Here is a 72,089-nt window from a genome sequence, read left to right on the forward strand (position 1 = left end):
CAGAAAATGCGCTTCTTCGTTAGTTTTCTAGCATTGTCGCGATTCTTTATTATAGTGGGGTTTTGTTCAGACATAAAAAGGACAACTGGAGGTACAAGATTTATTTGCCGTTGACTATCAACATTGTCCATGTCACCCATGCAATCATCTTTTACTTTGAGTTCATTCTCGCGCTTCGTATATTAGTGGTGCTCAGCTTGGCACGACTGAACCGTGGGCCGTTTATAAAATGTGTGACCTTCTACGGAGAGCAAGTTAATTTATCTGTATGGATTAAGAGTGCGAACTACGGACCATCATTTTTGAATGAAAATTAAATTATGGGGTTGAACATGCCAAAACCACTTTCTGATTATGAGGCGCGCCATGGTGCAGGACTCCGGAAATTTTGACCATCTGGGGTACTTTAACTTGCACCTAAATCTAAGTCCAGTGGTGTTCTCGTACCTTGAATGATTTCTTAGCATGCGCTGGCTTCACATTGCGAATAGTCAATCAATTAGATCAAATGAGTTGTTTTAATTTCCTGAATGCCTTCTCACTGCAAACATATATTTTCACTCCTATCACCGGTTCAGGGCTCTAACGTACGCGGCTGTAATTATCTCAATTCCACATTGATGTATCTTCGTATACAAGCCTATCGCACAAAGCACCACTTTAGATGGAAAGCTTCGTGTAGGCAACTGTGAACCTCTCTATTACGTTGCGAGTATTCCAGCTTCTCCGTGAGGAGCTCACTTTCATGAAATTTAGTTTGATGAAATTACGATATATAAGCGCAAGCGCCGACCATCCCGGCACCACCTTCTCCCGCAATGACTTGTGCATCTCATGCGTGAAAACAAATGCGCGGCCTGACCGCGCCTCGCTTTAACCGCCAGCGACCAGCCCTCGCCCCTGTCTCTTTCAAATAACACGGAGTCGACGGCCCCCGCCGTCAACTCCGCATTTTGACGCCTCGCAGTGGACTGCTTTGCACTACCAATGGTTGCTTGACACATAATTGAGATCTGAAAAGGTAGAACGCTTTCGTCCCACAAGGTAGTGCATTTTATACAAATGGATAAAGAATACAAGAAGAAAGGCCGCGAGATCAACCAGGCGGTTTGCTACTGGGGATGGCAAACCCCAGTGTGGCAATGTAGTACAAAGCAGTTCACTGTGATGCGTCAATAAGCTCTAGTATGCTGCTAATTTCGGCTGGTTGGTGTATGGAATGAACGGGTATATAATGAGCTATGTCGTAACATTTTCCCGTGGATAAAGCACATGTAAAAATGGTATTGCCTGCTGGGTCAAAAAGAAATAAAGTTCAAATCAAATCGTTAGAAAAATTCGGCACCGGGCGTTGTTTCTTTCCTTTTTTTTACAGTACACGCAGTACAAACATTGCCTTAGGTCCTTCATCCTTAGTCACCTTCCCGTAGTTTGTACACAGGTCGGTGCTTGTTCACGATCTTTATTTAGCCAAACAAGAACGAGCGCGTTCACCGTTCTTGTTCCAAGATCAAGCGCCAAATGTTTTGATTACATCTTACCGCAAGAATTGACAGCACATGAACAGTGAATATTATGCGTAATCGTTCTTTGTCAATGAATGGACACTTATTGACAGATACGAGATATTCTGTAATTACTACGGGAATGAGTTGAACCAACTACATTACAGTTCAGCAAAGCCCTTTCACTCTTGGGTTATTTCCTTCCCACATTCGATAATTTCACCCGACCGTTGTACTTGTATATATAGGTCACCGGTTCCTTCGAGACCAGTTGTTTCATAATGGTAAACGCATTTACTGCCATTATACTACTCACGTTGTTTCAATACTCATTTATAGTGCCCACAATTTTTGGCGTAGAACATCAATGTCGTTCCCAGTGCACCAGCACCTGAGCGCCGCAAGCTTGTTTTGCATTGGTACGTATGCCCACGGCTATTCCTTCACTTAAACATATCTGCGGTATCATTAAGTACACAACGCTTAATTTGATAAGATTGCAAACACAGGCATATATTTATTTGCCCATATGATCAGAGTTTCAAAGCCCATATGCGCGGCAAACTGCGACAGCTATAAAGAAGGCGTATACATATTTACACGATCTGTTATTGCAACTTTTAGTAGAAGGCTATCTCTCACATTTTGTACGCATTTTCGTAATGTGTACAGTTAGCGTGTTCAATAAAATATTGTTAGATGAAACGTTGCGAGTTCAAGCGCTCAGTCATACAGCGTGTACAGTTTTCCTCGCAAAGATACCGATGTTCGCATAACAAAATTACGGAATTCTGTCTCTGCCGGCGAAAAGGGTGTAGCCAGTGTAATTTTAGAGCGAAATGTCAGTAAAAATTGAACCTGGAATCATTTTCGTATATTAACGGGAGCTTTTGCCTTATTTATGAAATACGATATATTCTTACGCATTCTTACGTGCAATTTTTCTGTACAATGATGGAAATCCTCCGTACAGTGACGGAATTTTTTTACAGAGTATCAGGGCACGTTAACAGCTGCAGATGTGAAAGATATTTTCAGTGATGTGTGGTTGAAAAGGTGCACACTTGCCCAAGAGAGCGGACGAAAGAAGGACGACCGAGTAGCAGCTTCGCATACACCAAATGATCAAAATGGAGTTAAACGTGTTGTCTTTGGGTATATGTCAAATGCCGGAATGTCGTCTGAACGCGCAGGATCGAGAGTGCTTTACTTGGTGGCGACAGAACGCTCACTAGGCTCCCCAAGAGCTGCAGAGAATCTTATGTCAAATGTCAAGTGTCTAACGAGGAGACTGAAATGTACTTGGAAATGTCGAATAAATGCTGTCGTAATAATATTTTTAAAGTTTATCTAACGCAATAAGAACATGCCCAGACTATATTTGTGAGCACGACCTCTGTGCAATTCGCGATGAATAATATCTCAATGTGAACTTTAATACGCAGGAATTCTTTGGTTGCCTAGCAACACCGCCCTTCCTTATAGGTTAGCACACCGTCTAGAATAAAATGCCAGCTGTATTTAGGCTTCTGTTGTCGTCTCCACAGTCCAAGATATCGTATTCACTCAGGTAATATATGCAGCACTCTTTTATTGCTGTTGGTCATTAGGGATCTTTCATTCGCATATATTGCGCTGGAAGCGCAGCTCTGTGCAAACTCGCCTGAGCGGTGCACAAGTCATGATTGACACGTTTAGGGGCGTGGTGAGAAGAAAAAGTGCCAAACCACAGTTCCAGTACACCAGTGACGGTGCCATTAGAACTTCCTAAACTTGTGTCCTTTCGTTAGTTTCTACTATTGATTTTCTGCGTATGATTCTTATTTTATCGATGTACGCTAGCAGCCGAGGACGTGCTTCAAAATGTTACTGCACGTAATGTGCGAAAGAGAGTACAAAAATGCAGAATGGGAGTCAAATAACTGTAGTTGTCGGTCTTTTTCTTTAGGACTTCTAAACGGTAGCATATTTTCATAGCTTTATTGCACCACCAGTCATACTTAATTTCCCTTACATTCCCACAGCTTCTGAATTTGATTGCAGCAACTCTTCAAAATCTATAGAGCATTTGCGCTACTTTTACACTGCCCCTATTATTTATAACTGCGTCATTCACATAATTTTTGTAGAAACAGCACTCCATAATGAAAAATGAACACAGTACAGTCAATATCGCGTATTTCTTTGCACAGAGTTGACATTACTGTGCTGAAAGAATTTTTGTTTGGAAACCTTTCTTTTTTCAAGCACTTCTTATCTACATCCAAGTTTTTAGCAAAAGGATATGCTTTATTCCAAATTCAAGGTTATCTGCTCGTTAACAAGCAGAGTATAACAACCTTACTCAGACCACTGTTGAAATATCACTGGGTAGAAAAATGTTTCTTTGATATTGACTGTAATGTGATAAGGTTATAGTTGTGAATAAAATTTTTCACGACATCGAAAGAACGACAGCCTGTAGTCGATATTGCTTTTCGCGTGCCAGCCTATGGTGACAAACTGTGAACGGTACCAAGTGTAGCAATACGTTATACGGTATATTTGCTAAACATATTTCCATAATACGCTTTCATTTAAAAGGAACTTGCATAAGCCCCAGCGAAGCCCATTGGAACTGTGCTTCTGTTTGTTTTATTTTGCCACTATTTTGTTTGCATGTTCCTAATAACAGGGCAAAACACAAATAGCACACGTGCATCGCAAATGAAAGCCAGTCCAACGACACTCATATTTCATGTTCGGTGCTGCATCAATTCTTTTATTGAACCGGCTAGCCAAGTTTATTGACGTATTGGTTAGCCTTCGGCCCTTAGCCTGCGAGTGATTACCGATGTCCACTTTGATATTCACTAAAAAATATTATTTTCGGAAGCACCCACCATCAGAGGGAGGGCGCCAGTTTCTTTCCATTTTGCCTTATCTACCAAGCTAATCTACCGACTCTCCCAGATTTGACTGCAGGCCACCTTACTGCGTCTGCTTTAACAATGAATTGCACACCTCACCGGTAAACAGTTACTGACTGTCAATTGTGCGTTTTGCTATTACCGCTTGGTTATATTTTGTGTGCCTCAGAAAATAAAAGTATGGAATTTACTTAGTGTGCAATAATATTCACGTCGGTGTTTCTATAATTTATAAAGAGCGCAATAATCAAAGGCGCAATGATTGAATATGGTTAAATATGTTACCAATTATTTAATTATGTCACAAATACAAATAAAGAATATTGCCTTATAAATCATATTCGTACAGAAATCGTAAGAGAAAATGCGATGAGGGTGGAAAGCTGTCTGGCTCGCCTTATCATGGCCTAGCTTCACATTGCAAATAGTCATTCAATTAAATCAAATAAGTTGTTTTACTTTTTCAAGGGCATCTCTTCTCGCAACAAACATATATTTTAACCACTGTCACGGGTTCAGGACTCTAACGTTCGCGGCTGTATTTACCTCAGTTCTACACTACTGCTTCTTAGTTTACATGCATACGGCACAAATCACCGCTTTAGAAGGACAGCTTTGTGTACGCAACTGCGAAACTGTCTATTACGTTGCGAGTGATCCAGCTTCTCTGTAAGGAGCGCACTTTTATGAAATTTACTCTGGTGATATAAATTTATATATCGGCAAGCGCCGACAATCTTGAAACGTCCCTCTCCCGCAACGACTTGAGCACGCCGTCCGTGACAACACCTGTGCGGTCTAACCGCTCCTCGCCTTCACCGCTGGCAGCTTCCAGACGCCACGTCAGTTTCAAAGAACGCGGAGTTGACGGCTCCCACCACAAATAGAAGTTCGCTGCCGACCGCAGTAATTGCTCCTGCCGGACAAGGAGATTACGCTGATGCACCCTCCCCTCCCACCCATGCTTCCGTGACAACCAATTCAGTGCGCTTACTCCCGTGTCAGACTCGGGAGAAATCGCCGCGCATGCGCCCAGCGACTCGCCCTCTCCGCTATCTGCCGCAACTGCCAATGACGCGCCAGCCAGCCGGTCAAATGTGAAGAGAGAGACAGAGAAGGAAACGTATAATATTCGAAACAGTGTCCCGAGCGACGCTTGGTATCACCCTGAGGCGGGAAGGCTCTTTATTACAGGAACGCTCTGGCTTCGCCTGCCCTCTTGGCCCCGGCGACGAGCTGTCGTTGGTATTCCAGGTACCCGAAAGCAAGTTTAGCCTCCCACGTTTCAAACAGGTGATCTTTATTTGCTTCTTGTGCTCGTTTCGCATCTGCTTTCAGATGCATTTCGCTACCTTTTTGCCACGGACATTCCAGAATCAAATGTGCCAGGGTGTTGGGTGCGTTGCAGAGGCGGCAGAAGTAGCCGTGAAGCGTCGGGTTGAGGCTGGGCATTGTCGTTCCGTCAGGGTACGTGTTACTTTGTAGGCGTTTTTAGGATCATGCGCGGACGCTAGAGAGAGCATTGTCTTTGTGTTTCTGCTTCTTTCTACGTCCTTGTTCAGTCGCGCTTACACATTCTATCATGGATTCAAACCAACTAGCCCGCGAACGTGTTTTAAACAAATTAAGCATTACGGTGTCACGAGCGCACAGGTAAATATGAACAGATTTCGCTAAGAACACAGCCTAAGAATAGCCTGGAAAAGCAGACGGATCAACGAAACAACCAACTGAGGAATGTACCGATGAGTGCTGTGCGCCACTAATTGACCTATGCACCTGAGAAAACAAAACCTCCTGCATTAGGCGACGACTTGAACTTCAATAGCGTTCTGGCGGTTCACACGAAGTAGGCAGCTTGCGCCGCAGAAATTGCCGTCAGTCTGGTCGACAGCTTCCATCGTGACGCATCTTTTGCTGTCTTGATGTACCCTTTAGTAGCTTACAGTGAGCACCACCACCTCGCCTATATATATCTTTGAGTGACCGCAATGTTCTCAAGAAACTGGGGACTAACCTGGACATTTTACGATAGGTCGCTGTTTGCAAGCGTCCTTATTCAACTCACTGTTATTGTGTGTATTGCAGCCCTCGAAAAGTCTCAACTTTATCAGGAGGATTCCCAATTGCAGTACACTACCTAATGCAGACTGCTCCATTTTTGCTAGTCGATTCCATAGATCGCCTTATTCCGCATGTTGTTCATGCAAACAAACGGAAACGCTAAGGGAGCAGCAGTTTTGGCACTGCGGTGAACTAGCCATGGAAGTTATTGGGACCTGTGCCCTGGATGACTTCATGCCACGTCCAAATATATTGTTACACCACGTCTTCAAATTCTATTCAGTTCTGCAAAGACGTGCCTCGACATTTTCACAATACATATGAACAGCATGGCACTTTCCATGCAATTCACGATCATAAAGGAGCTTGGCCGCGTTCTTCCATACCTGAACATCGTTGCGAAAATTGAAGAAACTGCGCTGTCCTTCAGGTTGCTCAGAAAACAAACCCATAATGGCCGCTACCTACATTTTAAGTCTGTGCATTCCACTTTTTAAAAGCGCTCGGGTGTCAATTCGCTCATGACATAGGCTAAGAAAATATGCAAGAATGCGGACAATCAAAACGCCGATGTCGCTCGCGTACACCAAGAGCCCTAATTTAGCGGCTACCCCAAGTATTGCGTCGGGTTCATGCTTGCAGGCTTATTCGCACAACGGCACCGTATGCGTCCTGAAGTAGAAGGCGTGCTCCTATTTCTCACGTCCTAAGCGCAAGTGAAGCCATACCCCGAGTCTTACGCTGCAAACTACATGGCGTGAAACTTGCAAATCTGAAGGCCAAACTAAGGAATGTCAAGTTCCAGGCTCTAGTGTATGCCGCTTATTGCGCGAACTGCTTGTAAGCTAACGTCACCGAGAGCGGCAACGTTAAGAGGCGTCTCAAGCAGCAGCAAAACAACTTTGATAACCAACAGGTGTCTTCGAGCGCGCTTTCTTAACATTGTGTCTCGCTAGGGCATGATATTAACTGAGATGAGGCACGTGCACTTGGGAAATAAATTAATGAAAAGATTCGTCATTACTTAGAGTCGCTTCCTAACGAAATCATGAGAGGCACTTTTATGAAAACCATGGAAATTTTCCACCTTTGTACGTGACGTGTCTCTGTCACGTCATACGCCATATTTAGGTTGCTGTTTTATCGCTTTTACTTTCATTTGTGGTAAAAGAAATAGTTGTGTGGTTTTACGTGCGAAAAATACTGTCTGATTGTGAGGCAGGACGTAAGTGTCTACGAAACAATTTCTGCCACCTGAGGTTCTTTAACGGCCACGTAAATCTAACCACAATGATGTTGTCCCATTTTGCAGCCATCGAAATGCTGCCGCGTCGCCGGGATTTGATGCCGCGACCTCGTGCCTTGCAGACAAACACCACGCCAGCAATTTTAGAACGATGCGCCTCTGTGGTATCCATAACGTCATATCGTTGGCGGCCTGCGCCTTGTTACAGTTCATCAAACTTTGACTAAAGCAGAATAACACAAGAGAAAGGACGTAATGCTTCTAAATATATAAAAAAGAAATAAGTTATTCCGGTATATTTGCTACAGCGGCATAGGCTTTAGCCGCGTTGAATTTTTGGACGCTTATGGCTCTCGGTGGAGGCAACATATTCGTTCGGCGTCTGTATTACATAGACGGCACCCACGGACTGACGCATCCGGGTTAAATTGGTTGTTGCCTTTTCCTGTGTGCCTCTGCAATCTTCGTCTTCCTCCCTCATTTTTCTCTCTCGTCTTTCACTCAATGCTGAATATGCTGTTCCATTTTAACGCTCGGCAAGCTAATCCTATTAACACGGTCTAGACCACCAAAAGCAGTGCTCTTGGATTAGTAATCTCTAAAGACTAATGCAGCGTAAGAATACATAATTTAAAAACCTCGGTTTGGTCATTTTCTCATCTCCTTCGAGACAAAGAATAGCAAGGCTGCGTCTACATTATATATGTTTTAAGGTTGTTCCCACCCAAAATTTTATTCATAAGACAAGCTCATCACATATCTCCCCGCTGCGTTCAGAACGCCGTAAACCCTCAACAAACCAGTACAAAGACATTTCAGAAGTATCCTGTCATTTATACCGGAATACACTCGAATGTATTTCCCTTGACTTCACGTTACTGTGTTAATAGGTCGTATGCAGCTTAAAGCAGCTTTGTCAGTCATCATTTAAAAAAGTGGTTCGAGAACGAGGGTATTCGCTGCCCACCCGCCATTTACAGCGTGCATGTGCGAAAGTTTTAGGATTTTTTTAAAATGTGCCGTTCTTAAATAAAAGGAAGGTTCTTTCGCAGACACGCCGTAAGTATTGACCACCGCTTTATAATGGGTGACACGTGAGAATTATTCACTAATTAAATATAATTCATCATTAAACAGTAAGGCCGAATTTCAACTGGCTCATTGTTGTTGCTAACTATAAGCAAGCTCTCCTTACAAGTTATATCAAGTTGAGGAAATAGAAATATGCGCCCACTCAGGGAACCGTGGCCCGACGAATTGCGGCAATCAGATTGCGCGAAACTGAATACGGAAAAATGCAGCAAGCGCCAACCGCACCCTTCCAAGCAACATTCTGCTTACTCCACCGAGCAGTAGGCAGCCAGCACGCTCGGACAGCGAGAAGTACAGAAACGCGATGCGCTGGCTGCGCGCCACTGGCTGGTGTAACTAGAACGACGCTTCTGAGGAATATATAATAATAATATTTGCGGTTTTACGTGCCAAAACCACTTTCTGATTATGAGGCACGCCGTAGTGGAGGACTCCGGAAATTTACGCTTCTGAGGAGATCGGCGTTGAGCATTCTGCAGCCTCCTAGTTTGTTTTTGGCGCCCTAATATAGCTGTAATTTGTCGTGCCACAACTTAGCGGGTAAGTGCATTTTTCGTTATCCAAAAGTTGACATGACTTCGATGGAGAGTTTGCTTGAGTTTCTCAATTGAGGTCTTTTCAGTTGAAAAGGAGCGATCTGTTTTTTGCATTCCAAATTCTCGAAAAATGTATCATTCCGTAAGGGGAAGCCTTTTCCGCAATCCTATCTGACCGACGTGTAGGTAAGGATAACCCACTATATTACCAGGAAAGACGATAAAGCACACTATTGGTAAATACTCGGCGAGCTTCTTGTATCTGACGTTTTACATTTTGCCTAACGAATGTGCCCAGCGACAACTCACAACTGGTATTCTTCCATTTCTTCCAGCTCCTGCATTTTGTCAGCTGCTCGCAGTATCTCCAAGATTGGTGCGTGAGGAAACCTCCGTTGTTGCCATTGACGTGGAGCCAACTTATATATCTAAAGGAAAAGTCGGTTTTACCGTTTTCATAGACATGGCATATTACACTGTTCGAGCATTCTTTTATATCACCCAACTTGTGGCTTTCTGTATTTCGGGTAAATCGACGCCTGCTGCCACTCGAAAACGAGTAACTTACGAGAAGTGGGATAACCTTGCCGATGCACTAATGCAGGTATGCATACGTCATTTATAACTTGTGTTCCTTTTCATCAACATTCTTACCATTGTAACCGCTGCCTTTACATAACCTATATTGCAATATAGTATGGCCCCTTCAGAGCAATCGCTCAAACAGAACATCCTATAGTTTAGTACACAGCAGTGCGAATGATGTCTGCAGGCATTTTCACAGGCTCATTTCCTGAAAGATTTATATTGCTGATACATTTTATTCCTGCGAATTAGCAGCCTACATAGGGTGCCCTTTGATACTTCACTAAATGGCATTACATTCATAAAACAATGTACGCGTGGAGTGAACTTTTTGAATTCATCGGCATAGTCACTTTCCCATCAAGATCTCGGGCTTTCTCGGGGTAACTATAAGTACTATATCCCGGATAACGCATTCAAAGGTAAATCAAAGCAAATGTTCCAAGGTGTGTTGTATCCAAGGGCGATGTTCTCGAGCAATCATTTCCGGTTGTGTATCATCTTCAAGATATTTTGTGGGTCTCTACATCGGACGAGTCAAAGTATTACAATGAAATTCCTTCTGATACAGCGCCAGAAACGAGCAGGAACTGCCTGCTGCGTTTGTCATGAATGAGAACGTGACGCGGCGGCAAGACATGCAGGAATGCAATGTTACCACAGCGAAATGGCGAAGCTTTATCACGGCCGCACTCCGGCTTCCCTGGCCGCGAGTTTACGCACACTTAGCACCGAGCGCTTCTAGCATTTCCCTGCCAAGCCTAGGCTACTTATCATCTTTTACTACAGATGGCGATATTTTCCAGACCTGTCGACGAGTCTGGTGCCTCCGACGTGCCACGAGACGTTCATTTGAGGGATCGCCAGCAGTTTGAGTTAGGGCGCGAGTAAGAGCGGGCGCGAGAGAGAAAATCCAGGTGATATTGCTCCTTGAATAGATGACTCGGATGACTCGGCCTAGGCACTGCGGAGGAGGTTTCTTGTAGGCCTTTGTCCCTAGGCCTGACAAGTATCTACAAACGTTGGGCGTGCTGGGATTGCGGAGGGGGTCGTGTTTGTTGTTTACGCTCGGACGCTCGTTGCCGGCGTGGTAAAGTAGGTGAAGCAGCGGGCACTGACGCCCGATTCGGTGACCGCTGTGTCGGACAGACTGTGTCGCACGTGCGGCACTCGTACTAAGTCATTCGTTGCGTATCATAGCTTTCTCGCGCCTGACGGTGAAGTACCTTGTAAATTACATCACAGATTTTTCTGTGGGAGCAGTAGCGACTGCAGTAGATCCCGGGCTACATATATTGAAAATCTAGAAGGCAGAGTGCCTTAGCAACCGCAGTTGAACGCAGGTGGCTGAAAGGCTGCCAGTAAAGATGACTGATTCCAGACCAGCGCCGCAGGCTAGAGAAAGTCTGTCCGACGGACCTTCAGAGGCAAAGTTATGACTGATGTTGCCGATGTCACGGGGCGTGGTGGTGCTGAACTTAGCATCACAAGTTGGCCGCTGTACGTAAATATATTCAATCCTCTTTTTTATTCATTGTACCAACATGTCATTATTTCAAATGATTGGCGGTGCCTCCAGGACACCAAAGCGGCAACGGGGACACCAAACCTAGAACCCGGACTGCTTCGTGCGCTGGGGCTCGCCAAAGCCTGCAGGTGCCAGGGATGTATAACAGTGGCTGTGCGAAATCTTTATGCGAAGACCCCCTGGAACGCTTCGGCCTCTGCTGCCCCAAACCACGGGCCGCCCTGCTTCTAGCTTTGATCCTCCCGCTCCCCCTTGGGCACCCTGGAGATCCAGCGCCGCCTGCTTTATTATAACCTCAGGTGCTCTCCTGAAGCCTCCGTTTGCTGGTTACATGTGCCGTCCTGGATCATTGCACGGAAAAGATTCAAGCTATCGTGCCAACGAAAAATTGACCCGCGACTCGTACAACACCTGTCAGGACCTTGCCCTTTCATTGAATGCGATCACCAAATGGTGTGCCCATGCCCAGTGGCTCACGGCGCGGGCAGCCAGCGGTTGAGCGTAACAAACTAGACCGCACTCCTGAAGGCTGGCATGTCTAGGGGACAAACGCATACTACACGCATTAAGAAACCTGCTGCGTAGTGCCTAGGCAGAGTCATATATTCAAGAAGCAAAAGCCCCCATATTTTCTGTCCCGCGCCCGCTCATACTCGCGCATGTGCACAAACGGCTGGTGATCCCTCAAATGAACATCTCGTCGGCGTGCAAGGCAGCAGCCGGTGAAATCGGATACGCCATGCCGGAGAAGCTAGGATTGCTAAAATTTTAGCCGGCACTTTAAACGTGACCCTCAGCAGCGCTGCGATCAGTTCTTGCCGTATTACTAGCAGACCATGCGCAGCGAGCGAGCTCTTCTTTGTTTGGCGAAGGCGCAAGGGGAACATGCTCGCATAAGTAAATCCGAACAGCAAGTTGCTGGTGAGACAAGTTAGCGCGCGGTGCACGCTGTTCCAGCTGTTCTGGTGTACGATAGGGAATGCTCTATTCCCTAGCATGCCAGACATAACTTTGCTGCGTTGTGCCTTCACATTCAACGCGAACGATGTTCACCAGGTATGTCTCTCCCAAAAGCTGTAAACAATCGTCGCCCAAGCCTTCGCAATACAAAATATCCCAGATAATGTTCCGGTCTACCTTGTCGTAGGCGCCTGTAATATCTTAACAAGCCACATGTAACGGTCTCCTTTCTGCTCTAACTATTTAAATATACAGAGTAGAACCACTGTTAGCAACCACTGAAACTGAAGGCCCCCTAGTGTAGTATATAGCAGTATGAATCATGTGTTAAAGCCTGCTGACGAGTGGATTTCCTGACATTTATATTGATGTGACACGTTATTGGTGTATTGATGTGACCCGCAAATTTGGTGCATGTCATATTGATAATTATGCTGAATAGCACTATATCTATAACAAAACGAATATATTGCGTAAACACTCTATTCTTGCCTATATAGGGTGCCCCAGTTTAGAGAGTCCAATGTCCTTAGAACTGAATAAAACTTGGATATTCATGCGAATTGTTTGGAATTACGGTAGCTAGGCCGTCTTTCTAACCGCACCGTATCGTTCCTCATACTCCCTCCCCGATAAGAAAAATAACAATTATAAATACTGTGGTAATAAATTTGTTGGCATGATATGCGACACGTCTAGTGAATGACACGTCTAAGATGCGCTACATATCAGACATCTTGTGAAGTTCTATGATCACTTATTCTTGCGATAGCAATTTTATGGACACTCCAGGCGCATTTCTGCCGTTGGCGTAGCCCTGAGGTCCCGTATAAGGTCCAAAGGCTATACAATCGTCCCCACTCGTCCTATGCTGTACGTGCGATTGAAAGAGTGCGAGGGTGAGCCGGCGAACGCGGCTCAATGTCGCGCGTATGAGCGAGGAAGCCGGGTTGGAACAACGCCCTCTCCTATCCCGCTCTAGCCACGGGAGAGAGGCGAGGGAGGGGGTGTTATGGGGCAGCCGCAGCTTACGTCGCGGCCGTGGTGGCGCCCTATCTGCAAAGCCATCTGGGACGTGGTCAAATTAGGCGCTCGCGCGGGCCTCATTTTCAAAGCAATCGGTGGTGTTTGGAGAGTGCGCGGGGTTGTGCCGGTAGCTGCGTGTGTGCTTCCTTTGCGACGTTTCATTTGAGTTGAAGCGAGAGATGCACGAAGGTGAAATCGCTCGTTGATGCTGCAGTGGTTCCTTAACTCCAGCATTCTTACACCGTGTTTACGCGGTCATCGAGCGAGATCTGTGCATGTTTACATGTGCGTGGGTAACACCGTGGTTGGTAAGTCAGTTCGCAAAGAAATTTTTCCGAGTTCGTAAACCGCTACTAAATTTACTTCATATATTCATATGCTATTTTGCTAGCGTAATTGATTGTTCCCCTTTCAGGCGAAACTTCGTTTTTTTCTATTTCGGTTCATTGGAGAACTATAAGAGCAAGTCCAGAAATATCCCCCTAAATAGAGAGAGGGAGTGAGAGAAAGAGAGAGAGAGAAGTGATTAGTTAAAAGATGGGAGGTTAACCAGGCTGAGCCCGTTAGGCTGCAGTGCACTGCGGAAGGTGTAAAGGGGACTGAAAGAGAAGGAAGAAAAGTTCACAGTTTGCACTGTTGCACATACAAGTGTTCACCACTAAGTCACAGGCGGTCATACAGGCTGGTGCATTTCAAGAAACGCAGCTGCGCCTTTGTGGCCTTGCACATGGCAGACGCACGAGGCTGCAGACCGGAGATCTCTGTGAAGGGAGGGCCGTCTAAGTGCTCCAAAGCCCTATGAATGGCACTTTTGTCTCTTCGTGTATAGGATAGACAATGAGCAAAACGAGACCAAGGTGAAAGCAGGAGCCAACGTTTCGACAAGTGGACTGGTCTTCAAGGCGACTTAAGTTTTCCTCGCCACAGTATATGTCGGTGGGCTTCTTCTATATGGGCGAAAGAGTAAGGCGGGTGGGTGCGGGGACGAGCGAAGGTGTGTTAGAGGCGACGGTGTCAAATTGATAATAAAGGGGTGCTGTGCAGAAGGCCAAGGACAGGGCCGACTTTGAATCCCGTGTCAGCACCTGTGTGTCAGCTGGCATGTAAACGGCGTGCACAGCAGCCCTCTACCTGTTTCGCTGGCGGTCATGGGCTATCGAGTCTATATAAGAGATAATGGAAGAAGCGTTCGGAAACCGGCGCACGTGAAAAAAAAATAAAAATACTGAAATGGAATAAATAAACTAAGAAAAAGAAAAAAACACACAAAGAATAAGAAAGAAACCACTAAGAAATCAAACTAAGTACTGTTGCCTACAGTTTCAAATTTAGCACAGCGAATAGATTCTAAAGCTCCATTCGAAACGTTTGTGTCTATTGGCTGCAATGTCTTGAACATATGAATAAGGTATGATTCTCTATATTTTCTTTTTCGTCAAGGACGGAAATCTGAGTGTAAGGTGTAGAGTTTAAATCCATCAATGTTATTACTTGGTGGAAATGCTCGGCGATGGCGTTGGGAAGCTATTTAGCTGTGTCCGCGCGATGTCCGTTTCTTTTGACGTTCATTAATGGTCCCTTTTCACCAATGTATTGTTTCTAACAAAAGGAGCATTTAAGCATGTAAATACCATCCAAACTTGTATGAGTGATATAAGATATGAATTCGTGTTTATAATGTTTATAACTATTTGCGGTCCTCTTATTACAATGTCACTTTGAAGGTGCCTGCAGGTTTTGTACCTGGGGCGGCAACATACGTTTATTATGAGGGAATGATGTTGGCTGACTTTTTCGTGTCCTAACATGTCTTTAAAGTTCCTGCTGCGGCAATAGGTAACGCTTGGTACATCGGGGAACGCTTTTCTCAGACCCTCGTTGCTTGATAATATTCGGTTGTATTTTTGTAGGATGGTATCTTTGTTTGGGAGTGCGTTAGAATATTTTGTTATAAAGGCTGGCGGTCTGTCAAGTTTTAGTGTAGGTGTTTTTTTGTAGGTTCCGACGGCCTCTCCAGTCTTGACGCGACATAATAAGCTCTATCGAGAGCAACTTATGAATAGTTTCTTTCTGCCAGCCTTGTTTTAAGGTCATGTTGGTGGCGGATATAATTATGGTGTTCGCCGCACATTATTTTTATTTGTTTAGCTTGTCCGACAAAAATTCCTTGCTTGCAGTGTCGCGAGTGATGACTGTTGTGGTCTAAATACTGCTGGCTATCCGTGGGCTTCCGCTAAAGTGTCGTTCTCAGTTTTCCGTTTTCTATGCAGACTGTCGGGTCGAGGAAGTTGATCTGACTAGGAGAGTGGTGAGCAGAAAATTTAATACTCGGTGAAAGCGACTGAAATAGCTAAATAGCTCGGCTAACGCACCTGGGCCATGTTCCCATATTATATATTTGTCATCAATGTAACTACGATAAGTGTGGGGTTTCAAAGGGTAAGATGTTAGCAGGTCTGATTCAAGCTGTCCCATGAAAACGTTCGCAGATGTGGGAGCGAATGGTGTTCCCATGCTAGTGCCGAAAGTTTGATGGTACTCCGAGGGTTCGCCGTTAACGCGCCGCGACCAGATCGGCGAACGACCTCGCAATTTCGCCAACTACCTCGCCACCACTCAGTGGAGCCCACGACCACCATCCCGTGTGCCGTCAACAGGCCGCAACCTGTCGCCGCAGCGCCGACCATACACCGACCCAGCCGGGGCCGCTCTGCGAGCCCATATCCGGAAAACTAAAAGCAGCAACCGATGGAGTTGCTGTTGCTGTTCGTCGAACTGACGAAGATCCTCCGCCGCCGACGAAGACGACGAAGAGACGTTCTCGACGACATAATAACGACACGCCGCCGTCCCGACGAAGTCAGGAAGCCAAGACTACACCGACGAAAGACGACTTGACGACGCGACGTTCCAACTTCAGTTCAACACGACCCAGCCGTGTTCCGACGCCGAGACCTAACTGCAACGCCAGACAAACGACCACTGACCTCGACGTGCTTCTCGACAGCCACGCAGTTACCGCCGTAGTGGACACAGGGGTTGATTACACTGTCATGAGCGGACACATCGCCGCCCAGTTGCGGAAAGTTAAGACTACATGGGAAGGCCCTCAAATTCGGACCGCTGGAGGACACCTCATCACTACGACTGGAATCTGCACGGCAAGAATTACGATTCACGACCGGACTTACCCTGCCACCTTCGTTATCCTCCCACAGTGTTCACAAGACGTCATTCTCCGCATGGACTTCCTGAACCAACACGGCGCAATCATCGGCCTGAAGTCCAAGTCAATAACGCTGTCGAAAGATCAAGCGATACCGCCGGAGAGCCTTCGGTCGGCACCGAAACACCTGCCGACGTAGAAGGCGTCATCGAAGGCGACCAACGTTTACTGCTCGATCGCGAAATTTGCGTTGCAAGAGGAATCACTCGCCTGTACCGAGGACACATGAAAGTGCTGCTGACAAACTTTAGCCAGGAGTTCAAGCACATCAACAAGGGAACGACGATCGCATACATTGAGGAAATTCTAGAAACCAGCAATGCGTTTATCCTCTCGGATTCTGCCGCATCTACACCGACGACCGTAGTTCCCGAACCAGACTTCGACTTAAATCCAAGTCTCCCCATGATTAAACAACAGCTCAGAAGCTTTCTTCGACGATACAAAGAGTGCTTTTCGAAGTCATTAATGATTCGGCAAACACCAGTCGCAAAGCATCGCATAATAACCGAAGAGTGTGCTCTACCACTCCGCAGGAGCCCTTATCGAATTTCTATGCGAGAACGTGAGGCTATAAAGCACCAAGTCGACGAAATGCTGCGCGACGACATCATCCAGCCGTCGAAAAGCCCGTGGGCATCTCCTGTAGTCTTGGTGAAGAAAAAGGACGGAACCCTACGTTTCTGCGTCGATTATCGTAGTCTGAACAAGATCACGAAGAAGGACGAATACCCCCTCCCACGGATAGAGGACGCATTGGATCGGCTCTGCAACGCTTAATACTTCTCGTCGATTGACCTCAAGTCTGGCTATTGGCAAATAGAGGTCGGCAAAAGAGATCGCGAAAGGACCGCCTTCATCACCCCAAACGCCCTCTACGAGTTCAAGGTTATGCCATTCGGACTGTGCTCGGGTCCTGCAACGTTCCAGCGTGTGATGGACACGGTTTTAGCAGGACTGAAGTGGCAGACCTGTCTCGTATACTTTTATGACGTCGTCGTCATCGCCGGAAATTTTGACGATCACCTTAGGCGGCTTGCAACAGTACTAGAGGCCATCAGGTCATCAAGGCTTTCTCTGGAGCCGGAAAGGTGCCGCTTCGCTTACGAGGAGCTTGTGTTTCTAGGCCACGCCATCAGCAAATCTGGAGTCCGCCCCGACCCGCAGAAGACAGCTGCCATCGCGAAGTTCCCGCAGCCCATCGACAACAATGCAGTGCGTAGATTCCTTGGCATGTGGGCCTACTACAGGGGCTTTGTCAAGGACTTTTCGCGTATCGCGAAGCCGCTAATCCATCTAACCAAATGTGATGTCGAGTTCAAGTGGCAAACGCCGCAGGCCGATGCATTTCAAAAACTCAAACGACGCATGCAGTCACCGCCGGTACTTCCACACTTCGACGAGGACGCCGATACTGAAATCCACACTGACGCCAGTAGCCTAGGCCTCGGTGCCGTCCTAGTCCAGAGGAAAGACGGACTTAAACGGGTGATATTTTATGCTAGCCGGTCGCTGTCAAAATCGTAAGGCAATTATTCTAGGACTGAAAAGGAATGCCTCGCCATCATTTGGGCTACAGCAAAATTCCATCCTTACCTATATGGGAGGCCATTCAAAGTGGTCAGCGACCATCACGCGTTGTGTTGGCTAGCGAACTTAAAGGACCCTTCAGGACGGCTGGCGTGGTAGAGCCTCAGACTACAAGAATACGACATCACTGTAACCTACAAGTCCGGACGAAAACACTCAGATGCCGATTTCCTATCACGCGCCAACATTGACCCGCCACCGCAAGATGGCGAGGATGACGACGCCTTCCTTGGAATAACAAGCGCGGAAGACTTCGCCGAACAGCAACGAGCAGACCCGGCACTAAAAGCCCTAGTCGAGTATTTGGAAGGGCACACCGACGTTGTCCCTAGGGCATTTAAACGTGGATTGTCTTCGTTCACGCTTCAAAACGACCTACTCGTGAAGAAGAACCTCTCACCAGTCCGCGCCAACTACCTTCTTGTTGTTCCGTCGGCGCTGCGCCCAGAAGTACTGCACGCCCTGCATGAAGATCCGACCGCTGGGCACCTCGGTTTCTCCAGGACGCTATCGAGGATACAAGAAAGGTATTTCTGGCCGCGCCTAACTGCCGATGTCGCCCGTGACGTCAAGATATGTCGAGACTCAACGACGCAAGATACCACCCGCAAGGCCAGCGGGATTACTACAGCCGATCAAACCTCCTTACCGACCTTTTCAGCAGATCGGGATGGACTTGCTGGGACCGTTTCCGACATCAACTTCCGGAAATAAGTGGATCGTGCTGGCGACGGACTACTCACCCGCTTCGCTGAAATTAAAGCTCTACCGAAAGGCAGCGCAGCCGAAGTGGCGAAATTTTTCGTCGAGAACATCCTGCTGCGACATGGTGCTCCAGAAGACCTCATCACCGACAGAGGAATGGCTTTTACAGCAGAGCTCACCCAAGCCATTCTGCAATACAGCCAAACAAGCCACAGTAGGACAACTGCCTACCCCCCGCAGATGAATGGTCTCACGGAGCGCCTGAACAAGACCCTCGCCGACATGCTTGCAATGTACGTCGACGTCAAACAGAAGGACTAGGATACCGTCCTGCACTACGTAAGATTCGCTTACAACACGGCGGCGCAAGAAACAACACAGATAACGCAGTTTAAGCTGGTTTACGGCAGGAACCCGACGACGACGCTCGACGCTATGCTGCCACACGTCACTGAAGAAGAGAATCTTGACGTCGTTATTTGTCTCCAGCGCGCCGAAGAAGCCTGACGGCTCACCCGCCTACGGATCAAGAACTAGCAGCGTACCGACAGCCGACACTACAGCCTCCGACCACGCTTCGTCGAGTACCAGCCCGGCGACCGTGTTTGGCTATGGACCCCGATACGCCGACGAGGACTGAGTGAGAAACTCTTGCGATGCTATTTCGGAACCTACAAGGTCATCCGAAGTATCGGCGCACTGGACTATGAGGTCGTGCCAGATGGCACTGCATATTCACAGCGGCGCCACGCACGATGTGAAGTGGTCCACGCGGTGCTTCTTAAACCCTTTTATGGACGCTGACGAACTTTCCTTATTTTGTTATTTTCTTTGCTACGAGTACTTTTCTTTATTACTTTCGTTTGTTTGCAGCATCGACCTGATGCTGCAACCCATTAGAGACCGGTTTCTTTTTTTTCTTGCTATCTTGAAATAAATTTAATATATTAGCTTATCTTTATACTAATAATTCACATGCAAGAATTTATTGCTCTTGCCTAATTAGTTTTTGAAATATAGCCCGTGACCATATGGTCACACTGGGCCCTTACGCTCCAGCAAAATACGCGAAGATAAAAACACTTATTTTAAGCGACTCGACGAACGAGGTTCATGATTACTTCTTGAAGAAAACTGCACTTAACCAGCTTTAGCTTCACTCGCTGCTCACGTAAACCGTGCCTTAGTTGCTATGATCCCCTATACTATGACGTCCTGGAGGTTAACTTGTACACCTGTTAGCTGTGATAACGTGCGGCGCATGCTAACTGTGCCGATACTATCTAATGTGTGACGTCACACCTGCATATAAAATGTATGTGCATTGTGAATAAAGGTGTTCTCGCTTTGTGGCCAGTAGGTCATATCCACTGGTTACGAGGATGCTTAAACCCCGTAGGCAAATGCGGCGAATGAACCGGAGGGCAGAGTAGTAGACGCATTTCGGTGACTTAAAAGGCCTTCCTATGAAGTACGTGCTCTGGGAGCATGACACCGCCACTTGCAACGTGCGACAGACTGCAGCGAGGCACGAGCAAAACCCCCGCACAAGCGTCAACAGAAGCCGATATGAATGCAGTGAGCGGAGCTTCGGGCTGAAGGGCTACGGGGCGCAAGCCGAGCATAGAATGGGGAACGATATCGAAGCTTCAGCCAACGGGTCCTGCGTACGCGGGGCAGACAGGCAAGGAGCAACGTAGCACAACCAGTCTACAAGAATGACCCCAACGGGAACAGCACAGAGGTGACGCTACGGTTCCCACTCACCGACAGAAATGTCCCGCTTAGGCAAGATCACCGACTTTGCTCCTAAGTTACAGAATTTTGAATCTTACTTAGAACGATTTGAATTGTTGTGTAAGCGAATGACATAAAGGGGGAAAAAACGCTACCGATTTTCTTGACGGTGATAGGAGCCGAAGCTTATGAAGTCTTGAACATTGTAGTGCCAGCTTCCCAAAGCGAGACAACATATTTTCAAGCTAAGCGTTTGCTAAAAAAGCATTACAGTCCAAAAAGCTCGGTGATAGCTGAGCGCTGCAGATTTCACAAGCGCACGGAGAACGAAGGCGAAAGCGTAGACAATTTCATAGCGGAGTTAAAACACTTGTCTAGAAAATGTAATTATGGTGACTGCCTACAAGATGCTCTCCGCGACAGGATCGTGGCAGGGGTGCGCAATGGGGAGATGCAGCGCGCCTTGTTCACGGAAGTGAAGCTGACCTTTAAAAGCGCCTGCAAGATTGCCTTGGACCGAGAAATGGCGGCCAAAGAGGCAGCGCTAATAAATGAAAGGGACAAGGACTCATTAACTGCAGTTAGGAGCCATTCGAAGAAATGACTAAAATGGCGCAAATGAGCAACGTTCCTAGGAAAGAACGATGTGAAAGCTGCGGCAGAGGGCATTCTTGAAGCGTATGCTGATAAAAAATTTTGTGTGCCGTAACTACTCAAAAGTAGGACACTTGAGAAAATGTGCACAGCAGCGCAGTCAAAGAGAGCAAATGCAGTACAATGCTCTGATGGCGATTCCGAGCACGAAGTGTAATATTTTGTAAAGATGACGCACTCGTCTGCCGATGTCAACATTCAGGTGGAAGGTAAACCGCTAAACATGCTGACACGGGAGCGGCTGTGAGTGCATACCAGAGGACGTGTGCGATTCATATTTTGCCCATATCGCATTTCAGCCTACCAAAGTGAAACTTCGCACGTACGCAGGAGAACAAATGATACTTAAAGGGCAGTGTGAAGGGGGGTATCGGTAGTGTACAAAGATCACATCATGATGCTGCCAATAGTAATAAAAGATAAGGGATGGAAACTACCAGGATTTCTTGGGCGGAACTGGCTTGAACGTCTTAAGCCAGACTGAGGCGAGATTGGTCAGAGAAATGCAGATGACAGAGTCGTTTAATTCCAGGGAAAGTACCCTGCTGTGTTTTCGCAGACACTAGGCACCGTGAAAAATTTTTATGCAAGGATGGCCCTGAATGCAAGCACTGTGCCAGTAATTTGCCTGCCAGGTCTGTTCCATTTGCAGTTAAAGAGAAAGTGGAAAAACAACTCCATCATATGTTGTAAAGAGGCATGCTACGACAAGTACCTCATAGGGACTGGGCAACCCCGCTTGTGGTGGGGCCAAAGAAAGGCGGCAGTCTTAGCTGAGGCTTTTGAGCGCACGAGAAGGGACGAGAGACAGTGGCAAGACGCGGACACACCACTAAAATCCAACAATTGTATTATTCCATGAAGTGGTTCATGTATATATATATATATATATATATATATATATATATATATATATATATATATATAGGGGTTTTTTTTCAATGTTCAGCACGCAGGACCCGACGTAACACATGGAGGAAAGAGACGACGAACTTTTTGGAAGACTTCTTTTACTTAGCGTTTTCGGCTGGTAGACCAGCCTTCGTCAGAGTACAGTAACGCATGTACAACACATACACAGCTTTAAAGGCACCGTATCACGAGCAGAGGGCGCGCTATCACTTTAGATTGAGCACAAATATACACTTCCCACACAGTGTACACACATGATTTCAGCGCTGTTTCTGTCTCTTATTTTGCATGTGGCTTTTCTGACGTATGTCGCTGTGGCTCGAAGTTGTACGGTTAACATATTAATTTTTAGATAATTCGAGGTTGCACTTAGAGATGCCATGTGCTAAACATCACGCCTTTGTATCTGCTTGTGTAAGTCATTTTGTTTTCACTACACATAACCATTGTAACCGCTGGTACTTACTTGAGAGTCATGTTTGTATGTATTATATCGTGAACGTATCTGCATTTCATTTTTTGTATATTCCAAAATGCGTGTCATAGACAATCATTTATAATGCGCAATGATAATGATGTATGATGCGCAGTGTATGGTCTAGCCAGTGTAGATAGCGCGCCCTCTGCTCGTGATACGGTGCCTTGAAATATATATATATATATATATATATATATATATATATATATTATAGATATTATATATACATATATATATATATATATATATATATATATATAATATATATATGTGTAGGTAACAGACACCACCGTACGCATGCGCAATGGAAAGTTAAGATGATATCGAAGATTAAAAACGACCTTGCATAGCCAAAACATTTTTTGCAATTGCAAGATTACAATGTCATCTCCATCAGGCCACCCTCTGTGTCACGTTTAAAAAATTGGCCAAACAGAAACGTGCGTAAATCATAGGTTGCGTGAACGCGCAAATAATGTTCGAGCTTGAGGAGTAGGGCATCTGGCTTTTCACTGCAGAAAGCATGGGTGCAGTCCCATTTATAAACGGTGCACGGTGATCGGAAGAAGCCCAAAGCAAACAACACGTGAGATTATTGAAGCGGCGAAATTCGCTAGTTTGGGGAGCGCTTGTGTTAGCGCGCCTTCAATCGATCTTTCAAAAAGGAATTCGATTTTTCAAACGTGACCCAGAGGATGGCCTGATGGAGATGACATTTTAATCTTGCAATTACAAAAGTTTTTTTCTGCTATGCATGGTCATTTTTTCATCTTTGATATCATCTTAACTTTCCATTACACATGATTCATTGCTGTCTTATTTGATTGGAAATCAGTACATATGCGCATGCGTACGGTGGTGTCTGTTACCTACATACATATGTGTACCGCTTCGTGGAATAAAACAGTTGTTTGAAGTTAGCGCTGTATCCGCGTCTTGCCACTTTCTCTCGTCCCTTTTCATGCGCTAAAAAACTTCAGTTATGGAATACCAACATGCCCTAACCTACACTCTTTCAGGCAGTCTTAGGCTCCGCGGAGACTACAATGTTAGAATTCATCCAAAGTTAAAAACAAATCATTACCTGCTACCCACGCCAGAAGACCTCTACTCAACACTTACAGGCAGTAAACTGTTGTGTGTTCCTGACCTGGCCGCAGCGTATCAGGAGGTGCCACTAAATAACGAGTCACGACCATTTTTGGCTGCGATCACCAATATGGTTTGGTTCCATTTTCAGCGCATTCCATATGGTGTGGCTAGTGCACCCACAATATTTCAGTCCGCGATGGACGAAGTACGGAAAGGCATTGCACATGTAGGGTGCTATATGGACGATGTAATCATGGCAGGATCTGACAGTGATACCTGTCAAAAGGCTCTAGAGCGAGTCCTTGAAAGTCTACGTGAGTATAACATCAGGTTGAACGCCCAGAAATGCCGTTTCTTTCAAGAATCGTTGACTGACTTGGGTCACACAGTGACTTCTAAAGGGATTTATCCCAGGGAAGCAAAGATCAGGGCGATTGTAGATGCACCTGAGCCCATGAACATCACAGAACTAAAAGCAAATTTTGGTATGCCATGTTTCTACTCAAAGTTCCTGAGGAACTGTGCAACCGTCGCTGAGCCACTGTATCGGATTTTAAAGAAAGCTAAAAAGTGGTCGTGGACGAAGGAATGCAGCGATGCCTTCGCAGATACAAAGCAATTGCTTGTTGGCAGCAAAGTCGGCACGTTCTAGGACGTTGACAAACGGATCGGAGTGCTTTGTGACGCGTCGTCATACGGCCTAGGTGCAGTCATATTTTATGAGACTGCTGACGGAGAAAAAAGGCCTATCGCATTTGCTTCGTGAGCGCTCAGCGCAGCCGAAAGAAGTACGCACAGTGTGAACGGGAAGCGTTGTCCTTGATATTTGGACTTGAAATGTTTCACTGTTATCTGTGTGGGCGGAGCTTTACAATATACACCGACCACCAGCAGCTACTTGGTATCTTGGGAGAAGAAAATCCTATACCAGTGTTATCAGCAGCACACATGCAGCGCTGGGCAATGGCATTTGCAGCCTACAGGTACCGCCTTAAGCACCGTAAGGGAAAGAACATGGATGTGGATGACGTCTTGTCCAGATTGCCTCAAGTAGTGCCAGCTGAAGAATCGGCAGAATGTTTGTCAGTGTTTCAATGTTGTGATGGCTTAGGATCGTTACGTTGCAAGGCGTGTAACGCGAGGAAGAAAGAGGAGACGGTGCATGATTAGGAAACACATGACAAATATATTAGACGGCACGTACACGCCAAGAATATCTTCAACTAGACCCACGTATACAAGGCTGTTCGTAAACAGGAAAAAATCTAGTCTCACGAGGTTGCCGTTGAAGTCCGGAATGTGGTGAGACGTAGAGTCCTTGAGGTGGAACGCCCGCTCGTAGAGTGATGACCGGCGTGGAAAAGCAGATGCGGCAGCACGGGGTAGGAAAAGTGGACTGCCCACAGCTCCGTAGAAGGGAAGAGGTCACTCCGAAGTCTCGTACAAGAAGACGGCCCAAGGAGCTCGTTTTTATGACGGACGCGTGGTCACCCCAACCTCGCGCCTAGAAGCGCGTTCCGAAATGTCAGCAGGCCGACCTGAGGCCTCGTGCAAGGCGACTACCCCAGGTGCTCCTCGTCTCTATGACCGACGCTCCCTCTCCTGAACCTCGCGTATAGATGCGGGTTCGAGGCTGCAGCAGGCCGCTCCGAGGTCTCGTGCCGTGCAACGACACGAGGCGTTCTGTCCCGAAAATGGACGCCAGGTCAACTGAACCTCACTTGTAGATGTGGGTTCCGTAGGCCCTGCGGCCGTAGTCGTGCTGGTGTTCGAACGATCTATCCTACGCGAGCCCCCTTTTTCATTCGCTGCACGAGCTTCCCTTGTCTTTCTTTTCCTCTTGTTGAAGACGGCCGCAATATCGTCTGCTCTTGCGTTCCATACTTTGCGAGTACTAATTCACAATCCCTTCCAACATAAGAAGGTTCTTTCGTTCAAAGGACTTGAGGATACTTGATATCTGTTGGTCCACCGTAGCACACACGCACCTCAAGAGCATTAGGAATGCACCACAGTTCCGAGCACCGCACACTCGATACGTATGAATACACATAAAAATTACCACAGTGCTACAACTCTGAGCACCTCACACTTGGTACATATGCGTACACATAAAAACTACTAGAGCAGTACAGTTCCGAGCACTGTACACTCGGCATAACGACAACATTTACAATACACACCACCAGAAGATAGGGTGAAAAAAATCTACGAAACTAACCTGCAAGGAAATATTGCTCTTTATTGTAGTTGCACTGGTTTGAAGTACATGCTTTTACAACACCATGTTTAAACACCATGTTTAAAACACCATGAGAGAGAGGGATTCCGACCGACCCGCATCGGGCGCCAATTCGTTTTCTTCAAACGGTACCCATGGTAGATCATTTTCTGTGTCATCATTCTGACAAGCCACTGACGCTTCCCGTAATGGCGGTAATATAGGGGGCCGTTTCTCATGCTTTTTCAGTAGATTCATATGGAATTGTGTCATCCTTGTCCGGAGGTCAATGACGTAATCGACGTCATTTCACCTGTCAAGTAGAGTGAATGGCCTTTCCACGTAAGAACCAATTTGTTGTTGTCCGAAGGGAGCAGTAGCAGAACCTTCTTTCCAACTGCAAATGACGTGGTCTGATCTTCCGGTCGTAGTGCTTTGTACAAGTTTTGCTTTCTGAAGCACCTCCTTGGCTAAACGACATGTGTCTTCAAGACGCTTTCGCAGCTCAACCACATACCGGTATGAGATTTTTGCGTCATCATCAAGATGATCACCCGTCGATATTTCCTTCAATATCGCCAGGCGCCCTCTGAAATAACCTCCATAGAACAAGTCAAACGCTGCCAAACCAAGGCTTTACTGAGGAACTTCGCGATAAGCAAAGAGCAACGGTGCCGAGTACCGGTCCCAATTTTTCGGGCTCTCTTGACACATTCGTCTTAGCTTTTGTTTAAGGTGCCGTTCAACCTCTCCACAAGACCATTTGCCATCGGATAATATGGTGTTTGTTTATTTTTACTTATACATACTGGAGCCTGTTAGGGCTATGGCAGGATTGGGTGTACATGAGAGTAAAACTAATTATGATATGCAGAAACAGGAACATAGAAATAGAAAAATGTAGAGGAACTATACATCAGCAATTGCATTTAAAAATTGAGAAATGCTTAACAAAAAAACTTCGGGAGGTAACAAATTCCACTGTTCAATCATGCGGGGGAAAAACTGTAGTTGAAAGTGTTAGTGCATTGATAGAGGGGTCTGATATTAGAGGCATGTTAAGCTCTAGCTGAAGTCGGGCAAGCTGTCGTTAAAAGGGAGGGATCTGATAGGTGACAAATAGAGTTTTTATAAGAATAGAAAATCTTCGGAGATTCTATGAGCCGCCTTCTAGAAAGAAACTGGAGGTTTAATTCCGCAAGCGCAGTTGACGGTACAAAGTCTCGGTAGACGCGATGGTAAACAAAACGAATACCCTTTCTCTAGGCCGATTCAATACAAATAATTTCACATTGTTTATATGGGTTTCATACGGACAAAGCATATGCTAAAATTGGGCGAATCGGTGTTTTGTATCCTACTACTTTTGTGTCCCTCGGAGCAGCAGACAAAGTCCGACGGATGTAAACAAGTTTTTTTAATGCTTTACTACAAATGTAATTGATATGTTTGGACCAAGACAAGGTGGGCGTAACAATGACGCCTAAATAGTTGTATTCATACACTCGTGCTAGTGGTATACCGTTGCATATTTAATCAAAACATACGGGCATGTGTCTGTTAGTACAAGACATTATAACAGCTATGTCAAAATTGATGCTCATTTTCCAGGTAGCACACCAGTCATAAATGAAACAAAGGCATTTTTAAGGCGCTGATGATCAGCAAGTGAGTCAACTGGGCTGTACATAACACAATCATCTGCATAGAGACGTACTTTTGAAGTAACGTGGTCTGGAAGGTCGTTAACAAATAATAAGAATAGTAGAGGGCCAAGTACAGATCCCTGTGGGACACCTGAGGTGACGTCGACTACAAACGAAACCGCAGAATCATAGCGTACGAATTGGGAAGGCAAAGAAAGGAAACTAGAAATCCAAAACACTAACTGAGGGTTATTAAGAATGTTATGGAGTTTCAAAAGCGATTTAGAGTGTAGTACAGTGTCGAAAGCTTTGCTAAAGTCAATGAAAATGGTGTCAATCTGATTACCTAAGTTTATGTAATGGGAAAGGTCTTGAGTGAACTCCGTAAGTTGGGTTACAGTACTAAAACCGCGCCTCAAGCCGTACTGAAAGCTGTTCAATAGGTTGTTATTTTCAAGGAACCTTATTTTATGCTTATAGATTATGTGTTCTAGTATATTGCATGACGTTGCAGTAAAGAAATAGGCCAATGGTTAGATAAAAGCTGTTTGTCACCAGATTTGTATAAAGGTAGTACTTTAGCTTTTTTCCAGGAAGAAGACACAACGCCACTATTAAGGGACTTCTGACATATAATGATCATATATTTAGATGTCCCTAGCGAGACTCGTACTGAAGAGGAATTCGGAAGTCCATCAGGGCCGGCTGGTTTTTTAGTGTCTACGTTTAGTACAAATTAAAAACCTCTTCTAGGCTAATGTTGATATCATCAATTGCAAGGGAATCGTTAGTTGTAAGTGTTGAAAGAACGGAATCATCTGAGGTGAACACTCATTGAAACTATGTATTAAACACTGCTGAAATCTTTGATGAATCATTAAGAACACTGTTGTTGATTTTAAAAGGTGTGGAAGAATAGCCAGGAGATATGAAAGACCAGAATTTTCGGGGGTTAGACTTGAGCAGTTTCGGCAACGGAACATCATACAATAAATTTTTGGCCGAGGTGTTTTTTTTTCTGGAGTTAATTTTTTAGCCGAGTGTACAAAACGCGTGCCTGAGGATTGTTCGAGCGCTTAGTGCAAAGTCTGCTAGCACGTCGCGATAAGTGCCGCAGTTCTTGGTTCATCTAGGGCAGGTTGTTTCTTTTTCTTAGTTTCCAAAGGAACAGATCGATCTATACATGATTTTACAATGCTTTCGAAACACGCCACGAGCGCATCAACGCAGTTAGATAGACAAAGCGATGAAAATGCGCCGAAATTATTGAATAGTTCATCTATGATACGGACGTCATCAGCCCTGGAAAAGTCTCGAAACGTGGGCAGCGTAAAACTTTGGTTATGTATTGGCCGGCTTCCAGATCGACAAACAGCGTTGTAATCCGAGATACCACCAATTATTACGTACCTGTAACCCGTCTTGGCAAAATCAGTGCTGAGAAAAATCAAATCCAGTACTGCGTCACCACGGGTGGGACTGTGAACGACCTGCTTTAAGCCGCGAGATAACGAGAATGTAAGAAATGTCCTGTTTATTGCATTACCATGATCAAAAAATGAGAGAGACGTCCAGTCAATTCCTGGAGCATTAAAATTATCTAGTAAGACGAAATTCGAGGAAGCTAAATTTTCTTGTAGTAAAAGTTGGTTCAGGTTGTCAAGAGTTTACCATGAACTATTAGGGGGACGATAGAAAATGAATATGTTTAAGAATTGTTTACCGTAGTAAAGTCCACAGCAGTATACTCACTCACTCCTAGAGTTATGGCCGGCATGGGAAAAGCAGACGCAGCAGCACAGGGCAGGAAAATGTGGACGGCCCACAGCTCCATAAAAGGGAACAGGCCACACCTAAGTGTCTCGTGCAAGCACACGGTCCAAGGCGCTCGTTTCGATGACGGACGCCCGGTCGCCCGAACCTCGCGCGTAGAAGCGGGCCTCCGAGATGTCAAGAGGCCCACGTGAGGCAGACGTGAGGCGGACGTGAGGCCGACATGCAAGGCGACGACCCGACGTGCTCTCCTGCGCTGCCCCCTTTTTGTTTCGCTACACGAGCCTCCTTTGTCTTTTTTTCCCTCTTGTTGAGGACAGCCGCAATATCGTCTGCTCTTGCGTTCCGTACTTTGTGAGTACTTCTTCACAAATCTCTCCCACTGAGGGCCGACGAAATTGCCAAAGCGCCCAGACAATGCTCGACATTAAGTCGTATAGCTGATCTTTTTTCCCAATAGTTGGCCTAGTTGCTGCTCAGAAGTCAAGGCGTATTACTTTCACCGAGATGAATTGTCACTGTTGCAGGGCTGCGTATCGTGTGGAGTCTGGGTTGCTATCCCTGAAGTGCTGAGATAGCACGTGCTCGGCTGGCTACACGATGAACATCCTCTGCCAAGCCCCATGAAAATGCTGGCCCGCACTTTCGTTTGGCGGCCTGGAATTGACCAAGCCATAGTAGAATCCGCAAAGAAATTCAAGATATCCCTAGCAGTGCAACCCACCGCCCAGCCTGTACCACTTCATCAATGGAGTCACACTACTAGATGCTGGTCACCCGTGTATGTAGACTTTCTTCAAACAAGTGCAAATTTGTTTCATGTTCTTATTGAGTAATTTTCCAAGTGGACGGAGGTATGCCTAATGTCGTCCACGTCTACTGCAAACACAATTGAAAAGCTTCGAAGTGCTTCCCGGAAACATTGGCAAGCGATAATTGGCCGATCCCGGCCACGGCGGCCGCATTTCGATGGGGGCGAAATGCGAAAACACCCGTGTGCTTAGATTTAGGCGCACGTTAAAGAACCCCAGGTGGTCAAAATTTCCGGAGTCCTCCACTACGGCGTGCCTCATAGTCAGAAAGTGGTTTTGGCACGTAAAACCCCAAATATTATTATTATTATAATTGGCCGCAATTTACTGCAGCCGAGTTTGCAGACTTCATGGCCACCAACAGCGTGAGACACATTAGCACTCCTTATCATGCAGCTTCAAACGGCGCAGCCGAACCAACTGTGCAAACTGTGAAACGTGCTCTGATAAGACAAGTCTTGGAAAGGAATCGTCAGGTGCACGTTATTCATTAAAAGAATGTATTGACAGTTTTTTGATGGCATACCGCAACACACCCAGTAGTGTGACAGGAAAGACACCACTTGCGATTTTTCTCAAGCGACAGCCACGCACAAAACCTGAATTGTTGAAAGAAGATTTTGCGAGAGCAATGCTCACCAAGCAGCAGGAACTCAAAGTACAGCGGGATAAGTGTTGCGGGAGTGAGCGCTTGTTTGATGTTGGTGATCAAGTGTTCGTAAAAGCTGTGCGCGGTGAATGTGCATCGTGGGAGGAAGGCATTGTGCACCAGGTTGTGAGTGCTGTGACGCATGTTGTAAAAGTGCGCGAGTAACTGCGATTTACGCACGCCGACCACTTGCGGTCACGTCATGCTGACACGGTGGCGAGGCTGGAACCCGAGCAAACGCAGCTCCAACGCATCCAGTTCAGCAAGCTCAACAGCCTATCTAACTTGTCAGCAGAGTCTGCCCGATACCGCCAACGGCATCTACGCTATTAACTTCGATGTCACAGCAGGAGTCACGGTTAGCTATACCGCCAGCGGAATGGCAACTGCTACGGCGCCGCACGCACTCCCTCAAGCCACCGGACAGTTTCAAGCACGAAGACACTGCAAAAAAAAACAAATAAATGTTATATGAAAGGAAACGTGATAACATGTGGCGCATGCCAACTGCGCCGATACTATCTAATGTGTGACGTCTCACCTGTCTATAAAATGTATGCACTTTGTCAATAAAGGTGTTCTCGCTTTGTGGGCACTAGTTCATATCATTAGGGCCTGCTTCACCGTCGGTATTTTCAGCTAAGACAAATCATGGGCCATGGCTATATAGAAAGGCAGTCACTTATATCAAAATCGCTCTCAGTGCGTACTGATGACACTCAGCTTTCTCGACTCATCTATGCGTACCCGCCCCTATGCACGTCGTAGATCGAGCACATTGAAGCGATTGCCACCAGTCAGGCGTGCAAAAATGTCGTCAGTGACTAGCAATGAATACTGCTCGAGCCCACAGATAGGGTTTTTGGTAAGCGCCACTAAGGTGGCAAATGAAGTGCCGGCCACTGGGACTCGGCCCTGGGCAGTTCACCACTATAAAGGAATAGTCTAGCACGTTCCAGTTGCATGACATGGGCATATCTAATTGAAGAAGTGAGCTTGAGATTTTCCATGTCAAAAAGACAATATCATTAATAGGCACGCCATAGTGTGGGACTCAGGATTATTTGGCCGTCACAGCTTCTTTACCGTGCACCCAGTGCGCAGCACACGGGCGCTTTTGCAGTTCGCCTCCATCAAGATACGGCCGCCATGGCGGGGATTTGATCCCGTGACCTCTTGCTTAGCAGACTGACGTACAGCCTCTAATCGACCAGGGCGCATTTATCTAACTTTCTGAGCACTTACAATTTGCGAAATAACTAGAAAGTTCTCTGTGCATGGCTTGAAACATGGCAGGTGTTCTTGGTTTTTGTAAAACAGCACTCTGAGCACGACGCAAACGGTTGAACCCGTATCAAAGATCATTGAAACATCACTGCAATAGCCAGCATGCGTGTGATGAATTGGTGGCCTTAGCTCAATTCCAAGGCGCGTTTAATGAACAGATGTCCGCAACTTCGGTGTTTTCCATCGGTGACTCTGCTGCTACTGCTAGCGCTTTTCCCTGCATGTGCTGGAAACATCCTTTCTAGTGCGTTTGCGTGCGACCCGAAGGCACATATATACAATATGGCTTTGCCTCCCGCAGTGATAACATCGGGCTTTCACCCAGCCGCAAGTATTCTTGTTGTGCTTCTCGGTTTCAAAACGCCAGCTTTCCCATTCTGTTTCATCAACATTCACTTGCTACGCGCTGACTTTCAGCACAGCTGCCATGTGGAGCACATATTTTAATTATTGCGTGGAATTCTTAGGATGCTTAACGTATTATCGGGGGGCTATCCATCTATCTAAGTATGTTTGTTTCCTTGCATCTATGTTTGCATCTAACCGATTTGCCGCCTAAATGAGTGACTGGGTAGTGCGTGCTCGAATCGCTCATGCATCTGTCTGCTGCACTGAGGTAGCAGGGTTCGAAACCAGGCATCCGGTCAGCTTAGGTTACTAAAGACGTGGTATATTTAGTGGGCGTATAATTTCTCAAAATGCCCGTTTCAGTGATCGAGCGGCAAGGAGAACCTTTTCGGCCGTTCCTATTAATCACTCAGAGGTAGCAAAAACGCATATAGACGACTTGCAACATAAAATAAAATCGGTTGTAAGAAATAATAACACATTGTGCATAAGCTTACTTAAACATACAGACATCATTTCTGATGTCTGAAATAAAAGTATCTAGCGAGTGTGTAGTAGTGTTGCGAATGCTGCAAAAGTATTAGGTGAATTATTTTAGCTATCAGGTATACATGCTACAGACGTCCGAACCCCTAAAACTCTGGGATACGTTTGCACACTTGCAGAACCTTAGATTTAGAAGTAATAAAACATGTACGCTCGCGTACAAGTGGACAGTAATCATGAAGATATCCTTTATTAATATTTGGTTCGCCTTTTAAGGCTTCTAAGAAGTGCGAATGGAGGTCATTACATTCGAGCGCGGCAATATAGCAGAAATACTGCCTTAAATACCCAAGGGTTGCTAGACGTGTGGTTTACGGCATCACTGTACCATCAGCATCCTAATCAGCTAATGAATAGTTATATTGAGAACTCTTGGCACTGGTACGCAAACCCTTGAATAAGAATCCAAATGAACGGTATTTTATACAAGGACGTAAAGTCTAAACATTAGTTATTTTTGTTAATGTCACGCTGAATATTATCAGTTCTGCGGTGTACAGAAATGGGCGCTCGGAATAGCATATTTGGCCCGCACTGCGGCCTGCTCTTCTTGTGCCACGAGTGAGAACTGAGGATACAGAGCATATGCATTGACATCACAGCTGTATTCACGAGGAAATAAGTATAAGCAATGCAAGAATTTTTCAGGCGCCGCCGTATCTCCGTTGTGAATACGCAGTACAACTTTGTAAGAGAACTAACAAACATTTCAAGCGTGGGCTGTACCGATATCTGATAAGCATAAAAGAAGTGAAATTGTGGGTTATCAAGCACATCGAGACGGCGCACTTCAGCTTTAGCGTGTGCTTTTATATTGTGGAACTTGTCGCTTTCTGCACGTCTTCTCCATCGAAGGCGAAAATCACTCCAAATACTGCAATACAGGACAAATGGCATAACCTCGCCGACGCACTAATACTGGCATGCGCATCTTTTTTGGCAGCTATTGAGTTTTTTTTAAAACGTAATACAGCTCTACAAGAGCTTCGACCTTATTCAAAAGGAATACAGAAGAGCCGTCTTCTGTACGCTCTGGTGAACGTACAGACAACCGCAAAAGCTTACGAGGATATGCGGAAAAGCCTAATTTTTGCGAAGCCTGTGCGCGTAGCCTCTAATTAAAAGCTTTGACCCGTATCTGTTATTGTGAACTACACTGTGATTTATTATATTTGAATCACTACGCCCTAACAAAGCAGAAGTCTGCGTTTGTCGTGAAACTCGTGCCTTATAAACTTTTGCGGGTGAATGTACATGGGAGTAGCGAATGTTTCCTTTAGCTCTAACGCGAATATTTTCTGGGAAGTATTTCTAATGCTCATTTATTTTCTGCGTACAGATAGCGAACTGTCACACACTATATAAGGATTCGATTTTGGAATACTGCTATTATCATATAGTAACACTGCATTTGTTCATCTTCTAAGCATCGGGTATTTTTCGTTAAAAACTCTACATTATCCCAACATTTCTAAGGCATTTTTTTGCAGAAACTATGTTGATTACCTTAAATAGTGATAATAGTGATAAATAGTGATAAGCCGATCACATATCTCTAGAATTCCCTAACTCTATGTCATGGCGCAGTGCTAAATGGCGGAACTACTTCTGATAGCACGCTATAAGTAAAGATTTTTTCTCCTTCACTATTTTTTCAATAATTGTGTAATATAATTTTGTTCGGTGATTTGTCAGCATCAGTTATATTGGGAGGTTAAAGAATGCCAATAGGAAAGCGTTCCTGATGCCGCATGACACAGTAATTCTTGTAATTTGAGAGTAAGATATCATAGGTACACATTTCAGGCCACCAGAAGGTGCCAATTTGTTATGAAAGCATCTCTTGTGCCAGAGTGAGAAAACCAATAAGGGCTGTTTTTGAACCGTAGTAAGTATACAACATTAATTTCTCAAGCTACACAAGATAGAATTTGCCAGGTTGCCACACATAGTATGATTTTATTTGTTCGAACTGTGAGAAATAGCTATGTGAGAAACTGTGAGAAACTGCATTGATATTGCACTAAAACTACATTAGCATGCTTACGTAGCTTCGCATGCGCAGTATCTGCAAAGACGGTAATTCCGAATGCAGTACCTAAATTTATGTATATCTAGTTTAAGGAGTTTTGGACACCCCATTTAAAGCGGCTAGTACACGTTAGTGAATAATGCTGTCATGTTCCTGCACTGAAAACGTCAACATGCGATTCGAAACACAATAACGGTTTAATAAATAAGAGAGCAGTAATCTACAACTAAAGTGTCATATAAACATACTTTGGAAGTAAGCAAGCATAGTGGCAAATATTTGTTTCGTCGCTCACTCGTCTGGTTGGCCTTGCAACTCTTCATTGCTTTGTCTGTCTCTCTCATTTTCGCGCAGTTTTTGGACCGATCTTGCTCGCACGTTTCAAACAATATCGAAATGATTACTGTAATGTCAACACTTCCGGATTCAACCTATAAATGTAAAACGGATGTCCTGATAAACGAGTATCATATAAATGACACAGAAGTATATTTTAATAGGTCTTACATGGAGAACGGTGTCAGGTATGTGATCTGCGTCTTGCTATTATAAGTCTCGTCGCAGTCTTGTACGTACCTTTCTTTTTCTATTTCTGACACAGGTTCACAAGCACTACGATAAATGCTACATTGCATTTGAATGCTGCAGAAAACATCAGCCAGATACGGATTGGAGGTAATCGAAACGCATGCTTAGTTGAATATGTGACCTGTTCGAGAAACCTTTTACCTAATGAATATAGGGAAGCGTTTGTTTGCGTGAGTTAGCGTTGCCAGTTTTTCTAACCAATTTACGCGAGAAACAAGGCTATGCTTCTATGCATCCTTGACCGCTAATCCTTTTCACTCGAATATCTCTAAAACACACATATCGGGAACTACAAGAAAACGACCACAAATAACAGCAACCTCCATTGTACGAAAAATTTCTCGCTTGACCACACCAGCACCAAAATTTCTTGCCCTTTCTGTCATTGCCTTGGGGCTATACCTTAAAACAGCGGCACACCTGTCGAGCTATCCTGATATCATCCTGTAGTGTGTCCCGAAAAGATTCAAAAGACGAAGCGGAAAGAGCACGTCAGGTTCATTATATAAGCGTTACAGGTGTGTAGACTTATTGGAGCATTTATTAAGTATGGGAGCAACGTCTACATCGTCTTGACCGCAATTACAAACGCGAGAAAACGAAACTTCGATGAGCCAGAGGAAGTGATTTGTATAAACGGTTTCCTTGCACATTCAATGCCCATGTCTTTGAGTCCCTTCCTTGCGCGACGTCTACAGGTAAATCCACCTCTCATCCTACCTCGTGTAAGATAAATCTCGTGGTTTGCGTGTGTGAGATTCAAGTGCGTAAAGCACCCCTTGATATACTCCGCACGTAATGGACGAGCCCGCGGCTCCTCTGACTGACAGACCACACGCAGTAGGGATGTGAGGGCTAGCACGGCGCCTCACCGGCCGTTGCAGCCGAGCTGGCAGCCGAGGCGGCCGCATTTTCATGAGGGTTAAATTTAACAAAAAAAGATCTGTGTGCGATGCATTGGGAGCACGGTAAAAACATCAGGTGGTCAATATTATTCCGGAGTACCTCACTGCGGCGTCCATTATAGAAAAACGTGATTTTGGCCCTTAAAACGTCAAAGAATAATTTTGAGGACACCTTCAATTGTAAATTTAAATCAGTTCACTGTTGGTTCTGCTGTAAAAAAGGGCACCTAAAGATGGCATAGCTCGCAAGAGACGCAATGGTTACTGAGCCGCGTTCAATTATTCAGTGCCAAACGGACAATGTCACCTCATCTTTGGTAGCGGAATAGTTTTCTGATGGTGGGAATCGCGCTGCGTGCTCAATGCGTTAACCGGTCAAAGTCCATCCCACTAGTGTATGTTTCCTTTTAAATTTAAATGAAAATCTCTGCGATGCTAAATATGCTCTTCGGCAGCATGCTTCCTGATTAGTGAGGCTACTCAGCGCACATGATAGATGCACCTTCTAGAGTACTCGAAGGACTTTCTCCATTTGCGTCATTGGCTCAGCAAAGGTTTTAGTTCCGATTCAAGTCCCGCGATTAGACTTCGATCGCGCTAACATTTATAGACATGCACTTTTCATATTTAACAGCTACGCAATGATACTTCTTAATGATCTGCATTATTGCATTGCGTCAAATTTACGTGACAAAGTGGAAACAGCAGTATGAATTATATGCTTCGAATGAAATTGAGGCATGATGGAGGTGCAAGCAGGGATGACTTCGAGACCGCTGTCGAAGTGATTGGAGCGGCGCAGTTGTGTGTTGTTTACGCCTGATGCCAGCTATTTTATCAAGATTTGCGTACTTTTTTGCGCAGACACGCACAAACAACAAATACTTCTACCGTGTTATTCGCGGTCAGTAAAATAAGGCGTGCTTCGATGGCGGCCATTGTACAGCCGCCTCCTAGTAAAGAATTGTGGCCTATGTATATATATATATATATATATATATATATATATATATATATATAGACACCTGCCATGCTCGCTTTTTGGATATGGTGTTGGGCTGCTAAGCACGAAGTCGCCGGATGGTATACCGGCAATGGCGGCCGCATTTCGGTGGGGCGAGATGCGGAAACGCACGTGCACTTAGATTTTGGGGCACGTTATGACACCCCAGGTGGCCTAAATTTCTAGAGTTCCCCACTACGGCGTGCCTCATAATCAGATTGTGGTTTTGGCACGTAACTCCCCATAATTATATATATGTGTGTGTGCGCGTGTGCGTGCGCGCGCGCGCGCGCGTGTGTGTGTGTGTGTGTGTGTGTGTGTGTGCATGTGCACGTGTTTGTACCGACAACAATATTCATAAGAGACCCTACTCACAAGAGAATGAATTGTTTGCTGCAGGGCGTTTTATGATTCATACGTCATTCGGCGCCCAACTAAGCATAGGCAGGTATAAACTGAAGTTGAACCTCGTTAAGTTTCTTTTTTTTTATGTAACCAAGGCATCGTCAAAGAATTCGTGTGCGACTACATGCCCTGCGCGGCATCATGGCATTGTGCAACACCACTCAGCACATCATTCTATGTTTGTTTATTTATTTATTTTTAATCACAAACCCTCTAGTCCTTATAGGACAGCAGAAATAAAAATAATAAAATACCATTCGCAAAGCAGGTTCGTAGCAGCGCTTCTAAAAATGTTGTAGGAATACTTCAAAGGATATTGTAGCGCCCCAAAAATGCTCCAGTATCTTCGCAATAAATCAAGGCCCACGTAATGGCGTGCCATCCCATACACATTTGCCGGGATTGTGGTCCAAATGACTTCTTAAAGACTTTCGTATCTGCGGCCAGTGCTTTCCGATGCGCAGAGTCGAATTTACGGGCTTTTCCAGCAAGATGGATGCTGCTGGTGGCAACAAGATGGTATTCGTTGCTGATGCTCAGCAGAATGGTGGGAAATGTCACCGCGTTCCTTCCCTAAAGCAGCTTGAGCAGTTTCATTTGTGTTATTGCTTGCATGGCCATTTCATTGGCAAAGGTTGATAATGAAATGACTGGATCCCATGCCTTGGGTTCGATGCCAACCTACATTGCTAAGAGGTTTGCTTGATTGTTTTAATGAGCTGCACTGTAAGGCAAGTCGTCAGTGGGTGATAAGCTATTGTGTTTCATTGCAGTGTTAGCTGTATTTCAGGATGAACTCCCTAAACTCCAGCGTCAAAGTCGCCCCTCTGTCGGCTGGTGCATCCAAGAAGGAAATTTCGTAGTACCAATTCTCGACATTCAATTTCTCTACTTCACTCGTAATACATATCGGCAGTATATTCATTTCAGCGAAGCATGTCAAGTAGTTGGTAGGCATGATTCTCGACGTAGTCCCGGATCTACCCTCAAACTTTGTTCGGCTTTAAAACTAGATGCATTCCCCAATTTTTATGTTGGAAGTTGCTCCCGTAAGTTCATCGCGACCCGCAACAAGGATGGATAGGCTGTAGCAGTCCCGCTAGCTTTGTTGCTAGTGTTTTGCGTTACGGTAAATGTCAGTATGTCTTGACATAGTGGGCGATATGAGTGTTTAGGCGTGGAATGCAATACTACTCTTTTCGTCATGAGCGCATGACAGAACCTGAGGCGCTCGCTTGTCGGACAATCATGCATGTGGAGAGACACAACCTGGCCGTATTGCTGAGGACACGATAAGAAGGTACTTGGCGTTGACGGCTAAGTTTTTCTTTGCAACGAACGAGTTTGACAACAAAAAGGATCGCAATCTGCGCCTAAGTACGGAGGAGAAAAGCAAGTTTAGCCTTCCATTATACTACGCAAAGGTTCTTATGTCCGGGTCTACTTGCTGTTCTTTGGAAAAGTTGTGTGCGCATGTTGTTCTCAAGAGAATGCCAATGTCTTGTTCACATTGCGGCAGCCCTTAAATTGGAGAGCAGTCTACGTAGTCACCGTCAATGTTTTTGTCCCATCTTCTCGATATCAGCGATGCCGTGTTTGTCGAGCTTAGCTCCCCCGGGCAAGACGGATGACAGAAAGCTTCGAGTTGACTGGCTAATACAAGACGTGGTGGTCGGTTACGAGGTTGAACGGTCTACGACACTTGTATAGACGATGGTTTGCCCTCACCTCAATGCCCCGCAGTTTGGCCTACAGTCTGCAGGGGTTTGGTGATTTGCTCTACCATGTTCTCGAGCACATGAGGGTTGGACTGTCCTTGGTCGGGGTAAGGGGGACCTTGGTGCTTCTGCCAACACGAAATGCTAAGACCTTTAAAGCTTCACACTGAAGGCAACACGCTACTTTGTCCTCCGATTCACGCTCACGACATCTTCGAATTCACCCACCCGCACCAAATCGGCAATGTAATTTTCTTATCAACCTCTTCACTGTAATACCTCGATGACAACGAGGTATTACAGCGATAAAATTACGCAACGGCTTAATGGCAATTGGTCACAAAGCAGGAGTAAGGATGACGGAACTAACATGACCGCATTATAATGATGATACGACCATAAACGCGTGACGATCACTGCATGACGAAAACCACATGATGACGTTACGATTAGCACGACAGAGTAGCGATGAATGAATGGGCACCATGGCACAACGGCCACTGTGCAACGATGGTACCATGATGACTACTGCACGACGACAATTTTGCTACGATTGAATGACGGTTGCGTGACGAGAACGGCATTACGACATTTCGGTTGCGTAGTAGGGATGAAAACGATGTAGCACCTTGACGACAACAGGATGATGGTATGACCTCGAATGCGTGACAGCAAATATTTGACGACGATGCAATGGGGACAATGGCTCACCGGCTACAGTCTGATGACGATGGAGCAACCATGAAATGAATACGGCGGCGTAATGACTATTATATGACGACTATGGAAAGACAGCAACGGAATTATGCTGGTGACGTAACAACGGTGTCATGACGACGCCAATGTGGCTATGCAGTGGCGGGAAAAGAATGAAGGTTGTCGGCTGACGACGATTGCATGAAAGCAAATAAATTATCACGACGGATAATAAGTTCAAGAAACAACGATATGACATGACCACCAAAGAATGATAGTGTTGGGGCTTACAACCACACGTAAATCACCTGCCAACGGTGGCCACTTCGATTCATTTACATATATTGGCTGCTAGTTGCAGTAGGCCTGATTCCAGCCAGTCGGGCAAGTGAGCAACTGTATCTGCATATCCACGACGATATATACCTTATCCACTGCAGCGTACTATTTCTGCGGCTGTGACAAGACAGCAGATTACTTCCTCTGCCAGTGGTCATCTTTCGGTACTGTATGATGTGCTCTGCAAAACAGGCTCTACTGCTACGACATAGCCTGCTAAGAAAAGGTCCTGGGACCTTGGCGTAAGCATTCCTGCATGCATAAGGCAAGAAAATCCTTATTGCATTTCTTCAAGCTGACGGAACTGAATGAACGCTAGCGAATGTTATCCAACATTTCTATGCGAGCTCATTTGCAACACATGCCTCTTTATTCTTTTTACGATTGCTCTTCTTTGGTATCGATTCTTACACAATTTACCATCCCCAAATGTAAGTTAGACCCCCCCCCCTCATCTCGGTATCTATTATGTTAATCTTTGTACCGTTTCCTCGTTGCGTCTCTTGCTTGTTTCGCACATATCGACCCAGCAGCAAACAGGAGCTACGCGATATCCAACAACGTTGCCAAATGAATGTTTGATATTAAAAGGAAGAAGAGTATCATAAACGAAGTCGACCTTACTTCAGATAATACCGGATAATAGGCGACATGAGCAACAAGCTTCGGTTATATCTTACATAGCCTGTCCATGGCACTAGCCTACTTTGCTGTGAGCTTAAGAAACTTGCTCGTTAACTTTTACCAGGAACATGATGTGATGGTGACGACTATAACAACACCTTGAGGTCGATCAAATTATCAAGAAAGATAAAAGTCAATCGCACGACGAAGGTAGTATGACGGCGAAGGCAGGACATTGTCATAACAATTCTGAAGGACTGACTTTGGTGAAACTACGACAGTGTGCTGACAGTGGCGTGAACGCATAACGCCTACTGTATAACGACGACTCTATGACGAAGGTACGTCAAGAAAACCGTGCAAAAGTGCTGAAGTGACGATGGTAAAACAACCAAGGCGGCTTCACGATGAAGCTATGTGCACAAATGCGTGACGACGACTGTATGGCAAAGACCCAATAAGTACTACGCCATCATAACAGCACTATTATCACGACTATAACGATGACGCCGTGGTGATGATCGAATGCAAAGAACTACCGTAGAATGGAATGACGAAAGTGGTATGATAGCTATGGTATGACGACAGTGCATGCTGATGTGAAATGATGACGATGTATGAGGCCGATACTGTCATACCAATAGCGTGAGGACAATGGCATGACGATGATGGTGTGATGACAAGAGAATGACGAGCATCACATGTGAGCCTGAAATGACGATGACGGAACGACCATGACGGCAGGAAGACAACGCCATAAAACAAAAGCATGACGGTGACACTATGACGATGGCACAGTGAGGAAGATGCCTCAATCACAATTGACTGATGACACCATGATCAATAAAGAAGGAAGAAGGAATGGCAGTGTTGAATAGAGTAGGTGCTATGATTACGGTGGCATAACACTATTCAATGCCATTTCGGAAATAACGCCAGTGGATTGACAGCCTTGTGAGGAAAAAAGCATGAGGAGAGTTGGTTGACGAAGTTGGAATGACCTCAATGCAAGGACCATGACGATTAGGTGCACATATCTAGGAGCCCAAGCTAGTACAGACAGACAGACCGAGATAGATAGATAGATAGATAGATAGATAGATAGATAGATAGATAGATAGATAGATAGATAGATAGATAGATAGACAGATAGATAGATAGATAGATAGACAGATAGATAGATAGATAGATAGATAGATAGATAGATTTCCGCACCGGAACCCTCAACTTCACATCAAAAAAAACAATTATGGTGTTTTACGTGCGATAACCACGATTAGATCATGAGGCCGGCGTAGTGGGGAAGCTACCAGACGCAGGAGCGTTCGCTTCAGACGTGCTGCGCATTGGCTCCGACAATTCTCGGCCGCAGCCACGGATAACTTCACAGTAACCCACCAGATTTCTTACCATCTGATCAAGCAAGTCACCCGGCGCACGTGGACACCGATTTGAACCAGGTTAGCCGGTTTTCACAATTTTAGAGAAGTTTTACACCCCGCCACGTGGGCGACGCCGTCCAGCCTGACGCAGACGCCGATGCCCGGCGGCGTGGAGACTGCTTCCCGAGGCAACATGGCCGTCTCTAGGCTAACCCAGCGTGGCTACTACCCGGACACGATGTCCTGGACGACGGTTCCGACGACCCAGGAGCCCAATTCTGCGATGCCTTCGAACATTCGAAGCCAAGCTCTCCTCAACGCGGCCGCTCGCTGCTTGCAAGTGAAAGCCAAGATGGTGGCGCCCGTCGCAGCCCCGGCCTCCGGCATCCCAGCCGGCAAGACGCAGCCTCCCGCCTCGCGCGCTGCGGGAAGCACGGGCAAGGTCTTCAAGGAGGGGAAGCCTCGCCCGCTGCTAAAACCCAACCCGGATGACTAGGTGATCGTTGTAATGCCACGTGAGCATATTTCCTTGCACGAAGCCTACTCCGACAATCGCTACGGGACCGCTTTCACAGCTTAACTCGGGTCCGAGCGGGCAGAGACCGCATCTATTCTCCCTTCGAGAGAACAAAATTTGATTGTGATCCATACCTCGGACCTCGAGACGCAGACCGAGTGATCGGGGATTTTTCTGTCAAAACTGAACGCGGAGTGGTCCCGCTCGACGGATACGTACGGCAAGATGGCGGAAACGTTTACCACGGTGTCATCGGGGTGTGCAACTCGGACACGACGGAGACACTTCAGCAAAAGGTACGTTGGAGAGCAGGCACCATTGTCGAAGTGAGAAAATTTGGCACATCGAACAAAGCGTGTGTTACCTTCGCCGGAAAGGACAAACCGCGTTTTGTTCGCTATGACAACACGGTGGTGCCCGTCCAACCCTACTACCGTACAATCCCGGCGTACGGCAGGTGCGGTGTTGTCGGCCATAGGATGGACGCATGCCCAAACCTGAGAGAGGACACTTGCGGTCTGTGCGGGCAACAGATTCCAGTAGTGGAGGGGGTGCGGGCCCCTCACGGATGCGTGCCCAAGTGTTAAGTGTGCGGTGGCGGACACGCCACGAACTCCCGCGAGTGCACTGCAAAGTTCCGCAACTCCAAGATAGCCGCCCAAAAGGGCGGCAAGACCAAAACGGCGGTCAAGACAAAACACCGCCATCTTGAGCTTGCCGGTGAGTCGCCGCACCGGGACGTCATTAGGACCGGCAAGCCAGCCCCCCCCCCCCTGCCAGAGAAGTCGGGAGGCAATCTGCAGCGCCACCACACGGCGTTGCCGGAGCGAGGGCCGACGCCGTGAAAAAAGGAAAACAGGTGAGCGGCGCGGGCAGGGCTGCTTCCTCTTCCCCTCCCTCTATTCCTCCTACGGCGCGCAGAACCGAACAAAACATGATCGCGGCTCGCCAGGCGCAAAATGAGATGCTGCTAAAGAAAATTACAGCACTAGAAGCAAAATTGACCCAACCCCTCTCTACCCCCGCAGTAGAAATAATGGAAAGCGAGACAGAAGGGCCGGCGGAGGCACCTAGCGCGGTAACCGCTCTCGAGGCCCGGATCAACGCCCTCGAGGCCCGTATGGACAGCCGGATTTGCGCTCTTGAAAGCCAAATCTCCGCGGCCATGAATGCCGCGATTGCCAAATTGACAGAGATGATTCCCTCTCTCATAACTCAACAAATCGCGCAAACCGCTCGCACCACCCGGCAAGCCGGCCCAATTAAGACGTGTCCGTCCGATACCCCTAAATGTTTCGACGACAACTCGATTTCGATGACGAAGACAGTCGCTCACTCTCCGGAATGGAGGATGCTCCCCTCTCCGTGAGTGCTATCGATGGAACATCGTCTTCGCAACCCCTAACCAATCTTACCGATTATGGCGGGCACCGCTAAACTCAGAAAATTCCCCCGATCCAAATTGGCCATCCCCATCGTAATTACCCAGTGGAACTGTCGAGGTTTCAAGGCCCACGCTAAGCGGGCCAACCTACGATTTTTCCTAACAACATTCGAGCACCTTCCTGCTGTGGTAGCCCTCCAGGAGCCTGGGAGCGGCGCCACACTTACAAATTGCACCACGTTTCAGCAGGACGTCCTCTCCTGTATCTGCGTGCATAAAAATTACACGGCCAACTTCGTTGACCTTGACCTCAAAACTGAATTCTCGTACGTGATGGGGACCCTCCTTCCGCTACGAAAACAGGACCCACCACTACACGTTCTCAACATTTATTGTTCCCCTAAGTTAGCCAACATCACTTTCGCAGACCTTTTTAGCCGCGCCTTAAAAGCTGCGGGCCGGGATTACCTGGTGATCATGGGTGATTTCAACGCCCCAGCACACTTTGGGGATACGCGCGTGAAGAGAAACGTGGACGTAAGCTGGCGGAACTTATGTACACGCGGGGCCTTACTCTCCACACCGACCCTGCCCACCCAACTCGCGTGGGTAACTCCGTGACCCGGGACACGTGTCCGGACCTTACCCTCACCAAAAAGATTTAATATGTACACTGGGTCAACACCGAAGAAACCCTCGGCAGCGACCACTGCATACTCAATACAACTATTCGCACCCATCCATTGGCAACACCTTTCGCAGAGGCAAAATTGCCCGATTGGACCGAATTCCGACAAACATGCACGAACTCGAACCCCCTTCAGGAGCAAGGGTACCACGTCTGGTCCCAGCAATTGGTTTCCACCCTTCGCTCCACGGAAACCCAAATTCAACTCTCAGAGGCGACCCCGGAGGTGGGCAACCATCTCCTTCACCTCTACGAGGCCCGGCACAGCCTTGTCCGCCGATGGCGCCGGCTAAAACGCAATCGGAAACTCAAAATTCGCATCGCTGAGCTCACCCAACGAGCGGCAGAGTACGCGGCCCATTTCGCTGACTCTAACTGGGAGGACCGATGCAACACGGCCGCGCGACAAATGTCCAGCCGGAGTACGTGGCGCCTCTTCCGCACCCTAATCTACCCCACCGAAACTCGAGCAGAAACACAAAAACATCTCCAACGAGCCATGCACTGCTTCGACGGAGACACTTTAAAATTGGCATGCAAACTCCGAGACCAATACCTCTGTACTTAGCAGGACCCCCGAGAGCCCGCGTACTTGTATGCAGGTTCCGAGAACGCGGAGATGGACCAACCGTTCCAGCTACACGACCTGAAGGCGGGCCTAGCAAAAATGAAGCGAGGAACGACACCGGGACGGGACAAAATTACGGTCAAATTACTTGCCAACCTTCCCGACTCTGCCGACTCCACACTCCTCGCTTACATGAACTCCATTTGGATCGGGGAAACACCCCTCCCAATTGATTGGAAGACCGCTCTGGTCACCTTCATTCCCAAAGCTGGTAAAGCCATCAACACAGACAACCTCCGCCACATCTCCCTTACTTCTTGTGTGGGAAAATTAATGGAGACGATGGTGCGCGACAGGCTGTCTGAGTTTCTGGAGAACAAAAATGTTTTCGCAGACACCATGTTCGGGCTCCGCCCACACCGGTCAGCACAGAATGTCTTGCTTCAACTTGACCGAGAAATTCTCGACCCTATCGAATATCCCCTCAGTGACAAAGTAGTACTCGCTTTGGATTTGAAGGGGTCCTTCGACAATGTGACCCACGAAATTATTCTTACACATCTTTCCCAAACAGATTGCGGCCGAAACACCTTTAACCACATTTGACAATTTCTCACTGACCGATAATCATACATTCCGATTCAGGACAGCGAACACGGCCCATACCAATTAGGCACGCGAGGGACCCCGCAGAGAGTGGTCCTCTCACCCCTCCTATTCAATTTGGCAATGATGAGACTTCCCGCTCAGCTGGCGAGGGTCGACGGCATCCAGCACGCGCTGTATGCCGACGACATCACCATCTAGGCTAAACACGGCTCGGTAGGAGAAATGGCGGCCAACTTGCAGCAAGCAGCGGACATCGTAGACAACTATGCCCGTCGATGCGGCCTTCAGTGCTCCCCGTCCGAATCTGAATTTGTGCGCACACGCCCCTCACCAAAGCGCACCACCAAAATCGACCTCTCCCTTAAGAGTGGACCCATACCCGAACACGACGAGATCCGAGTACTGGGGCTCTTTATTCACAAAAATCGAAAAGCTGACACAACATTGGCCAAATTGCGTAAGGTGGGGGACCAGGTGGGCCGGATGGTCCGCCAGGTTTCGAAACAAGCGCGGGGGGTTGCGATTCAAAGACGCCTTGCTGCTGGCGCATGCATTTGTGTCCAGTCGACTCCTTTACTCGGCTCCATACCTCCACCTACGCAAATTTGACGAGAATGCACTCGAAGTCATTCTCCGTAAAATATACAGGCGTGCCCTCGACCTCCCGGTCAGTACCTCGAACCTGCGCCTCCTGGGCCTGGGGATGGTGAACACCTTTAAGGGGCTGCGAGAGGCACACTTGATGAACCAATACCCGAGACTCTTTAAAATGCCGTCGGGTCGCCGCCTCCTTGCCCAACTACACATCCATCATTCAATATACACGGAAGAGCACATACATATTCCATCACAGTGGAGGTATGCCCTGCACGTGTGCCCTCTTCCGGTCAACATGACACGAGAGGACCATAGTGGCAGAGGCCTCGCGCGGGCTGAAGCCTTGGCTCGCCACTACGGACACAGACACGGAGTCTTCTACGTGGATGCTTTCGGCCCGTACCATGGGGGTTGGTACACGGCTGCAGTCGTCCACAAAAACACGGCAGTAAACGCACTTACTTTCCGTGCACACACCATTACACAGGCGGAGGTGGTTGCCATCGCGCTAGCCGCCGCAGATCAACACTCGCGGGTCATCATCACCGACTCGAGGGGTGCTTGCCGCAATATTGAGCAGGGGCACATACCGTACCTTGCCTACAAAATTTTGCAAAACAGCGACTATCTCGGTGCCCCCTCGCACCGTACGATTATCTGGACTCCCTCTCACACGGGCCTCGAATGAAACGAGACGGCCGATGCCATCGCCCGCGCGCTCACTTTCCGGGCATCACCTTCGTCCCCCACCGATCCGGACCCCGAACCATATCCCGCCTAAACTTTCAAACAGATCGTTCAGGTCTACCAATCTGGCCATGCCATCTATCCCAAGCCCTCTGAGGGCCTCACAAAGGCGGAGGAGCGCATTCTCCTTCGCCTTTATACCAGAACCCTGCTGTGCCCGGCAGCCTTAAAATACTTTTTGCACGAGGCAGTGCCCGCACGGTGGGGAAAAGTCCTCAGATATTTTCCACATGATGTGGGCATGTCAAAAAACCCCACATCTAACTCCCCTACCCAATCCTTCCTGGGAGGACTGGGAGGCAGCCCTGCTCGGCTGCTCTGACCTCACGGCCCAACGGGCCTTGCTCGAGCGCGCCCGGGCGGCGGCGGACGCCAATGGGATCCCGTAAGGGGGAGCCCACGTAGTGTTGCTGCAAAATTTATGTAAATAAACGTTTTTCAGACAGACAGACAGTAGAAGGGAACTCTAGAAATTTAGACCACCTGGGCTCCCATAACGTGCCCCCAAATCTGAGTGCACGTCCGTTCTCGCATTTGACCTATCGAAACGCAGCCGCCGTGGCCGGGATACCATCCGGCGACCTTGTGCTTAGCAGCCCAACACCATAACCACTAAGCAACTATGGCGGGTAACTTCACTTTGAGGATGTGTGAAAATGTCAACCAGGAACGTGGCAATTTATGGTTTCCAAATGGTTAAAACGTTAGCAACGGAAGCCAATGTTGTTGATAAATGTAAAAATATAACCCAGCTGATTGCTTCATTGTTCATCCCATCACAGCCATATTTCTATAGGAACGTATTTGCTTTATTTTGATGAAGTTATTTGGTTGGAAGACAAGTTGCAGTGATATTAAGTGAATTGAAATCAACGTGGTTCTCTTTCTTTTTCAAACAAAAGAACGTGTGGAAACCCTAACCTTCATGGACAACTACACGCACTGTGGCATATTCAAAATACAACCATACTCCACCAACGCGGGTAAGCACTCAATCAAACTGTTACTGTTGCAAGATGCATCGTTCAAGTGGTAACCTTGTAGTTTTGAAAAAGCACGAAATCAATCCACCAAGAGTAGCAAATTATGCAAAAGTGTCGGGACTTGCACCAGCTACAAATCATATACCTCAAAAAACTACCACCACAACATTCACGTGGTTACTTGTCTACAGTCGCTTCATCATCAACGGCAATGTGTTCTTGGACACATTGCCGTTGGACACATTGTTCTTGGACACGTATAGCTATTCCTGTCTTTTTCTACTCTATTTCCTTCAGTAGGCTTTCGCGATCGGTGAAATATGTTTGATGCCACGTCAAGTTCACCTGTTTGTCACGCGATGGCACAATACCACGCAAACTTGATATTACAGAAATTGACATGTCACGGAAATTGACAATACCACAGATATTGACATGTACAAATTAAAATGCATTATCATGCCGAAAAAAAAACTCAACTGTGTTTTTCATCGCTGGAGACTGGCTCGGTCTTGAAAGGAACAGACGAGGGTTCTCCATGTGGCGATGTGAACTTCAAGTGGTCAGCAAGAATATATTTTTTGGGAGTAATAAAACATTGCGTAGCAGTATCATGTGTTCAAGCCTTTTCAGCACGTATGCGACCTCGCTGTGCCAGATCTTCGCTGAACATGCGTCTTTGCGGTTGTCGAGACGGTGAACGGCGGCGGAGCTGATTGAATCTGCGCAACAATATTCAAATAATTTTCTCTCGATAAATATATTCGCAAATGCACATAGAGAAATGATTGACGGAGTGAGAAAGGATAATAATGTCTGCAAAAGGCCAGGCGATAGTAGGAAATATTACGCGCAAATAGAAGGTCTACATGGATAAACAAATTATAACAGTTATTTTGTACTGTATCTGCCAGAGGGAGATAAATTTGCAGTAGTTGCGAGGAGAAAAAGGCGGTAGATTACAGGCCCTGCGGGAATCGATGTTACAAGTAGCGGTGCGCGGGCAGCCTCCAAAGTTAACGAAACGACCAAGACGTAGGCGGCTCTTTCATGAACTGCATGACACGCATGCCATGACCTGTCATTTGTGCTCATCATGCTCTCGGTATGCTATGTAAATTTTCGTGCAATCTAAATTTAAAGAAATGCCCATGAGACCACCAAGACGTAGGTGGGTGCCTCATCACCTACATAGCACGCATATCATGACATTCTTGTCATGATCGATCACTTATGTTCGTCATGCAGTGTTCTCATACTATGCCAATTTTGGTACATATCAAGACGTAGGCGGCGGTTTCATGACCTACATGACACGCATGTCATGACATTCATGTCCTGACCTATTACTTATATTCATCGTAAACTATTTTCACACTATGCCGGTTGTGGGACATGCCAAGTTAACAAAAAGACTATGACAGCCTCAAGGCGTGGGCGGTTGTTTCATGATGTACATGACACATCACGATATTCATGTCATCATCTGATTTTCGTTCATCATGCATTCATGTCATACTATGCCAATTTCCGTACATACCAAGTTAACGAAACGACCATGAGAGCACCAACACATAAGCGGCTAGATAGATACTGTCAAAGTGGCAAATGTTGGCAAAAGGATGCTTCGCTTTGAAAGCATTTCTTGGCAGATAATGTAGCCGAGTGGAAAGAGAGCAGTCATGTATCTACTAAGCTTTAGTCCATTAACCGGTGTAAGAATGATTACGCCAAATGATGATACTCCAACAAGAAACGAATAGCCTCGGTAGCGGGTAGAAGTGTATAAGATCAACCTTTAGGAGAGACACTAACGCAAGACAGGCTGAAACAGCAGAAAAATGCTTAAAACAAAGTGAACAGCACATAGCAGAGACATCAAAAAGCGTGGAAAAGAACATCAAGGTCATTCTGAGAGCAGTCTATGGTTACAAGCATTCGTAGACGTCCCGCGGCATGAGACCAGGGCACAATGGGATCGCATTGAAGCTGTTAATTGCGAGGCAATGAGAGTCATCACTATCCTCCCCCGCATCACCCCGATCGTACCTCTCCAAGAGAATACACAGCTGAACACACTCGATGAGCTGATGCAGCAGCGACGTGCTGCACGCAGGTTTAAGGCCAGTCTTTCACACGCAACGCGTGCTCTCAGGGCTTACGCTTCCTCGGACTCGCTTCTACCCCCCATCGCCAGTTCTTCCTCCCTGGAGATTTGTACAGCTGAGGGATAACAAGCCAACTGATATTCTTTGCCCGACATTAACTCAAGCTGCGGCGTCGCTTCGTGGGCGCATTATAGCTCAAGATGCCCGCCTGCTGCTTGGCTCCATCATGCTTTACGTTGATGCAAGCATTCAAGACAGTGAAATGACCAGTGCACTTTATTACCCTTGCGTGCCTGCCCTTAATAAGACACCCAGGTTTCAAATGCAAGAGCCCTCTTCGTCCTTTGGTGCTGAGCTCCTTGCTGTTCGAGAAGCGTTGTGCTTTGTGGCCGCCTTTCCCATGGTCCTCACAGCCCGCATCGTTATTCGCACTGATGCCCTTCAGGTGACGCGGCTTCTGTGACGCGTCGGTTGCAGCCCTGAAATATGTCAACAGATCCATCTTCTGGCGGCAGGCATCACGCAGCCAATAACTATCGAGTGGATCCCACGCGACCTTCTAAGCTTCCAATGCCGTGCGGATTCTGCGACCCGTCTAGCGACCTCTCCATCGTCACTGCCTCAGCTCTTTCACCTAGATGATGCCACCCTTCTTTTAACAAGAAAGGAGTACATCCGGCGCCGCACACGTGCTCTCATATATCCGTGTGCGGTAAACCTCCCCTAGGGTCTTACCCGTGCAGAGGAGGTTGCGCTTCGGAGGATCCGGGTCGGGGTTGCCCTCACTCCTGCCGTGATTAGGAAGTGGCCGCACTTTCAACAGTTATATCTTCGCCCTGTGTGTAGAGTCTGCAAGTAGCGAAATCCTGAAGCCGACATCCACCACCTGCTGTGGGCTCGCCCTGCATTAAAACCGACGAGGCTCCGGCACCTCGCAGCAACGGGACTTTCGCCGCATAATCCGAGCCATTATACTGCGTGGACGTAGGGACCACATTAAGGATCCATCTTGGACTTCATTAGATCCGCAAACCTTTTTTCATTCATCTAAGCATTCTTACTCACCCCCAGAGAAGTGGTTCTTGCGGGGAAGGAGAAAAGGCAAGCGCTATTTTCAGCAACCCGTGCGGGAGCACGGCTCAGTGCCAGCAGGGTGGAGAAGATAGGGTTAAAAGAGAGAGAGGGTAGGAGGGAGAAAGGTCGTAGAGATGGAAGCGAAGTAGTGGCCGATCAGGAAGCCCGAGGTGGTGGGATGGCCGTTAGGCAATCCCTCTTTGTAGAAATGTCCTATAGTCTAGCCGAGAGCCCCGACGAGACGAGGCACTCGAAGACACTTAGGCGGGTAGCTGATTACGACAGGGGAAGAGGACATGTTCCTGTCGTGAACATGGGAGCCCCAGGCGGTGGAACTCTAGCAGAAGTCGACCGCGGTGCTGCAGGTGAGCAGGGCAGGCCAGCAGAAAGTGCTCCAGAGTTTCTGGTTCACCACAGGAGGCACAGGCTGTCGAGGTGGCTTTCCCAAGGCGGTGCCGGCGCGCTGCCGTCCAGTAGCAGCCAACTCGCAGTCGGAGCAGCAACCAGGCATCCCTTCGTAGGAGGCCGTGGAGGCCGGCCCAGGGATACCGTTTGTCCGGGTGGCAGGCGATGAAGTGCGGCGCAGCCTGTAACTCGAGAAGTCTACAGCCGTTACAGTTGGGCTGAGGGGGACGCTTGAGTGGTGGACACTTTTTGCCAGAGTGTCCGCCTCTTCATTGCCCGGGATCCCCACGTGTGCCGGTAGCCAATGCAGAGATACTGAGCATCCTGCGTCCTGAAGGGCCGTCAGTCTTGAAGAGAGCAGCGCTACCCCAAGGCTAGCCTTGTCAGGGTTCTGCAGGCAGAACATCGCCGCCTTGGAGTCGCAGAAGAAGGCTGCCGGGGTCACTGGTAGCTTCTCGGCAAGTAGGTCCACAGCAAGGTGGAGTCCTAACTCTGCTGCGGTAGAACTTGAGTGCCCCGGGAGACGACACAGCTTGCTCTTTCGTAGGGCCGGTGCAACGAAGGCTGCTGTGGATGAGCCAGTCTCCGGTATCACGGATCCATCGACGAAGATGTGAAGGCGGTCCCCAAGTCTCTCTTGGAGGAGAGAGGCTGCCGTCTGCTGTAGGTCACATCTTGGGGAACGGTTCTTCGAAATACCTGGTGGCTCCGTCGAGATAGGGATTGGTGGTCAATGTGGTGGGCGAGACTGTACAGCGTTTGCAGACATGTCCCCTATGACCTCCTTATAATGCCACACAGTCGTCCCATGTGTGATGCTGGCCGGGAGCGTAGGCGGGTCAGGAGTGCTTGACCATCTGCGGCATTGTGTAGGCGATCAATGTGTCGTAACCCCTGTTGCAGGAAGAGTAATGACAGGGGCAAGGCACCTGCCTCAGCCAAAGTGGCGGCTGCTTGTGACGTTCGGGGAACGCCCAGACAGAGCCGTATTGCTGACCAATGCTGCAGCTCCAGTTTCCGCAGGCGGGGTGGGGCCAGCGCCACAAGAGGGAGGGCATACAGTAGCCGTGAACTGACTGCTGCTTCAAATAGCTGCAGGGCCCACCTGATGGTACAGCGCTGTCCACGGGCAAGAAGCTGTGAGATAGCCTTGCGGACCCGAAGCGCCTGGGCGCACAGGGCCTTGGTGGCCGGCAGCCAGTTCAGCCGATGGTCAATGCGCAGCCCCTGGTAGGTGACTGCCTTGTTCCATGGGATCTGGACGCCCTCCAACCGCAGCCGGCCAGCTGAGCGGTGTGCTGATGCTCTGGGGTGCAGTAGCAAGGCCTCGGTCTTCCTGGCCGAGATGGTAAGGCCGATGCTGCACAAGTAGGCAGCAGCAGTGTACAGGGCTCTCTGTAGGGCCGCATGTGCATTGCGGATCTGTTGCGGTGGTCCCCGCACCCATCCGATAGACTTGTATGCCCTGAGGCATTTACCCTCGCTATAAAAAGAATAAAAAAATAACCTATTAAAGGGTGAAATCAGGCCTCTAGAGATAATCCAGAAGAAAAAATACATCTGATTAGACTAGGAACGGGTATTGCTTGAAAAGAAAAAGTACTGTGAAGAGAAAAGGGTGGCGAGCGAACTAATGCAAAAAGTTAATGCCTACGAAAAGTTGGGCTCATAACCTTCCCCCCCAAAAACAAAGGTGCATGAAACAGATTCCAGACCCATGAAGGAACTCTGGAAGTAGCATCTAAAACTAAGCAAATGTTGATAAGAGATAAAGAAGGTAACATCTCGCAAGGAGATGGTGCACTGCAGTACATGGGAGCCGTTGCGACTGATAACTACGCAAGAAAAGATTCCACGATGATTACGATACCCAGTAAGGAGAAATGTGAGCGCAGCTTTATATGTGTATAGATTTCGCGATATACTTGCTGGTGCGCAAAATTAATCTCCTGCGGCACTTTGAAAACGCAGCTAAGTGTGGCCCTACTGTCTGGTCAATGGGGAGGTCGCGAGTCGCTGCGCGTGAGTCACGCGTGGGCGCAATTAAGATCAGCCGCCACATAGGACGCGCGCCACTTTGGCTCCATCTCGTAGTCGTGGTCACCGCAGCGCCCATCTTGCGCCGCACTACGCTGTTCTATTTTCTACGACACACTCTCCTCTGCTTTCTGTCTCATTGTTCCACTGCACCCTCCTCCACCGCATTCCCCATCGCACTCTCTTTGCTATCGTCGTCGTATTGTTGTGTCGTCGTCTTTCATGCCCCGCTGCGATCCGCATCCGCTCTTTTTTCCTTCGCTGTGCGCGTTCGCTCAGTTGAGAAAGGCACCAACATTCACCACAGGAACGGGAGCCTATGAGCTGCGCTCTGAATAGTTGCAGTCACGTTTCACTTCGTGAACGCGGGTGAGGCGCAAGCGCATGGGTGCTATAGTGCACATCAAGCTATCGGCCCTCGCTGTGCCTAGAGGCCTAGACTGTGGCGGCATCGCAGCCCCCGTAGTAGTGTACCCCTCCTCCCCCCCCCCAATCCCTTCCTTTGCACAGGTCACTTGCGTGCGACGGGAGACTGCTCGCTTCCTCCCCGCTTTCCAACCTTTCTCCCACGTTATTAAGCCGCCATCGTTGGCAGAGTGTAGCACGCTTTCCCTGGCACATACAGCATGCGGTGCGCTGGGACAATATAATCATGAGACAAAATAGGTATGCTTATTCCGCACATAGATCCCGTAGCAATTGCCATACAGTGTTGCCAGCTCATTCTGCCGTATTATCCCTACACTGATCCCCCCCCCCAAAAAATATTCTAGATTGCGCAAAATATTCCTAAGATTGCTATCCAGTGACGACGTTATCTTTCAGGGCGCCAGAGAGTTATGCACAGGCTTTTCTTCACATGTTTTATTGTCTTGTTTAATGATAAAGTTTTATAGACGTGGCTCACTGTATTTTAATTTCGGGAAAATGAACTTTCAGACAGGAAGTAGTCCATGCGGTGAACTGTTTCATATATTTCTGGACTCCGCACAGAAATATACCGCTCTAGTGCAGAAGCGCGTATTCTTGCAGAATACGCGCTTGCAGAAGCACGCATTCTTGCAGCGTAACGTGTACCTGAGTTCTGTTCTCTCTATAAGGTACTGTGCTGTGGTGTGGCAGCGCTTTATGCCTTTACTCTTGTAGAGACTGCGGTGTGTGCTGTGACATTTGCTGTAAACTGTCTCCGCAGTTTGTGTACAGGGATTAAGGTACTTATCAACTTCCTGAATCTTATAAACTGACTAATTCAACTAAAGCCAAATCATCGATATAAAATACACGCGGTGTATAGGTTGCCTATTTGAACCGTAATTGTTTCATTAGCAAGCGCACCTGCATCAGGTGTGCCAATATGCGTCACAAGTCTTACAATTAAAATACACTGTTCCTTCCTTGCTAGCCAATAACCATCCTTGGTACTTGTAACCTACCAAACCTGCGTTCTCAACCCGCCGTGGTTGCTGAGTGGCTATGGTGTTAGGCTGCTGAGCACGAGGTCGCGGCATACAATCCCGGCCATGGCGGCCGCATTACGATAGGGGCGAAATGCGAAAACACTCGTGTACTTAAATTTAGGTGCACGTTAAAGAAACCCAGGCGGTTGAAATTTCCGGAGTCCTCCACTACGGCGTGTCTCATAATCAAGAAGTGGTTTTGGCACGTAAAACCCCTTAATTTAACTTTTTTTAAACCTGCGTTCTCCAGCGCGCAAAATTTTAAACTCGCCAAGCCTCAGAAGTTTCGCTTTTACGCGCACTTCTAAGCAGCTGTAATAGACAGCTGCGGTAATGGTTCGCCTTCCTTCGCGAAGACAAGCACACAAGGGTTTCTAAAACAAAGCACAGACTACAACGCTCTTTTCGGACAAAAAAGATTCCCCGTGATTACGATGTTTCCTAATGCAAAATTTGAGCGCAGCTGTTCTGGTGTATTGAATTCCACCTATTGCGTCACTTACTGTTCAGAATGAAAGCGGGAAGACGGGAAAATGTGGCCCGCGCGGAGCGCATTCTTATGCTCATTCTCTAGTGGTGGCGGCGGGGACGAAGTAGGGCGTGACATGTGGGTGCGAATCAGACGCCAGCGCTTTGTTTTCATATATAGCATTGGTGGACGCACACCCAGAGCGTTCGCCGCATGCCTTAGTGATGGCGTCATCGGTGCAGTACAGCACATCAGGGCCGAGTTGCGCATAGGCCCGCCATTATGTTCCAGCTTTGCAGTGCAGCCATTTCTGGCGCATGCTGGAGGCAAATGCCACCAATTTGCCACTTGCTGTCTTCTCTGCTGGACGTCAGCGCATCTAGCTCACGCAATTCTTTGCAAGCCCTTAGGAAGATGGCACTCTTTAATGGAGGCAACACTCGAAGCATTGGCGTAGACGGGGAGAGGTAGGCTTCAATCCCTCAAATTTTTCGTTTCTATGCGCATATACAGACGCATATATACAAACACACACGCGCACGTACATATAGGTGGGTAGAACCCCTCCCCCTAAATAAAATTCTGACTGTGCTCGCGACTCGAATACCTCAAAATTTCGCGTGCAACTGCGTAGTACCTTGCAACAAAAAGCGGTGCAGTGTTTTTCACCATGCATACGAAGTTTCCTCACCGAGGCCCTAAGGCAAGAAATGTTTCAAAGGGTGATTAAAGAAAACTTCAGACATGTAAGGTCTCCAAGAGGAGTATCCTGCCTGAATTTATATCAGTGACCGTTAACAGAGTGTCATTTATCGCTAACTGTCGTTCACAGCAGCTTCACGTTTTGGATATATGCGATGAAGACATGTATTTTTAAGCACAGTTCAAATATTTCCATGCAGACATTTTATTCAAAGCTTATTTTTAGGACTCATTCAAACCGCAGATTTAACAGCTGATTCGTAGCAGCAACTCTGCAAACAGAAAAAGATTCAGGATAAAGGAGCTTCTACACTCTAAAAACTAAGAAGGGTATATCAGGAATGAAGCGGCCGATTTACTCTTCAAAGCGTCGTTTTACTCTCCCAAAATGTTTAGTGAAATGCATTGTTCACTCTGTCACCAAGGAGAGAGTGAAATGTGCTTTACACTCTCCCCTTCAGAGAGAGAGTAGAATGCCCGTTCTACTATTGCGGCAATAGAGGACAAAACGTAGCGTAATCTTCTGCTTCAACTTTAGGTGGCTGGCCCCGAACATGGCAATGTATCACTCATGTACGCTGAGCAAAGAACACATCGTTTTGCTTCTAAGAGAACAGGCCGCCGCAGTTCAAACGAACGCGTAGCGAGCGCTCTACTTTTTCACTCGGAGTTGCTCCACCGCGCGCACACGCTCAAGATCGCGGAACAACACAGCACCGGAGAAAGGTGATCCGTCCAGCGAGCAGAAACGAGGCCATCCAAGGGAGACCGTACGTCAGCCATCTTGCGTCGCCCCGATAATAAGACAGTCGTTCGTCATTCCTGGATATAACAAGAAATCCTCCATGGTAAGTGAATTCTAACTTAGGTGCACATTCTCCGTGTATGACATGCTATTGCCAGGAAGTCGTAGCGGCACTTAACCGTGACGATTGACAACGGACTAGGCATACGCGCTGTGTCTCTCGATGTCAATCGAAAAAGCCATACGTCGCCATAATTGCATGTGATTTTATGACTTTGCCGTTATCCGTAAGAGCTTTGAAAATCGCAAACGCTGCCAGAACTATGGTATGTTCAATAAGACGCCAGGTGAGAGGACGCTTAAAATGGTTTGTTCACCAGCCCGTGATTCCGAGCCTATGCCGAGCGTGTTTAGCGTTCGTTTCGTGTGTTTGAATTTATTCAGTTTGGCAGTCTGCTGTGTACGGAACACTGTTGAAATAAGGAATCACACAATAGAAGACGTCATTTTTCTGGCAGCATGCTTTTGTTATAAATAAGCCGCGCGCTTGACGGTGTCTCGCCCAGGGGGAATCTGCGACCACTGAAGTTACGTACAGCGCCAGTGCTAGTTAGAAACTTTGCCGCAGACATTCAGCTGCATGCTGCAAGAGGTCAATTGGGCGCGTTCTCTTGAACTTACTGAAAACGCATGAGGTATCCATGTTTTATGCTAAAAAAAGTATAAGCCCCATATAATCGATATTGCGCGCGACAGCTACCAGCGACGCTATGGAGATGGCTGTCGCGTTCGCTCGTTGCCAACAAGTCGTACTTCGTGCGAGCGACGATTTTGAGCGACGCCTCCCCGTGTTGCCGGTATGAGGGCTGCAATCACGCATGACGCGTGCTTTAGTAATTTACGTTGATATAATTTACTATAAAAAGTAGCATAAAATATTTACGGAGGTCTTGTAGTAGGTTCTTATCCTTGCACGTATAAAAATGAATCATTTGCTCGTTCCGCGCGACAATCGGTTGTATTTGAGCGATGTACATCCAGTTCCGGCTTCGCGCTATCGGCTAGTCGCTCATAGCACTTCCGGGCGACGAGCGACGATTTCTAGATTTCCAGAACCAAGCCAAGAACCAAGTTCAAGCGACGGCTCGTTTTGTCGCTCGAAGCCGTCGCTCGTCGCCGTCGCGCACTTATTCGCTCTCACGGTGTTTATCCCTAAGAATGAACTGTTTTTGCTCATGTATCGAAATAGTGTGATCAAAGGTCTGGTTTTATATCTCCTGTTGCGGTTTTTGAGCACGGTGCGAAACTGAAAGGATGCTTATGCCTACGAACTCGGTGAATTGTCGAGCAGCTATTTATGCATCGGCATCGAATATAACGGCTGCTGTGTGGAATTACAATTGCAGGGGCGTTTTGCATAGGCTTATTGTTTTGGACTTGCCTGTGCATTTGCTAATATGAGTTGGCGTGTCAGAGTTATGTCGTATGAACAGCTAAATCAGCCTTCCTCTGGGGGTTACAAGCGTATTGTGTGCATTTTGCTACTGCATGGCAGATCAAAATGTGTTTATCGCTGGAATAGTTTTAGTAGAGAAATGAAATATCAATATAAAACGTTGCTTTAATTCCGTGTTACCAGTCGTCTGTCGTACACAGAACAATAAGTTGGTCTAATAAACTAATAACGGCGGTTTAACTGAAACGTTTACATGCCTTCAAGAATCTAAAATGCTAGATTTCAAACTGCAGCAGTAGTCGAGTCGGTCAAAGATGAACTCCATTGCGCACCTCATAAATGAAAATAAGTTCATGCCTTTTAGTAAGTTTTGATGCAGGCCGCAGTGAACTTTCTTGTTAGTATTGCAATATGGGTAAGCTTGCCATAACAAGCCTTGTTGCCCTTTCTTATAGGCACATCCAGTCCTATCCATTAAACTAAAGGACAATAATTTCATTCCTACTGAGCATCATATTTGCAGCTATGATCCTCAAATTATGGCTTCAGCAGTGGCACAACCAGGGATGGTGCGGGGGGCACACTGGGCATGTGCTTAGGATGCGTCACAAGTGGTGTTTGCGACAGACCAGACTTATGACAGACCTATAACATCTGAAAATGACCAATATTCTATTTATTAGCAGGATTATTCTAACATTGGTGAGGAACAAGGATGAACAATTGGTTATTTGTTTTTTGTTTAAATCTAAAAATTGAAGTTAGTATAGCAGTTGACTGTTGCAGCCATTGGGATGTTTTGCATGCATTTCACTAGGAAGACTACGAGCTAAGATTGTCTTTTATTGTCATGGCCTTGACTGTCTTGATGTTGTTTTACACCATGCCCTTGTGTTGACATTTGCACACGATATTTTTCAGGCACCCGCTTTATATAACGCAAGAAGGCAGCTGCAAGGACACGAGGATGTGAAAGAACCAGTGCAGCGCGACTTCACGTAGTGCAGAGGAGCGAATGCCAAAAAAATCAAAATACATCGGCATGAAATTTGGACACAAAAACTAGTATGTGGGTATATTGGGTGTATCATTTGACCAAAATGTCAACAAAATCAGGATACAGTGTGTTACACCAAGATGAAAATTCTCACATGCTCTAGGCAGTCATCTTAACACGGTATACTTATGTAATGTGTCTGATTGGAAAGTCAAATCAAGTATGCTCTCTGGAGACAAACACATAGCAGCAAGTGTCATTGAAAAGTTAGGAATGTGTTTAAAAAAAGCTGATTAGTTCTGAGAAGTGACTGCTTTTTGTCTTGCCTCTCAACAGATACATCCATGTGATAAAAAATAGTGGTACAATGAAATTGCATATTTACTTAGTGACATGATACATACATGCAATGAGCACGATGCCTGTGTTTACTGTAAAAAGCAACCGCCCATGTTTTGTTAGGTTAGGCCCAGTACAACATGCAGGCATGGGTGATTGGCGCTTCTTTTTTATTTCTGTGTCGTGAGGTTTACTGACGTGCGTATCGTTGCAGTGGCACGCAGTATGGCTAGTACAAAAAGGGGGGGCGCAGATATATGTAGCTCACTGTACACGACACAGGACAAAGGAAATCCGTGTTCAGCAACTATGTTAAATGCCATGTACGTAAATGTTACAACGCTACTCATTCGAGGCGTGCACAGGTACGTCTTGAAGAAAAGTTTTCTATGGTACATAATTTATTGCGTAATTTACACTAATTTCACTCTAACCACGAGACATAATAATTTGAATATATTATATTGCACGGAAAAACCTAGAGCGAAATAAATTGTGTGTCAGCTTCGTGTGTATACATATAGTCTTTCCTATGCATTAGGTTTTTCGCGTAATGCATTACCAGTTGACAGCGTATCTTATGATGTGTACTCTGTTTACATTAAAGTTGTTTATTAGTTTACTCATTTGTTTTGCCACCTAATTATGGAATGCCGGCGTGCGTATATTTTCAACATTTGACATAACCCTGTACGTTTTGTAGGGACAATCCTGGACGAGCATTTCTCAGCACCCTACAACTGCCAGAAGTGACTAAAACCCAGGCCGCCAGTAAGTGGACATCAGTTGCAATTTCACATTATGCAGTTGGCTGCTGCTTTGTACTGCGGCTTTTTTTTAATGAGATGGTGATGTCGTTCTAACGTACAGTTTGACCACAATGGTGCAATCATGTCTCACAGAGGCATATATGGTTGCTATTCTCTGCGAGGGACGTGTTCTTGTGTTCGTGAAGCATTTGTGTTATGAAGTATTGTCGCCCAATGAGTCAGATATAAACACTGTAACTCGCCACTGCCGGCAAGTAGTTGCGAGAAACGCAATATATTATGACGCTGTAAAGTTACTTCATTAATTCAAAGGAAAGTTTTGCAGCAGGAAAAAAGGTATTTATTCCAGGTAAACATGTTCTTTTCTAACAAGTTATTTAGCCAAACTGTGGATGCGTGAAATGAACATATTTTAATTCATAAACAGATTATGAACTTGTGAACAGATTTAATTCATCCTTAAGTAATGCTTCTAAAGGAGACAAGAAATAGCATCATGTGACTACCTCTCCACTCAGCAGATCATACACTTACAGTTAGTTATACGTGGTAGTTCTATGAAGTCTCGCACTCTATATAACCTTTCCTTTCAGCAGCATTGGAACTGGTGGCTGCGTTTTCAGAAGGAGAAGTGCACATGGCACTTATATGTATGTGTGAATACGGTTTTCTTTATATGTGTCGGCTAACTGGCCCAAACAGTCAAGAATCAGTTGTACCATGAGGCTGACCACGACTTCTGCTGCTACAAATGCTACACTTCATATTTTATAGTACTGCAAGACATTTAAAGCAAAGCTAGCACGTAAAATAATCAAGAAAACTAACCGCTGTTATAGCTGTTTTCCTCAAAGAAAGCATGTCCTTTATGGCCGTGTTAATCCCAGCTCTCCGCCGATCTTTCAGTAGTATTATCCCTTAGAGAGTGAGAGATTAGGAGGAAATGATCGTGTTACTGTTTCAATGGTGTCCTAATTATGTGCATATGTTCCAACGAAATTGTCTAGATTACTTTATTGTGTAGTGTACAGGTTATGAAACCGTCAGCAACTACTGAGTTGCTAACCTGCATTTGTCACTATACAGGTGGCACTCGGCTGTACCACTGCAGTGCTGCGGAAATTGCCAGCACCAGCGGCTTTGCAACAGCTGTTTCACAGCATGTCGCTATGTGCTAATTTATAGTTATGTTGGGATGGGCTAGTATTATGGACCACTGCTACTCCGCATTGTGACAGATCCATATGATAAGTGATTAATGGGCACAGCGAAAACCCTTGAATGTTGTACTATGGTACATAAAAAGGCTCTCCTTTTCGTCACTTGAGCAGCGGAGAAGAGCATGCAGGCACTCCTGAATGTACCTATATTTGAAAACATAACACACACACACACACACACACACACACACACACACATATATATATATATATATATATATATATATGTGTGTGTGTGTGTGTGTGTGTGTGTGTGTATACACACATGTACAATTAAACTAAAGGCAGGGACGTTCCATCTTTCATCTTCAATTGACTTGTACAGCAAAAGAATACAACACAGACCACAGAGAAGCACACACGTTAACAGGTTTGATACACGCGTTAATTCAACAGATTTGATAGTTCAGGTGTGCTATTTTACACAATGGCGAAGGGAGAAAACCAGGAAACGGGGTGGAGTGGAAAAGAAAGGAATTATGAAAGGAACCATCTTGCAGCAGGACATCTAAAAAGCACTCTGATAAAATTACTCACAGGACAACATTACATATTGTTTGTTTCAATCAACTCAGGTCACATGCAGCCATTACTGCAATCAAGTCGTTTCCTTATGTCATATGAGGGAATGATGGCCCACAAAACTCTTTACAGCTGAAGCATTATGTTCCATACGAGCCTCATTGCCTGCTTTTTTATCATATTGTTTTCAGCTGCTTATGTTAGGGACAAAAAGTAAGAGCACGAGCTGTTTCCTGATTCGCCATTCCACACAACATGTTTTCGTGACTATATGTACGTGCAGATGATCCATAGATGAAAAATATTCAGTACAGTAGAATCTCATTACAAGATACACTTGGTTGTAAGAGACATTTGAAAATGGTTTGGTTGGTTTTCCGATGTTTGCCACGTTAACAACACTGTATACAAGAGACACCTTTGTTACTCAGGATGACTTTTTAAGTATTCACTACTTCGAAGGGACACAACCCAGACACATTCACTTCGTGCACCTTGTGTGCTACGAAGGGCGTAAAGATCACACAATCCTCACACAAGTCAATTGCGCATGTCTATTTAAGCATGAACTAGAAAAGGAGGGCGACGAGGACAGTGCAGGGCAGAAAGTGTCGGCAGTTGAAGCTGACGAGCGTCTAAGAGGACCTCAAAGGTACAGCGAGCAACAAGGATGCTTGCAAAGTGAAGTGTTTAACTTCCAGAAGTTGGGAAGGAAGCTAACACAATCTACAGTCACCAAAAAGCTGTACATGTCTTCTTTAAAGGGTCCCTAAATCACCGAGGTTGAAATTTAGTTGCGGTGTTGCAGTTGTACACGATAAGGCAGCGAACACGAAGCCACGAGAATTTTTCGAAACGGTGCTGTAATAGTGAAGTTCCGTGTGTTTGATTATCGAAAAGTAGTTCCCGCTCATTTTACTCTTTCATCTGGTACACGCCATCTGGACAGTATCGTCTTTTTCTCACCTAGTACACCTCCAAATGTTACGGGACAGGCCATCACCAACGAGCTCTTTTGCTGCCACGCAGGCCCGTCGTCCTGCGAGGGGTGGCGCTAATGACCTCGCCAATACAATCGAACCGTATGGTGACTCGTGTTGAAGAGCCTCATAGGGAAACCTTTCTGTCGGCATTTCTGTTCTTTTCCCCCATTGGCTGCCCACAATGGCATCGCGAGCAACGCGACGAGGAAGAAGGAGCGTACGTATTTGCTTGCAGGCCTTGCCAGCAGTCGCACACTTTCGTTCGACCAATCGACAGCACCGGAAACTGGTGACATCATCAGAGACAGCCTGGTGAAGTCAGGACAAACTGGGGGGTGCAGGATAGGTCCGAAAAGGCACACGGGGTCGTTTTCTTCATATTGTGGTGCTCCCGCAGTGCCACGCACTGCGGCATTTGGCATCGTCGATTGTGACGGCATTCTGATTTTGATACGCGTGTTTACTTGAAATGTTCAAAAAATGTCGAGGAGTGGTTTAGGAGCCCTTTAAGCCACCCTGAGCAATTATTCCTTCAGATATATATAAACATACTCTACTGATGATGCATAATAAAGTGATCTAGTCTGGCTCCTCAGTGTATTAAAATTTTTGGTTTCGAGAGATATGTTTCACGTGCCTCTTGAGTATCTCTTCTAATGAGGCTTAACTGTAATGTACACACACAATTGTGTAACTCATCCTGCAAGTATTATTCATTAAGCCTGGTCACTGATGTGCAAAGCTTGTGGTTAAGTTTTGATGTCCGTACTTTTTAGAGCTATGTTAATTAATTCAGGCTGTTCTTATTGGTTCTTCGATGCAGGAAACAATGCCTACAAAATTATTGGCCCTGAGGGCGAGAGCCCTCAAGGGGCAAGCAACATCTCTGTTGCAGAAGTGAGCCCGATACCACCTGAAGTTACCATGAGAGATGACACGGCAGCAATAGATATAGAGACTGCCATGTCTACTGCAGCTGCAACAGTGTACGAGGCAAGCAGCAGCGCGTCAGCATCAGCAGCAGTGTCATAAGGAACTGCACCAAGCCTGGTAGAGCAACATGTGTGCTATCACTGACTTTTTTTGTAGTGCATACAACTCATTTGCTCAACATATAAAAGCTTTTCACCACGACTGTGAGCCAGTGTTCTTGTGCTGCAAGTGCAAGACTAAGTTAGCTGTTATAACACAGTACAAGCATCACTTTAAGACATACAAACATATTACAGTTGTTGCCTCCCCAGCCAGCCTACATAGCGACAACAATGTGGAACACATGGTGGGACACACTTCTCCCCCATTAGAAGATAGTAGAGACCATCAGTGTTGTTGCTAGATAAGCTGGTCTTTGTTGGAAACTAGAAGGACAACACAGGTGTTATAAGATTGTTGTTGATGTTGTTGCTGAAGCGGTAAAAAAGAAGTTTGATGCAGCTGAAGTGCCAACTAATATTGAGCAAATCAAAAGCAACCACATGAGAAAGCAACACCATCGAAATGTAGTTATCTATGTGCCGCCAACTCTGGTAAGGATGGCATAGGACAGAAGTGTGATGAAAATCGCACAGACACTGCTGTTGCATTACTGGCCACAGTGAGCAGCGACTTGTAGGGCAAGAGAGCCAAGTGAAACGAATATTATGGCATAGTGTCATGCTCCCATGTGACCACTTTTCATGTTATTTTGCATGATACAGCTCAACCTCCAGAAACGAGACTGCACCTTGTCTGCAAGAAGGCTTTCACAAAAAATTATTCATAACACTATTAACACAGCAGTATCTTCTTTTTGTGTGTGTTCGAGGTTCCCGGGTGTCCATTAATGCCAAAATTGAGGAAAAAAAGAACATGTGTCGTACTTACACCTTTTCTAGTCGACTTTTCGACTTTACGTTAGTTTTACGACTTTAGTTTTACGACTTTTCTAGTCCTACATCTTCATTATACTATCAAGTTTTTAAATGCCTTTTATACTTATTATTACGAGTTATGTTTGAGTGCATTGTATGCATGTAGCAGGTGTAAAATCTGGTCAGTTAGATCAGATGCCTTAGCTGCAAGAGAGCCCTATATTCAAGAAATTTGAATTAAAAAAGTTTACTTAGAGACGCAGTCTTTAAGCACTTTATTACGTGTGGTTTAAGCATTCCTCAATACTTTTGTGGATGGTAGTTTCAACCGGCACAGCACTGCGCTTTGCCTCGGTCACATGTGTCTTCAAAGCGGTGTGTACCATTCGTGTTGATCTGTTTGTGTATGAATAGAGCAAGTTTTTAATTTCTTTCCGCATTCTTGTGCTTGCACTAAGCTTGTATAAGGCAGTTACAAAATTTGCGTCACTATAACTAACTGTTCTGTTGAGCTTACACTTTCAAATAATAGTGTTCAGATGGCCGCACTTCTATGTAGGTGCACCGCTAGCTTTGTGTATGTGCTCATGTTTGTAGAAAGCTTATATAAGCTAGTCACAAAATGTAAGTGACTAAGCATTGTGATATTCTTTAAAGAACTGTTGGTTGTTTTTACACTTGTGAATTAGTATTGAGGCAGTGGTATTTCCATGTAGGCCCACTGCTAGCTTTCTGTGTGCTCACGTGTTTGTATTAAGCTTTTACAAGGGAGTTACGGCATCTTCGTCACTAAGCGCTGTGATATTTTTAAACAATTGCTTTGTTGGGTTTACACCTGTGAGAAATAGTACCGGGTGACACTAGTCATGTGTAGGTACACAGGGACCATTTGTATATAATATGCTCGTGTAAAATAGTTACAAAGTGTATGCCACTAATCACTGTGATATTTGTTGAAGAATTGCTGTGATGCTTTTACACATGTGAATATTAGTGGTTTGGACACAGTACTTGCGATGTATAGTTGAATTTATACAGTGCCAAGACATGGGCTGTATAGGTACCAAAAGAAATGTATGTCATTATATTGTTGGGATTATTAATGTTTGAATTTTATTAAACTCTAATAAAATTGCTTCTTGTATCTATTGGCGTACGGCAATTTGTCATGCAACCAAACTTAGGGCCTGAACTTGTGCATACAAATAAACAGCTAAGTTAAGGGTATACTGCTCATATTCTGCTAAACCACTTTAACAAATCTTTTACTACAATGCTGGACAAATGACAGAGCTGACTGGGATGTACAGAAAGAGTTCTGCACTGGCTGAAGGACTGCCCCACACTGGAGTTGCTAATGTTGCGTTGATTGGAGTACAACAGAAAGTGCACTTCTTTTAAAAATGTGACAGTCAATGCAGAAACATAAGGAAGACGAGCAGATGTGGCACATTTTTTTCAGGGCCCTCCATGCCTACTACAGCATTTCTAGTCTTCCTGTGCTCTGTGCATAAGCCCCTGTTCAGCCAAGGTTTTTACTCAATGACAGTTGTTCTACTAGGTTCGTAGCAATATTGAAGAAAAAGATTCAGTGGTTTTCAAGGGCTTTCGAGGCCCCGACACATTAACTTCCACGACCTCGTGCGATGGGTTTAGTAGTTTGGACAGGCAATTACTTGTTCAACAACATCGTTAACTTTATTGCAAACAAAAGAAAACAAAACAAATCGCATTTCACTGATTTCAAACATTTGAAAGATTGCTAATTTGCCTTTCACCGCCCATCACTAAACGCACACAAGGAAGCATTTCAAGAAAGCGCTCAATGTTTTTCTGCAATAGTACATTTAACTACTTGGACCTGCAACATTTGCAGTTTTCAAATACTGTTTGGTTTGACAGTGTATGTGATGTCATCTGTTGCCTCAGCTTTTCACCATCAAATAAGCAATGGTCATTTCTAATTTCTTTTTATTCTGTCTGTAGCTCTCGATTTACTCTTCATGGCTTCTCCTCGAATGCCTCAACTGTTGAGCTTCCTGCTTCTGCTCCTCCAAGTACATTTGTCGCCGGTTCTATGTGCCTAAAACTGGTATCTGCAGCTCTTTTGTAATTTCAACCTTAAGGATGTCGCTTTCCTTCTATTACATCCACAGACAATTATCTGTGACATGCGAGAGAGTGTCACAGAAGGGCAAAAAACGCTTGGCAATGTCTGCTAAGTCAAGCCAAGTGTACAAATTTAAGGACTTTGCAGTTCTTCTAAAATTTCAAGGGTTTTGAATGCCTTGAAAATGGCATTTTAGAAATAAAGGGTTGCTACAAACCCTGGATTCTAGCACCTGAATAATTTTACAAGCTTATTTTGGCATGGAGCTCGGAAATTCATGCTTTTTAGCTAACGCTGCGCTGTCTCTGCACATTGAAGCCACGAGAGCGCAACCATTTTGGAGTAAAGAAAATACTGAAAGCTTTTAATACCACTCTTTTTTTTCTATGGAGCTTCGTATTGCCTAGTTAAGATTACGAATGTGCCTGGTTTTGGTGGGCGTTTCTTCGACATTTTCTGTGAGAAGTAGATGACTAACCCCCGCATTCAGAAATGTATCTTAATAAAAAGCTCATGCTTGACTTTATATAAACGACGTCTGGTGCGAACGTCCCCCAGATGCTCACTGCCTTTCTTTCGGTGCGTTCACGACATGCGTCATTTAGATCAAGTCAAGCATGGGCTTCAAGTTATGATGCATTTCTGAATATGGGGGTAAGCGTGCGCAATTCCGGGCATCGCACTGTGCCATTGGCACTGAGAGGAAACGGGGAAAACAAAGTTAACGCCCTATGCTCCTAAACTTTCGTGTACCTGTGGTGTGCGCCTATCGTGGAAGAAGAAATAGCGCAAGCACCTTGACGAAAGAAAGCATCAACCACACCAGGGCTTCGTGGTGTGGTCCATGTTTTTGCGTCGTCCATGTGTTGCACTGTTTCTTCTTCTAAAATGCTCAACCAACTAGCCGGCAAGTCCATCTTGTGCATATATATTGAACACACGTATGAGTGTAGATGGTCTTCGAAGTTTTTAGAACGAGCACAGCCACAGGATACGAACAGTGCACGCGTAACAAGTGGACACATTAGTCAATTAAACATGCGTGTCAATGCATGTGACGCGGCTATCGGCATAAGCAGTCTCCAAATGCTGGAATGCATGCGCTTCAAAACGCTAACAATCCGCTGCTAATGCAGGACAACAGCTCACAGTGGTCTGAACCAAACTCTAAACTAATACACTTGAAAAGAACGCCTACACGGCAGCGTGAGGCACGTCGAAATGCCTGGTACAGGCGTCGCAGTTCACCATATACGAATGGAACTGGCGGAAAAAATAAACAGAAATGCTCACCACTATACGCGCGAATTAAATTCACATACGTGGGTGGTTGGCGCGATACTTTGTATCCGCATATTTTCGGAGAACATATAATGCATGGACTGGAGAAGCACTCGATCGTGAGCTGAACGGCACATTTGTTATTTTCCTGCGGTGACAACAAGCCGTGAATAGTGCTCACGTTGTCGTCTACGTTGTCTTCCTTCGTTAGTCGTAGCAAGGAATGGAAATGATGCAAACGCAAACGTATTCCCGTACACAACAGCACAGCACACTGCAGAGAAACTCCACCCATAGCAGCAGATTCCTCAAATACATTTGGTATATTTATAACCTCTAAAGAAACACGACTGGGCGTGGTGGTTCTGTGGTGTAATGGTTAGAATGTGTGCTTTGAATCGTATTGATGCGACTGTACGCGGGTTAGAATCCAAGAGTATTGTGGTTCTTCATAAGTATGTGACTCCCTTGAAAACTGTGTTCTAATGAGATTATGTGACTCCTGATTGTGAATTTTGCGAAGATAATTGCGGATTAAGTGTTAATTAGCTTTTTTTTCTACGCACTGGCGTTCGGTACGCATACGCATAGGCCGCTTCCGAGCAGTCACGCCTCATGGTAGGCAGCAAATAGACAGGAAAAATGATTTTTAAATCCTGCATAACTTTGCACACACCTATTCTTAAGGCCGCTTGGAATTAGGCCACTGTCTCTGAGGAGCGTCTAGGGAACGGTATATCAGCGGCCCTAATTTGATCTGATTTCCAGCCTGAATGCGTGGCCAGGACTTGGCTAAGAGGGTATTGGGAAGAGTACTAGCACTCTGTTCTGAAGGAGTACAAGCGCTCTGTTTGGGGGAGTAAAAGTACTCGGTCTGGCGGAGTACTATTACCCCTGCGGGGAGAGTATTAGCACTCTGCGGAAGAGTACTAGCAATCCCTTGCGGTGGAGTAACAAAAGTCTGTCAACAGGAGTTGACCTACTCTCTCTCAAAGAGGGTTGATCTACTCTCGAAAAGAGAGTGAAATATGGGACAAGCAGCTATTCCCTCAAAGAGAGTGCCCGGACTCTCTTTTTTTTTTCAGAGAGTAGGCGAAATTTATTCCGTATAAGGGAATGGATGAAAAATGGCTGCGGGCAGCACGGCAAGAGTGCTGTTTCTTGGAGCATTTCGGAGGACAGAATTCAAAACAACTTGAAAGGCAATGCGGTATTGAGAGTAATAACGTCTTATTTTTATAGCACTAAACACAATGATATGGCAAACTTTCAAAGCAATTATTCACACAAAGTTCCACAAAGAAGCAGTTTCAGTGATAAGTAAACACAATCTGCTGAAACGTAAGCAATATTCAACTACTCTGCTTTGTCTGATACACAGCAGAAGCTCGCTAGTCTTGTAAATATATGACGAACGAAGTAGCTCAGATGACAACCACCTGTACGTCTACACATGACCCTCCATGCCAACATGAGACTACATGTCATTAAGGGCAATTTACTATAACACAGCGGTTATGAAATATACAGGCAGAATTTTACGTTTGTCATTTCGACTAAGGCTCACCGAGCAAGCAATATGCAAGTACTGGGGCAAATTTTATATTTATGCAAACCTAAGGAACACAGACGAAAAACGAGGACCAGAAAAGCTACAAAAATATCTGCACCTCGCATATTTCTGTTGCTTTGGCCACTCCTTCCCGCACTACCACCGTGCAATACCAATTGCATGTCTCAACGAGTGAAAAAAAATTATCTACAGATATTGTCTATTCCTTGTCAAGATTGTTTTTATTCAGAATATGTTCAAGAGCTTTCATTTTCTCGCAATGGGTAAAATTTCTACTTTGGGACCATAATGCTTGACTAAAGAAAAGTTCTTCACTGTTTCAGTTGATGAGCTAAAGTGACTTGTAGCAAAACCGTTACATATTTTTGCCTAGGCTAGTCCTCTTGCGTGTAATCTTGTTGCATTTATCTGTATCGAATATGAGCACATGAGCAAGGTCTCATTGAATCATCTGCAATAAAATATTCTTGGAAGAAGTTGAAAATTTTTGTAAGGCTGCCTTAAAAACCCAGCCGCAGGGGCGTGCATTAAATGATTTGTGCGTTTTGTAGAGGATGTATCCACACTAGTGTACAGAAACTATGTAAACAAGCAGAACAGTTAACTGATTCGCCCATTAAAATCTCACCTACTTTTGTCGAATTACAAGTACGGGGGAGGGTCTTACGGTATAATCTTGCAATGGTGCTCGCTCCCTAGTCGCACATCGGCCATTTGTTTTCCTGGGGGTGTTTTCGGAAGTCACAAGAGTAAAGAAATTACTTCCTTACTTGGGGCGCCCAAGACATCCCTGCACCGTTCGATCGCACCGCCTCTTAGAAGGGTGGACCTCCTGCATTTGCTTTATTCTCCAAGACTTGCATTCCTTGTGGAGACGGACACGTTTGGCCGACCGAATCGCTTCACGCCATTTCTGGGCCCTACATGTCAAACGCAAAGGGGCCAAACCCAAGCAAGCGTGAAATTCCTGCAACACATTAGACACTTTTAGGCCTCATACCAACTGAGGAGCAATAGTTTGAATTTATGGATTCAAACTGTTGGATGAACCCAACAATTTAATTTTTTGATTACATGGA

At 46.2% G+C, this 72,089-nt stretch overlaps 1 long non-coding RNA gene across 1 annotated transcript; it reads left to right on the forward strand.

Moving 5' to 3' along the window:
- Positions 1 to 5,585: 5,585 nt before the first annotated feature.
- LOC142564239 (uncharacterized) lies at positions 5,586 to 35,834 on the forward strand. The gene is made up of 4 exons (XR_012824533.1): positions 5,586 to 5,707; positions 9,688 to 9,956; positions 35,514 to 35,683; positions 35,761 to 35,834. It is a non-coding gene; the product is annotated as an uncharacterized LOC142564239 (long non-coding RNA).
- Positions 35,835 to 72,089: the final 36,255 nt, after the last annotated feature.

The sequence above is a fragment of the Dermacentor variabilis genome, chromosome 11, assembly GCF_050947875.1.
Source record: "Dermacentor variabilis isolate Ectoservices chromosome 11, ASM5094787v1, whole genome shotgun sequence".
Taxonomy (NCBI): domain Eukaryota; kingdom Metazoa; phylum Arthropoda; class Arachnida; order Ixodida; family Ixodidae; genus Dermacentor; species Dermacentor variabilis.